Source organism: Marmota flaviventris, chromosome 14 (genome assembly GCF_047511675.1).
Source record: "Marmota flaviventris isolate mMarFla1 chromosome 14, mMarFla1.hap1, whole genome shotgun sequence".
NCBI classification, from domain to species: Eukaryota; Metazoa; Chordata; class Mammalia; order Rodentia; family Sciuridae; genus Marmota; species Marmota flaviventris.
The window spans coordinates 89845151-89917239 of record NC_092511.1 but is presented as its reverse complement, the minus strand read 5'-3'; the positions used below and the strand labels follow the sequence as shown (position 1 = coordinate 89917239).

The following is a 72089-nucleotide window of genomic DNA, read 5'->3' as shown; positions in this document are numbered from 1 at the left end:
TTTTTGACCCCCAGATACTTTTGAGCATTTGGCTTCTAGTCCACCAAAATTGTACCTTTGCAGAAGGAGGCACAATTTTCTTTCTCTGGACAATTTAGAATCTGTCCATGGACTGAGTTAAGAACCCTGTCAAGAAGGCATTTCCCCATTCTGCACCTAGTTTCCAGTTTCTTACACCTAAAGATGCTCTACTCACTACTCAGGATACTCCAAGTGTTTTCTCTGGAGGCTTTGGGTCCACCTTTCATGAGACAAGTACAGTTAAGGATCAAATTCTTCTGTACGGTCATGAGGTGGGTTTTCTTTTAGGACAGACATGTTATTTTTCTATTAAAATAACTGGTTTTATTAGAAACTCTTTCAAAAACAGAGTAAATAAAATAGCAAATGATCTTAATAAAGCTTGATTATAAGAGGGTAGGGGAGGGGAGGGGGGATAGGAAGGGCAGCACAATAAAATAGACACTAGTATGGCCCTATGTATAAACGTGGCTGTATAACCAATGTGATCCTGCAGTCTGTACACGTGGAAAAGTAAGATTAAGATTACGTTCCCCATTTGAATCAAATGTATGATATGTCAAGATCATTGTAATGTTTTGAGCAACTAAAAAAAATTAAAAAAATGAAAAAGACACCCCCCCCCCAAAAAAAAAAAAAACCAAAGCTTGATTATAGGATGATCAGAGCAAAGTACAAAACTGGGCTAATTTTTAAGAGAGCTAAAGAATATTCCTTGGCTTGTGGTAGCCCAAGTCCTAATTTCTGCCTTGATGTTTTTTTTTTCCTTCTCTTTTTGCAACACCAGTCACTGGACTTAGAGCCCACCCTAAATCCAGAATAATAATCATTCTGAGATCCTTAACATAGTTCCTCTGCAAAACCATACTTCCACATAATCTCATATTCTGAAGATTGGGATGAATAGGAACTTGGGGGACTCCATTGGATGGAGGAGTTACACCATGAAGTAAATGATTTCAGGAAGGCACACATGATAGATGGCTGTCCTTCATGATTAGACACCAGGCCTCCAAGAATTATGTCACTTTTCCCAGGAAGTAGCTCCAGTTGTAATGTCCTTGGTCAGTCATAGTCATCATCACCGACATTAGCCTCAGGAACCCCAGATTGTTTTCCTGAATAATCAGAGTGCAAAAAGTGTTAAATATGCAACACTACCAAACTAGCAATCAAGACAGGGGTCTGAGATTATTTTTTACCAACTTATTTTTACAGTTGAAAATTCAAGGATTCAGTGCAACTCTGAAGTTGATTTCTGTTTTTATTCCTTTAGGCGGCATAAGTGCAAATAAACTCAAGCAGATGCTTCAGAAACGAGAAGGTAAATATGCCCCAAATGGATAAGGGATGCATTCTTAACTGGATGGAAATGAAATGATAATATTGAATGTGTCCAGTCTTGTATTTGGAAAATCAAGAGTATTTACTTCTTAAAAGATTTGAAGATATGAAGGGTTTATTCTGTGGGTATGTGGTGTGGTATTTGATTAGATAAATATTATTGCTAGTAAATGTGTGTAGGTTCTTTTTTGGAAAGCTGTCAGTATAGACAAAACAGTGCAACAGTGTCAACTGAATGCTATTTATTTTAGATCCATGAAGAACTTTAGAGCTTGCATCTAAACTTGGGCATATCTGTTAGGGTTATTTTGCTGCAGCCAGACTCCGGCAATATCCTTCAGAGCATGTGAAGTCATTGCAGGAGTGGGCTTAGAACTGCCTAGTTGTGGCATTCTCTGTAATTAGCAATTGTGGAAGGGCATTTCCATAGGGATACCTTTTAGTTGCCAATTTCTGCTGGAAGAAGTGCTCCTAAGATGAATATTGTAGACAGCAGCAAGATGTTGTTAAAATAGTCACAAAATACGGGTTCTGGGCCTGTTGCCGCCAAGTCAATTGGATCCATTGTGTGGTCTCATGAATGTCATTTTCCCTCTCCCAGCCAGCATATTCTATAAAATTATCCTAGAAATTAAAAAGTGCAACCACATTTCTGATATGAAGTTTGATCACTTATTCTTTCTACCTCCTGGTTTACAGAAGATTCTTATAGGCTAAAGTCTGCTCCCAAAGTGAGGCCCTTAATCACTTGTTCCCATAGTTCTCATTTGCCTCTCAGGGATGCCCTACAGGTGCCTGGAGTTCAGGTGACCCCTCCGAGAGAAAGTAGTTCCTGGGAAGGGGCTGTCAGCTTCCTTCTGGCCACTCATAGGGCCCTGGATTATCTCTGATTTGGAAAGAAATGTCCCCTCCCTAGGCTGGTTGGTCATAACAGAATCACCTCACAGATGCCTGCGGGTGAGCAACTCTCACAGAGCCAGCCAATCAGAAGTGAGCAAACTGCTGAGATAATCATGACTCCTGGGTGTATATCCTTGAATCTTATTCACATGAAGCCAAGAAACACATATTAAGCACCTACTGTGTAAAGACCACGCAACAAGCCCTGATGTTTATCCATGTTATTAGTTTCATTATCCCATAAGTTCTTCCTAACAACATCGAGTCTCCTAGGCACATCCTACGGAAGTGGTGCCATTTAAGACATTGAGACTATGATGGGAAGACATGGGAAGCAGTTCAAGCAAAAGTTAGTACCTTTTGAGATGCAACAGAATGGGTAGTGATCAGACTATGAGGCCCAGAGATGCCTCCATAGGACATTGTGTACTCCAGCAGCCTGAGATGAACCCCTGTTGCACTGCTAGGTGGGTTTGATCCCTGCTCTCTCAAGGTGCATCCGTCCAGTTCTTTTTTCTTACTTCATCCCCCTGCTTATATATGAAATGAACATACACTTTAAGCATGTGTGGCACTAGATATCCATTTCTGTTTGCTGAATGAAGAGGCCAGGGGTTAAGCCACCAGCCCCTGCTGAGCCCTGGGCTAGGGGCATGGTGAGTGGTCTTCAGGGAATGAGCTGAATTTCATTGCTACCCTGAAAAGCTACATGTTGAAAGTAAGTCCCAGTTCTTTTAAGTGGCTATACACATATAGAAAATGCTGTGAGCAAAGAGCATGGAGCTGACGACGTGAAGCTGTATTTTCTCAGATGCATGAAAGAATAATCAAGAGGCAAAGCCATCCTGTACATGATGCGGTGTATAAGAGTGGCTACACTCCAATAACAAAAGTTATTCTTTTTTTTTAGTTTAAATTATTTACTTTTTATTTATTTATTTACTTACTTATTTATTTTTTACATACACGACAATAGTGGAATGCCTTATACTCATTATTACCCATTTACAGCACAATTTTTTGTAACTCTGTATATAAAGTATGTTCACACCAAAATTATGCCATTATACATGTACTCTTTTTTTTGCATTACAATTCTTATTACACATTCTTGAGGGAAAGGGGAAACATGGAGATTGGATGACAATTACGTAGGAGGAATAAGTTCCAATGTTCAACAGCATAGCTCTAATGTTCTAGTGACTATAGTTCATATCAATTTGTTACATATTTTATAAAGAACTCCAAGAGAGGAGTTCAAACCTTCCCAACATGAAGAAATAATAAATGGTTAAGGAAATGGTAATGCTAATTATCAACTGAATCATTATACATTGCACGTCTACTGAGTTATCACACTGTACCCCATAAATATGTACAATTACTACACATAAATTTTAAAAAGTAGTTCAACCCACAGTACGATTCTAGTAACAACAACAACAACAAAAAAAAAACTGCTGTTTTTTAAAAAAATCATTCTTTGCAATTTCGGGGTGGAAATTGCTCATTTCAGCACCTGCTCTGACTGAGACAAAAGTGGCCATGGATGAGAATAGAGCCAAAGAGTTCCTGAGCAGCATGAAGCGCCAGAAGCGGCAGCTGTGGGATCGGACTCGGCCAGAGGTGCAGCAGTGGTACCAGCAGTTCCTCTACATGGGCTTTGATGAAGCGGTGGGTGCACTTTCCTGCAGGGTGGGCTGGTAGGGAGAGAGGCCGGCTGGGGAAATAGGACATAAGAAATGAGACATGGCTATTTGGTTTAGTCTATTTTCTATTGGTGAGTCTGGGTATATTTACAACTAGTACAACAAAAGTTTTAAGGTGGAGACATAAAATCTTTTGAGGGAAAATACCCCTTTTTGGTATCTGGTCATGTTGATATCTGTGTATAAGAACATTAGAAGGAGATAGTTATTCATAGTAAGCATTGTTAATCATTGAAGAAAATCCACCATAGAGAAAAGCCATTGGTAAGTTGTGATTTATTTAGGGGACTGTGTGTCTTTAAATCCATTCTCCATCATTCTTTCTCTTTTCCTCCAGAAATTTGAAGATGACATCACCTATTGGCTAAATAGAGATCGAAATGGACATGACTACTATGGTGATTACTACCAACGTCACTATGATGAAGACTCTGCCATTGGACCCCGGAGCCCCCACAGCTTTAGGCATGGAGCCAGTGTCAACTATGATGACTACTGACCACCACTGCCACAGATGTACACGGAACCCAAGGTGCTTCCCTTAGGAATCTCACAGTCCCTTACACTATGCGGTTTCTGTTGTGCTTTATTTCAGTGGGTCTTTTCAACACAGTTTTTGTGACTTAGCGCCTTTTGATATTTCATGCAAGCTTCTAACAATATATCATTTAAAACTGGAAATAAAAGCATTTTGTCAAAAACAGAAGTCTCAGAATTTATTTGGATGAAAATTAAGCTGGTGCCATTTCTTGTTCCTCTGATGTTTTAAAGTTGAAGCATCCTTTGAGAGCCATTATGATCACAGCAATTTTTACCACATCCCAGGCAGACACTGTAATGAAGAAAGAGTTCTTCAATTGATTAAAATGCAGTCTATACTAAGTACAAAATATAAAACCAGGAGAAAATCTAGTTGAAAATGATTTCCAGTTGCAAGACTTGATTTGTAGAATTCTAATTATTCCACAGGCATTGAAGGCTTTTTGGATTCCAGCCCCTGAGCCACAGCTGGACAACCCAGGAAACAAAGCTAGATCATTCAGGAAATGAAGAGCAATAGAAAATTATCTGAAGTTAAGTTGATTTAAGTGCCATGCTCATCTAAAAATTTTAAAAAATCAAACTTTTTCAAAGAATTTAAGAAGATTAAAGAATATAATTTATATTATATTAAAAAAATATGAGTGAATGCAAGGAAGAGAAAGGGGGGGAAGGGAGGGAGGAAGGAGGTGGGAAGGAGCGGGGGAGGACAGTGAGGGACCTGAGCCCTTACTCATCACAGGAAGCAGAGCTGCAGAGGGCCTGCAGGGAGGAGATGGGCAGCTTGGTAGGGCCAACTCTGAAGCACTCTCACACATCCAGGGGAATGTGACAATCTAATGAAAGCCTTTTCCTACTTTTCCACTAAAAGACTCTATATGCCAAATTTGTTTATTGCCTCTGAAACACACCCTCCTTCATAAATCTTAGGTTAAATAAAAATAACCCTGGATTTAGCAGGAAACACTGGATTCAGCACAAGTGGTTATGGGCAATTACATATTAAAGTTCATCTGTTTCTTTCTTGGGAATACTCATATGACTTTTGTAAAAAATTGTGATAATATATGATGACACAAAATTTACCATTTTAACCATTTTTAGGTGTACATTCATATCATCACCATCCATCTTCAGGTCTTTTCCACCTTCCCAAACTGAAACTCTGAATTCATTAAGCAGTAATTCCCCAAATGGCCCTTTCCCTGGTTCCTAGTGACCACCACCTGGTTTCTCTCTCTATGAAAGTGACTAATCTAGGTTCTTGGCACAAGCAAAAATGTACAATATTTGTCTTTTTGTGTCTGGCTTATTTCATGTGGTATGCCTTTGAGGTTCATCATGCTGTAGTGTGTCAGAATTTCTTTCCTTTTGAAAGTATAATAACATTCCATCATCTATGCCATATTTTGTTTATCCACTTATGTCAATGCACACTTGGGTCACCTCCAGCTTTTGGCTATAGTGAATCATGCTGCAACGAGAATGGGTACACTAGTATGTCTTTGTGCCCTTGTGTTATAGTTTGGATGTGAGGCGTCCCCAAAGCTCACATGTGAGACAATGCAAGAAAGTTCAGAGGAGAAATGATTGGGCTGTGAGAGTCTTAACCCAATCTTAACCCCCTGATAGCGATTAACTGAGTGGTAACTAAAGTGGTAGGGTGTGGCTGAAGGAGGTGGGACTTGGGGACATGGCTTTGGGGTATATATTTGAATCTGGTGACTGCAGTCTTTCTCTGCTTCCTGATCACCATATGAGCTGCTTCCCTCTGCCACACTCTCCGCAAAGAAGTTCTGCCTCATCTTGAGCCCCAAGGAATAGAGCCAGCTGTCCATGGACTGAGACCTCTAAAACTGTGAGACCTCTAATAAACTTTTCCTCTCTTACAATTGTTCTGGTCAGATGTTTTAGTCACAGCAGTACTAAAACAGAAATTGGTACCATGTAGTGGGGTCCTTGCTGTGACTAACCTGACCATATGGTTCAGAAGCTTTTTGAATATTTTGCATTTGGTGGGAGGAATTTTGAGATGCTTACCAGTGCCAGCTGGAAATGCTTTAAACTGTTGTAAGTGGAGCTTAATGGCTGATTCTACAGGGAGCTCAGAAGAACAGAATGCCAATAGGATCATGCACAGTGAAGACAGGGCCCAAGAGGCTTCAGAGAATGACTCTATTGGAATTTGGACTAGAGGCCATTCCTGTTTTGTTCTGGCTGTTTTGTCCGTGTCCTGAGACTTTCTGTGAGGCTGATTTTAAAAGTGATGAGCTTCTTATGTGGCAGAAGAAATTTCTGGACAGTATAGCATTCAGCAAGTGATATGGGTACTACTGGCAGCTTTTAGCCAAGTTACTTTGATATTCAGGAGCAGAAAGCAGAGCAGAAAGATTTGAGAAACTTGAACTTGAAAGGCAGGAATAAAACTGGGGCTAAGGAAGTTGTAGTTGTTAAAGACATTACTGCCACTACAGAAATGCTAAAGATTTTGCCCAGAGACAATTAGAAAAATGGCTTAAGGGCATCTCAGAAGGGGCAAGACCACTTCCATCTCAGGCTCAAGGGAGTAAAAGTGAAAATTCTCTTGAGAAGAGACCAGTCAGAAATCCTTCTTGCATAAAGGGGCCTAAAAAGTTTTTTCAATGTGCTCAGCTACCCAGAGGCTGCTGCAGCTAAGGTATCTGAAGGCTTGGCTACTGCTCAAGATGGCGGCAGACCTTGGCATCAACCATGTGGTGGTACTGGTTCTGCAGGAATGCAGGATGCTGGAGTTAGGGGGTCATGGAGGCTTCTACCAAGATTTCAAAGGAAGGCTTGGAAGCAAGGCAGAGTGCAGTAGGGTCGGAGTCCCTGCAGGCACTCCCTGAATAAGACAAGATATAGAGATTTGAGGAGGAAGCCAAAGCTGCAGTGGAGACCCCTGAAATTAAGAAATGCCAATAATGTGGGGGCACTGTCCTAGGAAAACTGCAGGAATTAAGCAGAGACAAGTCAACAGAAAGGCCACTTGGGTTGCAACCAAAAAAGCCACAGGGGTAGAGCTACACAGCCCTTTGGAGAGAACATCACGATGCCGTGTGCTCCAGAGGCCAGACACAGAACTACAGGACTTTTTTGCCTACCTGGATATCAGTCTTGCTTTGGTACCATCCCTTTTTTCTATGACCCAATTTTTGTGAATGGAAATGTTTACTCTGTATCTTTATATACTGGATACTTGTAAATTGCTTTTAATTTTACAGGAGCTCACAATGAGAGATTGCATTGAGCCTCAGAGAAGACTATGGGAACTCTTGGAAATAGACAAAATATATTTTGCATTGTGAGATGGTTGTGAGCTTTTGGGGGCCAGGGGCAGAATGTTATAGTTTAAATGTGAGGTGTCCCCCAAAAGCTCAAGTGTGAAACAATGCAAGAAGTTCAGAGGAGAAATGACTGGGTTGTAAAAGCCTTAACCCAATCAATAAATTAAACCTCTGATAGGAATTAACTGAGTGATAACTGAAGTGTTTTGTTGTGGCTGGAGGAGGTGGGAACTTGGGACGAGGCTTTGGGGTATATATTTGTATCTGGCAAGTGGAGTCTCTCTCTCTCTACTTCCTGATTATCTTGAGCTGCTTCCCTATGCCCCACTCTTCCATCATGATGTTCAGCCTCACCTTGAGCCCAAAGGAATGGTGCTGGACTTCTATGGACTTGAGACCTCTGAAACTGTGAGCCCTCAAATGAACTTTTTCTCCCTACAATGGTTCTGGTTGGATCCTTTTAGTCACAGCAGAGGGAAAAAAAGCTGACCAAAACAACTTGCTTCAATTCTCTTTGGAATTGCAGAATCCTATGATAATTTGTTTTAATTTTTCTGTAAGAATAGCCATATGGTTTTCCACAGCAGCTCCACCACTTTATATTCTCATCCTTACAGCTTTTGTTTTGTTTCTTGAGAGGGCTGGCCCAAAGCACAGAGCAATGCTCAAGAGAAGAATGGGAGGGTGATGGAAGACATCTTTTACTTCTAATCTTAAGGAAGTTCTTCCCATGCTTCTCCTTTAGCTAAGTCGGCTGGTTGCTTTTTGTAGATGCCTGTATTGTTCAGTACTCTCCAGAGAACAGACCAATAGGCAATAAACATTTGTATGTGCACGTGTGAGTGGAGACACACACACACACACACACACACACACACTAGATTGGCTCTTATGATCAGAGAGGATGAAACATTCCACAACAGCTACCTGCAACCTGGAGAGCCAGGGAGGCTGCTTACATGGCTCAATCCAAGAATCCAGAAACTCAGGATCAGGAAGGCTAATGTTGTAGCCTCTATCATAAGTCAGCAGCCCCAAGAGCCTATGGAGGGCCACTGGTACAAGTGCCAGAGTTCAAAGCCAAAGAACCCGGTGTCTGGTGTCCAAGGGCAGTAGCAACTGAAACTAGCCCCCTCCAGAAGGAAAAGCCTAGAGGTTGGAGGGAGAGAAGTTGTATTCCCTCTTTCTCCTGCCTTCTTGTTCTATCCAGGCCCTGGCCTCCCACATTCAGAAAGGTTTTCCCCACTCACTTCACAGATCCACATGCCTATCTTGGGAAACACTTTCAAAAATATACCCAACAAGTATGCTCTACCATGTCCCAGGTGACTAGCAGTTTGCTCAAGTCGACCACTAAAACTACCCAGTGCCATTCCCCTTTCCAAGGTAAGAAAATTTACTTCTAAAAATGTGCTAAGAAAAAAATATTTATGTTCTATATGGTTATGGAAGGGTTTTCTTTGTTGATTGAGAAAAACGTCACTTTTCCTTTGAAATCTGTTAATATGGTGAATTTCATTAATAAAAATATCTAATATTAATCAATTAAGTAATTAAATTTCTGTAATTTAACCAAATTGTGTGTGTATGAGAGGTACTATGGGTTTGACCCAGGGGTGTTCTATTACTGAGCTATACCCCCAAGTTCTTTTTTTATTTTAAGACTTTAAGTTGCTGAGGTTGGCCTTTAACTTGCCATCCTCCTGCCTCAGCCTCCGAGTCACTGGTATTACAGGTATGTGCTACCATTCATTGCTGGATCTGGTTTGGAAACACTGATTTAGAATTTTTGCATCCACCATAAGATTGGCCCGTAGCTTTCCTTCTCATTCTTTTCTGATCTATTTGGGTGTGAAGGATATGCTGGCCTTATACAATGATTTGAGGGTGTTTTCACTAATATTTTTGTTAAAATGGTAAGAATGAAATTATCTGTTTCCTGAATTCAGATACAGAAATTTGGATGCAGTATTTTCTTTTTGGGAAAAATTTTGACTATTGATTACATTTCTTTTACATTTAAAGAATTATTCTGATCTGTGTTTTATAGTCTGTTTTGTTTACTTCTATTTTTCCAGGATGTTATCCACGATACCAAAGTTCTGAAGTGTGTGAAGTGTTGGCTCTTCTGTCTTTTTGTCTTGTTTTTCTTCGTATGTGTGATTGTGTCCTTTTTTCCATTCAGTTTTATTTCTGCCCCCTTAAAAGATGATTCACATCCCAATGAAGCTTTTGCCTTGCTGACACCTTGTCTATGTTCTCTATTTCATGAATTTCTGTTTTTATTTCTTTTTCTTCCATTTTTGTGGGTCTTTGATTTTAATTATTTTTACATTCCATTTTGAGCCTTCCCACCCTTCAACACAAGCACTTAATACTTCAAGTATTGTGCCACAGGAGTTTGATGTGAAAAATTAGATGGTGAAATCTTCCAATTTCAATTATAATTTATATTTTGATCTATGAGTTGATTGTATTATTAAATTTCCAAGTGAGGGAATTTTTCTAATCATCTTTCTTTGTTTACTAACTTAATTGCACTATGGTAAGCAACATGGTCTGTCTGATGCGGACCCTTTGAAGTGTATTATGGCCAGCACTGTTCCATGTGTGCTTTAAAAAAAAATATCTTTCCCAGATATGCGATGCAGTCATGTCCCTCAATTCAAACTGCATTGTTTTACCATTCACACTTCTTTTTTCTTACTGAGGTGTTTTTTCTTTTGTGTGTGTGTGTGTGTGTGTGTGTGTGTGTGTTCTGTCTATCTGTCTGTCATTCTAGCATTTACTAAGAACTCTTGCTCTGGTGATGATTTTGATCATGTTTTGTTTTAATTCTGCTGATTTGGCTTTGTATATTATGGGATGATACATAATATAGTAGTGTAGTGTATACAAATTTGAAACTGATACATTTTCCTGGTGAATGGAATTATTATGCAGCAAATTTCCTTATTTTGAGTAATGTTTTTTTGGGTTTTTTTAATTTTTGCCTGAATTTTCCTCTCTGTTTTGTTAATACTTTACTGGTCTATCTTTTCTTTATTTGGCTTTTAATCTTTCTGGGTGCTTTAGATATGTCTGTTATAATGAGTATTAGCTGAATTTTGTTTTGTTTCTAAAAGAGCAATTAAGGCCTTAACTGTAGAATTTAACCCACTTATTTACTGTGATGAATACTTATTTATTTTACTGTATATTGAACTCAGGACCCCAAACAAGCTATGGACATGCTCTACAACTGAGCTATGCTACAGTCACAGCCCCTATTTCTAACATAACATTTGGGACTTTTGACTTGCCCTATTTCACTTATTTCTTTCTCACCCTCTTCCTTCTTTTGGACCCTTTTGATTTTCAGTGCTCAATGATTCTTTCCCCTCTACTTCTTTTCAAGGTCTAGATTAGTATTTGATACTATACTCCACAACAGTTGCAGGTAACCAATAGCCAGTCTTAGTTTTCTTCAGGAAGTACACATGTGCCTTGAATTCCCTCTCCAAATTTTATGCTATGGTAGGTTGGCATTTTATATCTAGTCTGTTTTATTTCCCCCACAAACTGTCTTTGCTTCACTGGGGCAAAGGGCAGATAGCATAGATAATAAATGATCGGGTTGGGGAAGATGGGGGCTAATTTCAGAAGAAATAAAATGCTAATACTTCCAGAACACTTCCTCCTCCTCAAAACCTGTTGCCAAGGTTACCAGCCTCCAGGCAACTGTTCTTCCCAGCAAGGAGATGTTAATGAGTACCCCCTGGGCATCTTCTTTCTTGCCTTTGTGGGCATATGGGGAGAGGTACCCCCTGGATGGCTCCTTTCCCAATGTTCAGTCACCTTTTGGCAGGATGGGAAGAGGGGACAGGAGAAGAAAAGAAACCTAAAATCATTCTCTTGGGTACGAGCTCTGGATCTCCTTATTTCCAGAGGAGTCTCTCTCTTTTTTCTCTCTCTATTCTATCCTTTGAGTAAACCTTTTTTTTAAATTTTTTCTTTGTTCTTGATTGTTCATTTTTTATTGATTGTCATTGTCTTTGCCCTGGCATTTCTCAGATGTTTAATCTTCAGTGAGGACCGAACAAGGACCTGATCCTGATTTTTAAGACCAGTTTCAATCTTAGCTGATCCAGAGGCTGCACTGTGCACTGGTGCTTGACAGATGCTCTCTGTTTCCCAACAGGCCTGGGAGAGCTGAGATGGGAGTCATCTTGAAGCAACCCCACTACAGCTGCTGCTGAGGAGCTGGGAGATCACAGCAAACACTGCCACACTGTCCTGGCAGGTGCCTTTAGGTTGGTTTGAGGTGGAGGAGGAACAAAGCACCAAGCAACCCTCGCAGAAAGAACCACCAATCAGGCACTGACAGAACCGCCTGTCAATCAGCAGGGTCTACAGACCAATCCTGGATCTTAACAAGCTCCTCCGACCAACTCTAGTAGGACAAGGGACTCTAAAAATACTCTTTTCCTGTCCAAGCCCTCCCTTCCTGCCCTAAGCCCAATAAAAATTCCAGTCCAGTTGAGCCACACACTCTTCTCCCCAGACCTGCCCTGTTGGTCTGGAGGGTCTCACCTGGGAGCAAAATCTCAATAAAGCCTTGTTCAGCAGCTTTTTTTTTTTTTTGCCATTATATATGAGCTCTCTTATTTTTTTTTTGCATCACAATTCTTAATATATCTTTGTACTACAACTTATCATATCTGTTTGTATATAAAGTATGTTGACACCAAATTCACATCTTCATACATGTATTTTGTATAATGATGACCGTCTCCTTCCACTATCCTTGCTATTCCCCTTTTCCCTCCCTTTCCCTCCCACCCCTATTCCCTATCTAGAGGTAATTTTCCACCCATGCTCTCCCTCCCTACCCCACTTTGAGTCACCCCGCTTATATCAGAGAAAACATTCGGCATTTGTTTTTTGGGGATTGGCTAACTTCACCTAGCATAATCTTCTCTAATGCCATCCATTTCCCTGCAAATGCCATGATCTTATTCTTTTTTAGTGCTAAGTAATATTCCATTGTGTATAAATGCCACATTTTTTTTATCCATTCATCCACTGAAGGACATCTAGGTTGGCTCCACAGTTTAGCTATTGTGAATTGTATTGCTATTAACATTGATGTGGCTGTGTCCCTGTAGTAAGCTGTTTTTAGGTCCTTTGGGTATAGTCCGAGAAGAGGAATAGCCGGGTCAAATGGTGGTTCCATTCCCAGCTTTCCAAGGAATCTCCATTCTGCTTTCCAAATTGGCTGTACTAATTTGAAGAGACCCAGAATAGCTAAAGCAATTCTAAGCAGGAAGAGTGAAACAGGTGGTATCGCTATACCAGACCTTAAACTATACTACAGAGCAATAGTAACAAAAACAGCATGGTACTGGCACCAAATCAGCAGCCTTTTAAATCTGCCTTTTTTTGGTCACCACTGCCTGACCTTACAGTGCCTACATCTCACGTGGCCTAGGAAGTACATAGCAGAAGGTGAGTGAAACAGGCACAGAGAAGATTGTACCCTGGGGGATTTGAGTTAGAAAAGTGAAAGGGAGCCCTACTCACTTTTTCTGTGAGTCTGTCAGCTCATATAACAAGCTCAAGTGAGTCTGGAATCTGAACAGGTGGGTGTGAATATAATCAGGGACTAGCCTGTGATGGCTGGTCCCCAGCAGCAGAATGTGTGGAGGATTGGCTCTCTTGTCCTCAGTGAATTCCTGGGAGGTTTCTGAGATCTAGACCCCCAATAGAGATCTGTAACTGCCAGGCCCTAGGGGTGTGTTGTTTAATCTCTCCAGAGGAGACACCCCCCAACCAAGCTCCTGAGGCCTGATTAAACTAAAGCCCACCTTACTCATAGAACTCTACAGTAGGCCCACCCTGGGAATGCACTGATCTGTCTGTGAGGACAAAACTCCAACTGATAGTAATTCCCATCCCATCCTACCTCATGCTGATAAGAAGGGAAGTGAGACTTATTTCAACCAGATTCAGTCTGAGGCTACTCCAACTGACAGATCAGAGAGCAACATCAAAAGAGAAAGAGGTTAACAACCCCCAGACCTTACTTTGGTTCTCAGTAAATAGCTCAAAAAGAAACAGAAAGAAAAAGAGTTGGACATAGGCAGTGACCATCCATTCTCATTGACTATTCTGATCACATCAGTGGAGATGATTCTCTCATTTTTCATTAAGAATAATTTCCTTTCAGGCTGGGGTTGTGGCTCAGTGGTAGAACACTTGCCTAGCACGTGCGAGCCCTGGGATTGGTCCTCAGCACCACATATAAATAAATAAATAAAATAAAGGTATTGTGTTTAACTATAACTAAAAAATAAATAAATAAAAGAATAATTTCCTTTACCTTCATTCCTTTCTTCTTTACTGTCTGTATGTGTTCTTGCTGTGCTGACTGGGTTAGGGACATATATACTTATTTGTTTCTTTTTTCATTTTTACCATTTTTAAATGTACCTATTATTTCTTGCCTTGTCCTTTGAGGATAAGGGGGGGGGGGTTGGTTTGTATGCTTTGGGGTTTTGTCTTGTTTAGATTTCATTTGTTTGTTTTATGGCTCTTTCTCTCTTTTCTTCCCCTGCTAACAGCCTAATTCTATTGTTCTTGTTCTCTCTCTCTGTCTCTCTCACTCACTCTCTCTCTGTCTCTCTCACTCACTCACTCACTCTCCCCCTTCACTTTGTTTCTATTTGTCTTCTTCTTCCTTGCAACCATCACCTGCTACATCTCTTCTGCCTTGTTTCTGTTCATTTTTTGAAACTGCAAATTATTTTCTACCTTCCTAACATTTTCTTTTCTCTTAGTTAACTATATTTTAACCATCTTTTAGAACTGATTTATATAACTCCTTCCCCAACCATTAGTGTCAATACAATTATTACTGCTGTGGATTACATAATTGACACCTGATGTTTGCTTTAAAGTCAGATCTAGTTCATGGTTGTTGTCTTTACTGTTGACAATTGCTGACTCTGCCATCCTTGGTTTGTGTTTGTGTGTGTGTGTGTGTGTGTGTGTGTGTGTGTGTGGTAATTAGTGTTGTAGCTGTCATAGTAGGGACTGGCTATTTATTTTAATGCTATATATCATTCACATTGGTTGTTGCTATTGTTACTTTTGCTCTATTCTGTGAGGTGCTGGGAACCTCACAGGGCAGTACAAGTTCACAGAGTAGAAATTCTGATACTGAATTCAATTGAATCAAAAGACAGTGCACCTTGCTCCCTACACAAATTAATGACAATCTTCAGCATCCTTTAATACAAAGAATAGAAGAGACAGAGACCAAAACTAACAACCAGGCCCCAAGCAGAAACAACTATGGCTGAGCCCCCAGGTCCCACCTATGGACATCCATTGCTACAGCAAAAATACAGAAATAATGAAAGGCTATGGATACCACACCTACTAAGAGGTCTCAATCTAGATCACTCTAGGATACTTTGGCAACTAAAGAATATACCCTAAAATGGCCCATAAGGGTGGAAGAGAAATACCATCCAAGAGAAGAATAAAACTCAACACAGAAATACAAGAAATATGAAAAACCAAGGTAACATGACACATCCTAAAGTTCATAATTCACCAGCACTGACCATGAAGATATTGAAGGTGATGAAATATCAGATAAGGTATTTAAAATAATCATTATAAAAATGATGAATGAATTCCAAGAGAACACAGAAAAATAACTGAATGCATTGAAAAAGTGAGTATGGGGTATGAATAAGAAATTCAATAAGGAGTTAGAAATATTTTAAAAGAACCAAATAGAAATATTGGAAATAAAAGTCACTATAAATCAAATAAAATGTTCAGTTGAAAGTCTAATAGAGTAGACCATGCTAAAGACAGATTCTCAGAGTTAGAAGACAAAGTGGCCAGTCTTGAACATTCAGACAGCATTAAAGAAAAAAGAAATAAGTAAGTACAATCATAATATAAAATAACTCAGGGATAACATGAGGAAACCAAATTTAAAAATTTAAAATTACTGGCATGGAGAAGGGTTGTAAGATGCAGAATAAACAAACTGATAACCTATTCAGGGAAATAACAATAGAAAAATTTCCAAATCTTGAGAATAAGATGGACATCAAGATACGAGAGGCATTCAGAACCCCAAATAGACAAGATCTAAAAAGAACCTCTCCATGAAACATTACAATTAAAATACCTAGCGCACAGAACAAGGACAGAATTTTAAAAGCCTCAAGAGTAAAAAACAGGTCATATATAGAGGCAAGTCTATCAGAATCACTTCCAGCTTCTCAGCATGAACTCCAAAAGCCAAAAGACTTAGAATGATGTGTTCCAAGTCGTGAAAGAAAAGAATTGTCAACCAAGACTGCTATATCTAGCAAAGTTATCCTTCAAAATCGAAGGCAAAATAATAGCCTTCCAAGATAAGCAGAAACCAAAAGAATTCATGACAACTAAACCAGCACCACAGAACCTAATAAAATACTCCACACAGAAGAAATGAAAAACGAATCCTGGGGTTCAAAAATGAACAAAGCTAATTTGAAAAATAGCTAATAAATGAGAAACATGATCAAATTAAATATGATAAACAAATCAACACAGTAGGAATTAATAAATATCTCCCTGTAATTGTCTCAACTCTCCAATTAAGATAAGACATAGGATGGCAGAAATGGATTATAAAACAAGACTCAACTATACGATGTTTGCAAGAGATGCACCTTACAGGCAAAGACAACCACAGGTTGAAAGTGAAAACGTATAAACTGAAATACCATGCAAATGGAACCCCAAAACAAACAGGAGTTGCTACTCTGATATGTGACAAAGGAGACTTCAAACAAAAAAATCAGAAGAGACAAAGAATGTCACTTCATACCAGTAAGGGAACAATCTTACAAGAATTTCTATAGGCACATGATCAACCCAAACTGAGTCAGGAAGACATACACAATTTAAACAGATCAATGTCAAGCAAGGAAATAGAAGACACCATCAAAAGCCTACCAACCAAGAAAAGCCTGGGACCAGACAGATACACAGCTGAGTTTACAAGACCTACAAAAAAGAATTAATACCAATACTCCTCAAATTATTCCATGAAATAGAAAAGGAGAGAACTCTTCTAAACTAATTCTATGAGGCTAGTATCATCCTGATAGATGATACTAGGCACAGACACATCAAGGAAAGAAAATTTCAGACCAATATCCCTGATGAACATAGATACAAAAATTTTCAACAAATTCTGGCAAATCGCATACAAAAACATATTAAAAAAAATAGTGCGCCATGATCAAGTTGGGTTCATTACAGGAATGCAAGGATTCAACATACGGAAATCAATAAACATAATTCATTACATCAATAAACTTACAGGATCATTTGATTACATCAATTGATTCAGAGAAAGCATCTGACAAAATACAGCACCGTTTCACGTTCAAAACACTAGAAAATCTAGGGATACTAGGAACATTCTCAACATCATAAAAGCTATGAATAAGAAATTCAATAAGGAGTTAGAAATATTTTAAAAGAACCAAATAGAAATATTGGAAATAAAAGAATATAAAATAACTCAGGGAAAACATGAGGAAACCAAATTTAACAAGTAGCTAAACCCAAGGCCAGCTTTATTCTAAATGGAGAAAAACTGGAAGCATTCCCTTTAAAAACTGCAACAAGACAGGGATGCCCTCTTTTACCACTTCTACTCAACACAGTCCTTGAAACTCTAGCGAGACCAATTAGACAAAAGAAATTAAAGGGGCATGAATAGGAAAAGAACTCAAACTATCATTATTTGTAGACGACATGATTCTATACTTAGAGAATCCAAAAAACTCCACCACTAAACTTCTAGAATAAATGAATTCAGCAAAGTATCAGGATATAAAATCAAAACCCATAAATCAAAAGCATTTTTATACATCAGTGATGAATCCTCTGAAAGAGAAATTAGGAAAACTACCCCATTCACAATAGCTTCACAAAAAATAAAATATAAACAAATAAGGTTAAAGACCTCTACAATGAAAACTACAGAACATTAAAGAAATAAATAGAAGAAGCCTTGAAAGATGAAAAGATCTCCTATGCTCCTGAGTAGGCAGAATTAACATTGTCAAAATGGCTATACTACCCAAAGCACTATACAGAGTCATTGCGATTCCAATTAAAATCCCAATGTCATTCCTTATAGAAATAGAAAAAGCAATCAAGAAATTTATTTGGAAAAATAAGAGACCCAGAATAGCCAAAGCAATCCTTAGCAAGAAAAGTGAAGCAGGAAGCATCACAATACCAGACCTTAAACTATACTACAGAGCTATAGTAACAAAATCAGCATCGGCACCAAAACAGACATGTAGACCAAGGGTACAGAATAGAGGACACAGAGGCAAACCCACATAAATATAGTCATCTCATACTAGACAAAGGCACCAAAAACAACAAATGGTGCTGGGAGAACTAAAAACCCATATGCAGCAAAATGAAACTAAACCCCCTCTCTCTCACCATGCACAAAACTCAACTCAAAGTGGATCAAGGACCTAGGAATTAGCCCAGAGACCCTGCGCCTAATAGAGGAAGAACTAGGCCCAAATCTTCATCACATCAGATTAGGCCTCGATTTCCTTAACAAGACTCCTAAAGTGCAAGAAATAAAATCAAGAAATCAAGAAATGGGATGGATTCAAACTAAAAAGCTTCTTCTCAGCAAAAGAAACAATCATTGAAGTGAACAGAGAGCCTACATTTTGGGAGTAAATTTGTGCCACACGCATATCAGATAGAGCACATATCTCTAGGATATATAAAGAACTCAAAAAACTTAACACCCAACAAACAAACAACACGATCAATATAAGGGCTAAGGAGCTGAACAGACACTACACAGAAGATACACAATCAACAAATATATGAAAAAGTGTTCAACATCTCTAGTAATTAGAGAAATGCAAATCAAAACTACTCTAAGATTTCATCTCATTCCTGTCAGAAAGGCAGTTACCAAGAATACAAACAACAGTAAGTATTGGTGAGGATGTGGGGGAAAAGGCACACTCATAAATTGCTGGTGGGACTGCAAATTGGTGCAACCAATATGGAAAACAGTATGTAGATTCCTTAGAAAACTTGGAATGGAACCACCATTTGACCCAGCTATCCCACTCCAGGGTCTAAACCCAAAGGACTTAAAATCAGCATACTATAGTAACGTAGGATTATCAATGTTCATAGCAGCTCAATCCACAATAGCTAAACCGTGGAAGCAACCTAGATGCCCTTCAATAAATGAATGGATAAAGAAACTGTGAGATATATATATGTGTGTGTGTGTGTGTGTGTGTGTGTGTATGTATATATGTGTGTGTATGTGTATATATATATATATATATATATATATATATATATATATATACACACACACATACACACACACACAATGGAATATTACTCAACATTAAAAGAGAATAAAATCATGACATTTGCAGGTAAACGGATGAAGTTAGCATGAATATCATGCTAAGCAAAGTAAGCCAATCCCAAAAAACCAAAGGCCAAATGTTCTCTCTGATAAGTGGATGCTGATCCACAATGGGGTGGGGGGGTGGGGAGCATGGTAAAGATGGAGGAACTGTGATTGGGCAAAGGGGGACAAGAGGGGGGAGGAGGGGGTATGAGCACAGGAAAGATGGTGGAATGAGATGGACATCATTACCCTAGGTATATATATGACCGCACATATGGTGTGACGCTATATCATGTACTACCAGAGAAATGAAAAAGTGTGCTGCAATTGTATAAATGAATCAAAATGCATTTTGCTGTCATATAGACCTAATGAGAATTTATTAATTTAAAAACAATAATGAGCTCTTTAAAATTAAACATTTAAATCACTAAATAGAAATTTCAGTACAGTGGTAGAAAAATCAGAAGCCAATGACATTTCTTAGAGAAAATGAAAATGAAAATGAAATTCTATACAGCATTCCCAAAAGTCTTGTGGCATATTCTGCAGACTGTTTCCTTCAACCTCTAGGGTCAACTGTTTCTTCTTTGCCCGCCTTCTGAATAGACACTATAAAACTAAAACTTAAGATCCCTGGTCTCCCAGATTGACAGGATGAAGATGCAGAAACAAGAAAAGAAGGGAAGTCTGTGTCCTCAGGACACCACTGGGAGACCAAACCAGCTCTAGGACTGCCCTCCTCTGGACATTTATGTGAAAGTATTCCAACAATAGAAACTATACTGCTTGACAAAACAAAATCAAAACACATGTAGAAAACTTCAGACTTCTATATCAACTTAGAGCCACACTCAAACAATAGAATAAAGGCATTATAAATACTAAACAAGGTAATAATTTACCTCCTACATACTGATTGCTAGGAAGCCACTGAAGGATGTGCTTTACTCACATGAGACAGACAAACCAGAAAGCAATGATGAGACACTATATCAAATGGGAGGAGGCAGGGGTGATGCAGGAAAGCAGTGGAGAAGTTTAGAAGAACATCACCAAAGGCCCTCACAGGAAATGGTGCGACAGACCTAGGAAACAAGCAGACCAAACAAGTGGATGAAAACAGGTGACAGAGGCTTCATGAGGCAGGAGACAGAGAAATGGAGAGAGAGAGAGGTCGTACGGAGGGATACAGTGATGCAACCACGGGTCTTATGACGGATACAGGTGGAAGATAAAGGCAAAAGGAAAGTTCAAGCAGCTCTGAAGCCAAAAGGCACAAGACCCAGTGGTGCTGTGGACTCACCCAGAGGAGGGGGTTTGGTCATTTTCAGTTTGAGAAGATGACAAGTGAAATGTGTAAGGATTTTTTCCCCAGGCAGGAGATAGAATGGTCAGATCTTGGTCAGTAGTCACATCTAGGGATGGAGATGTGGGTGCAGATTATATTATCTACAGGTCACTAAAGTTCTGAGCATGCTCAACTTCTCTGAGAGGGACAGGGAAGAATGGGAAAAAGACTTAAGATTTCCAGATTTCATGGAATGGCCATCTTTTATAACTTTCCTTAAGGACTCTTACTATATGTTTGGGTGTGCAACTTTGTGTCTTTAACATTTCAACTTGACTCCTCTATAATAAGGGAGATTGTGAGAAGAAGAGGGGAAAAAATGTTCATTTCACATAGAAAGACATTTAGAGGCCATTAACCTCGTTTTAATTTTTTTCCAGTTACCTAGAGTGGTAAAAACTTAATCAAGGGCAGAGAGGAAGCAGAAGAACAGAACAGAAGCCAGGTAGTCTCTAGTAAACTGACAGCCCTCAGGGAAATTCTATTTATCATATGATACTTCCCCTAAGCAAAGAAAAATTAAAGCAATATTCACAACTGTTTCATTACCATAATAATATCATCACTTCCTCCAGCAACAGTTTTAAGTTTTTAAATTTCTTTTTCCAATTATAAATAATTTTAAAAGATTTCAGTCCAGAAATGAAAAATACTAAATGGATAAACACATTCTAAAAAGACCCTCCAAAACCAATAAACTAGAACATGTTTAAGAAAGAGACACTTAGAGAAATATTAACTTGACCTATACAATGATATTACCTTCTCTTTTCCTTTTTTATTTATGGAATAAATAAAATAGTCGAAGAAATAAAATAGCAGAAGAAAATGGTATGATTAATCTCTATGTACCCATCATCTTGTTTTAGCAATTATCATCATATGGCCAACTCTGTTTCAGCCCAAATAGTAGTTACTTCCTCCTTCCTCTCTTTCCTCACTTATCCTCATTATAATTATTATTTCAAATTTGACACAGGGTGTCACTAAGTTGCCCAGGCTGTTCTCAAATTCCTAGGCTCAAGTGATCCTTCTTTGTCAGTCTCCAGAGTGACTGGGACTCCAGGAATGCAAAGCTGTGCCTGGTCACCCTGATAACACCCTTTCTGTAACAGAATCATTTGCTTCTTGGCAAACTTGATGATCTCTTTCTTGGGCAATGTTTCTGGCTGAAAGATGTCACCAACTTGTCTGGTGTGGAGGCACATGCCTGTAATCCCAGCTGCTCAGGAGGACCAGGCAGGAGGATCATGAGTTCAAAACCAGTCTCAGCAACTTAGGGAGGCCCTAAGCATCTCTGCAAGAACCTGTCCCTAAACAAAACATAAAAAAGGACTGGGGATGTGGTGGTTAAGTGCCCCTGGATTCAATCCCAACTACCAAAAAAAAAAAAAAAAGGTAGAGGGGTCACCAACCTGTTCTCATTTCCGTTTCCAGTGTGCCACAAAAAGAAGCATAACATCTAATAAAAATTAAAAAATTCTTGAATAAATCTTGAAATTGACCAAACAACATACTTTTTTCCATATTTTAAAATCAGAAAATTCAACTTCAACTCACTATCAGTTATTTATTAAGCAAAAAGCTGTCCCCACCTCTTACACATACTGTTGTTACAAACTGACATTTTCTAGGTTTTGATTTAACTATACAATGAGGGGGTTAAAACTAATGCTACTTAAAATTCCTTAGAGCTGTAAAATTCATTCCATTCCAAGGTGAACAAAAGTCTCTGGCCACGTGAAAATTCAAGCACAATTACAACAAGAAGATGCATCAGGAGGAAACATTTCAGCTTTAACTAAAAAAAAAAAAAAAAAAACTGGCTTCACCACATTTGAAAATTACTTAGCTCCTGTGGACTACTTTCTCCTTTGTCAAATGAGACAAACAACAGTACTATCTCATGGTTACCATGAAGACTAAATGAAATGCTTAGGCAAGTGCCATAAACTTAGCATGCAATCATTACTTTTGAGTAATAAACCACTACCATTTTGAATCACTGAATGCTACATTTTGATTGCATGGGGCCATAGCAATGATCTGATTCCCTTCTCTTGTTTCTAATTTAATACAGTAACCAGAGCCCGCAGGATGGTCCCTTGATCCCTACCTTAAGTCACTGCTCTTTCCACTGCACCGACACATAAACCTTCATAAATTAGACTGCTTCAGTTAATGCTTGAAAAATTGTAGGATTTCTTGACAGTGTTAACCAGGACCAGGAAGAAAACAAGAAGGGGTTTGTAAATCAGGAAGTTAAGGAAGAAAGAGAAAGAAAAAAACAGGATACAGACGTGTGAGTGTGTCCCTCTTTTAAACCGCCTCCTGCTCCCCAGGTCACACTGGGCTCCTCCGTCGCCCTCCCCTCTCCAGGGGGCCTGCGGGTCAGGCCACCTCTTCTCCTCTGAGGCCCCCGCATCCTGACCAGGACCCTGCAAGTCAAACCCACCCAGCTGTGAACAGCAGCTCCGCTGAGGAGAGCCTCAGGTGAGAGCCGGACAGCGGGCTCGGGCGGTGGGCGCTGTGGGGACCGCCCTGGCGGCTCCAGGGCACAGGCAGCCCGGACCGAGGCTCCCAGGCGGCGGCAGCGTCCTCCCGGGTCCCACCCTCGTGTGGGCGCCTAGACCGGGGCCGCTCCCGGCCAGCGCCCCTTCTCCTGTCACGGACCCCGGGAGCTGGACCCGACAACCGGGACCTGCAGCCCCGCAGCCCCGCAGCCCCGCCTCCGGGCGCTACTTCCGGGCTCCTCCCCCTCGGAGCTCCGCGCGACCCCGGCTCAAAGTTCGCGCCCTGGCATAGGCCCCGCCCCCGTCTCCCTGGCGACGGCTCCGCTGCGCTTCCGGGTCCACCTCTGCAGGCGGAGGGCCGGACCCTAGGCGCCCCGCCTGCCCGGCTGTCAGCTCAGCTGGAGACCTAGGGTAGGACAGCAACTAACTAGTCTCCTCACCTGTCCCCAACTTCCTAGGTGTGAGGCCTGCGGCTGCCCCTCGTGGCCCTGGGACCGTGTGGACGGGGCCCTGGATGTTGGGCTTTCCCATGGGAAATGGCTCCTCAGCCAGGGGGATGGGACTGCTGCCCAGGAGGATAGGGGCCCTGGGAAGGCGCCTGCCACTCTCCTTGCTGTGAGGTGACCACTTCCAAGGGCTTCCTGGACAGCTAGCTGCTGGCGAGGGCTTTCCTGGGCATATGTTGTGAGTCTGCCCCAGCCTCAGGTTGGAAGTGGGACCTTCCTTCAAGCAGGCAGGACACTCAGGGTAGCACTGCCCTGTGGTGGCCCCGTGCAGACAGGGATGTGGTAGAAAACAGACTCTCCCAGGGTGTTGGGACTAAGCACCTAAGAGAAACTACAACAAAAGAAAGCCAAGGACCCTCGCTTCCCAGGCTCCCCATGAGGTTGGCCTTGGAGTCCCCAGAGCTGCTGCTGTGCCCTGATGGGCCCTCCAGTTCCCCAAGCAGCCTTCCTGCTGAAGTGCTGAAGAGTTTGCTGTCACCCTGACCTTCCATTAGTGTTCCCCATACAATCCCATAACTAAGGTAACCTGGAAAGATAACTGAGTTCCCTGTTGTTTGACATAGCCAAAAGGATGCGAAGAGGCAGCACACAGTATGGATCAAATAGATGGTAGCCGATTCTATTAGGTAAAGGAAGTGTCAGTTAAAAGACAGAGAAAGACTACTGGAGATATCTATCATCTAGTCTTGCTCTTCTACAGTATGTAGCATCCCTACTGTTTGTGGTTGGTTCATGGATAACAGATGTAGTAGGATGTACAGTCAGTGAGGTTGGGTACTTCTGTTTAATATTTTGGTATAATGATAATGTTTATTTTCCATTAATATGTTTGAAGAAACACAGTAGCTCTGATTGCTGCTGGAAGAATTTGCCACTACAGTAGGAAGACAAAATTGCTAAGAGGAAAAAGGCAGGACAGAGACACCACAGAGGAGTGAAGATGGAGTCCAGGTCCATCTATGAGCAGTGAGCCAAATTCATTTTGGTAAGTGAGTCAGTTAGAATTGGGATTTTGTGTTTAGCAGTGTACAGAATAATTGGGAAAGAAGGGTTTTCCAACTTAAATAAAATGATCTCTCCATAGTGAGATACCTTGAGAAAAATGCCTATAAAACTGTACATTTTACAGTGTGTACAATGAGCAACTTCTCTATGGGACTAGAAAAATAATCTTAGTTATTTAAAAAAAATTAAGTCCTAAGAGCCACCAAAATTTTTTAACATTTTTATAATAGAAAATACTATTAAATAAAAGTGGATGAATGGTTTTCCAGACAGTATTCAAAGCCTGAGGTGGGAAGAGAAATTTCTCCTGTCTCTTCTCACAAGTAAGTTGCCCTTTGTTCTACTGATGTAGAAAAAGATCAAGAGACCATAACGCAAGATCACTAATCAATGTTTTCCAGGTTTTGAGAAACATTAGAACTAAAACTTCAAGGATATTTTTTTTCTATTAATAAAAAGGACATTTTATCACTTTTCCCTTCTAGTGTGGGATCTGGGTATTGTTTTTGACATGTCTCATCAGGTTTCTGTATTGGAACATTTCTTCAGCCTTTCTTGGTCTTTTATGTAATGAATATTTGAAGAGTACAGTCCTCACTTTTTTTCAGTTGATTTACAGTAAAATGAACTTTTCTTTTGGCTTGCAGTTCTTTGAGTTTCAATATACATTGAGACTCATGCAACTAGAGCACAATCAGATTATAGAAAAAGTTTTATTCATCCTCAAAATTCCTCCACATTACTCTGCTACAGCCACACTCCTGTCTCATACCTCATTCTGGTGTACAAGGTCTCTTCTTCATCACTATAGCTTGGAACTTTTAGGAACATCATATAAATTGAAACAGTATATAAACTTTTGAGACTGGCTTCTTTCTCTCAGCATAATGCCTTTGAGATTCATCTAAACTGTTTCCTTCATCAATAATTTGTTCCTTCTTATTGCTGAGTGTTTGTTGTATTGATGTATCACAATTTGTTCATTCAACAATTGTAAGACATTTGGGGTTGTTTCTAGTTTTGGGTGATTATGAAGAGAGACATCTAAACATTCATGTACAGATTTTTGTGTGAATATAAGTTCTTAATTCTAGGATAAATAGATAAGAGTGAGATTTGCTGGATTCTATGGTGGGTATATGTTTGTCTTTTGATCTCTACCCAAAAGGCTACTAGAAGGAAATTATCTCTTTCTGGGGACAGCTGCATTTAGTTACCAATGCTTGAGCGAGGTGCACAGACCATGAGATGAAGGAGGCAATTAATAACGTATTTATGTTGATTTTGATGGAAGTTACATCAATGGTCCCCAATACTAGATGCTGACAGATGTCAGAGAACATTGAAGGTCCATGAAAGTCTTGATTGTCAGCCCATGTGGAGTAGATTTGGAAAAAAAAAAAAAGTGTACCATGATCAGATTGCAATTTGTCCAGTAAACCAAATATATGCCACATATAGTTTTAGAGGTCACAGACTTCAGTTGACAGATTGAACGTAAATGATTGTACCATAGCCTGAAAAAGTATAAAAAAAAGTACTGGTCATCACCAAAACTAATGGTGATGATTAAACACCACCAGTTGCCTGGAAGGTGTCCAAAGTCTGAAGTCAACAGTCGGCCAGAAGAAAATTATAGCAACTTTGCGCAGGCACCATAGTCTGGCCTTCATTGGCAGCCTCTGCAGAAATGTGGAGTCCTTCCATTTGTTCTGGTAGACTTCTTGTCATAGCTGGATTTGATGATAGATCCCGGCAGCAAGAGAGTAGCAGCCAGGCAGTGCAGACTCAGTGGGCAGCTTGATTCTGGCTAGTCTCATCAGAGAGTGGGCCCTTCCTATGGGTTCCTACCTGATGGTCTTGGACAGTTTAATCAGATACTGTGATTTCTTTCTGTAGTCACAGGTATGAATGAAGGGATGTCTTTAATCTGACAGACTTTAGTTTTCAAAGTTATAGACCAAATGTCTAGACCATCGGCAACAGCTCAATACTCAGAAAACAGGTAGGGAAGTTCATCAAAGAATACTGGCCACAGCTCTGTGAAGGGCTTTGGATTCTCTCTGCTGAGTAGACATATCACATATGGTTTTGGTTTGGCAGAACTGGCACTGAAGTGGAAAAGTTACTGTAGTCCAGTGTGCTTTGAGAACCCCCTCGAGTTAATGAAATGACTCACTTAGCTGCCTGGGATGTCTGGTTTTCAGCAGAGAGATGCCTCATTTTAGTATTAAGTACAGTGCTTGTGGGGCCAGGCAGCTGTGTTCTTGAATATTCCATTTCGTTTCTCATATTGTCACTCAGAGTCTGAGTGGAACCATCCAAAAACGGGAATCACCTTGTGGAGATTCACAAGGCCTTTACAAGTCAGGTATTCAATTTGGATAAGAGCCCGATAGCAAACTGGAAGTTGCTTTTCTAAAGTGATGGACCTAGTATCCATGCCAGGGAGGCAATGAGTCCAAACACAATACCAGGCAGAAACTCCCTCCCTTCACCAGAGTTTCTCATCAACAAATCCTCAGTTATGGAAATATTTGTCTCAAAGTGTTTGTGAGGGGTGTGGAGAGCCCAAAGTACTGAGTAGCCAGAGCTATGCCACTTCCGGTGAAGCCTGTTGGATTGTACCTCACTCCAAAGATACTAATTTATGGGGCGGCCAGTATAAAGGACCAGTTGAGATCTCAGATGGATCAATATTGTCCTCAGCACCCCAAGAGCTTAACAACATCTTTGAGATCCCTTTTGGTGGTAGTAAGGGGCAAATAGACCCCAGTCTTTCCTTGACTGCTAGAGTGATTAAACAGTGTATATCTGCTCAATTAGTCAACATGGCATCAAGAAACTTTGCTTGGTATTAGGCCTAGAGATTCTGCTGCAGTTTACCAGCCAGCCTGAGTGGCATTCAGGGCTTCTGACTTGCCAGTGTACAGCACATCATCTCCATGGTGAATGTTTTGGATTTTTTTTTTTGAGAGAGAGAGAGAGAAGAGAGAGAGAGAATTTTTAATATTTATTTATTTTTTTAGTTTTTGGCGGACACAACAGCTTTGTTTGTATGTGGTGCTGAGGATCGAACCCGGGCCGCATGCATGCCAGGCGAGTGCGCTACCGCTTGAGCCACATCCCCAGCCCAAATGTTTTGGACTTTTGAGGGAACAGGCATTTGCACTGAATCCTGACTCACCCATTGGCACTTATAGGACAAAAAAGTACAAGTGCATAATCTAGAGGTTTCTCTATAACATGCAGATACAGGAAAACAACATAGCAACATGAAGTCAACCTAGGGCCCTCTCACAAGGTCACTTCAACTTCCCTCCTCCACTACAAACCAATGCTGACACTATAAAATTTGGGTTTTCTATTCCCACAAGAAATCAGGTATGCTGTTTAGATGTCTTTCCAACAGTCCTAAAAAATTGAATCCTTGATTTTTCAAGTTTTCTTCCATATCCGGATGGGAGCATATGGAATACTAGTCTTCCTTCAGAAAGTCAAACCTCTGCCCCAAACCTCAATCTTCTTTTTAAAGCAGAGGAACAGAGAACATGGAGGAGGAAAGATGGGTTCATGGTGCAGAAGGAGAGAATGGCTCCATGCTGGTAACAAGGCATGATGTTACATTTCATTTAGAGCTGAGTGGTGATTGCTTGAGGCAGAATCAAATGAACTTCTTGAGTTCCTGACCTATGAAAAGCCCTACTATGCTCATTGCTAGCACTGTGTGTTTCAGTTGTATAACATCTTGAAAAGGTTGTCCACATGAAAACCTGAGAGTTCCTCTGCTTGAAAGATGATCAGAAATGTGAGAATTCCATGAAGAATTGCTTTTAACCACTTGTATCCTGTGACCTTAGTAAACTTACTTGTCAGGTGTAGGAGGGTTTATTTCGGAGGTTCTTCTTAGGGTGGTTTTTTGTTGGTTTTGTTTTACCATACTACCTGGTTTCTTATGGGGATGGAAAAGCCGAATCCAACTGACAGATCGGGAAGGGTCTACCATGAGCTTGTGGGAGCACCCTTTCAGTTGACTCAGCATCCTGTTGCCTTATTGATTTTCCTGTGTCTGATAGTGATATAGTTAATCATCTCATCTGTGAAGAGGGACAGTTGTACTTTTTCCTTCCAATGGGGATGCTTTACTTCTTTTCTCTTCTTTATCCCAGATTTAGACTTCTGATATTGAGCTGAATGGGAGCATGAGTGCATATTCTCGTGTTGAGCTGATCTGTGGAGAGAAGCAGTCTTTCACCATGGAGTAGGATGTTAGTTGTAGGTTTGTTGTGGCTGCTCTTTATAAAACCTCTGAATCTGCCACTTAATCATCATTATGTCCATAGTGTGAACATTAAATGCGAGTCTAAGGAAGTAAAGAGAAGACTTTCCTCAGTTCACTGTACTTCAGCAAGTGCTTCTCATTTTGTCATATCCCCTTTGGCTCACTAAGTGACCCACTCCTGCTTTATCTACTCTTAAGTGATATTTTCATTTCACTATGTCTTATAAGTGTGGCTCCAAAAGTTATGTTCTTGTTTGTTTAGGCCCTTTGTTCCACTGTGGTAACATATCCAAGGAGATGACATAGCTACCATTAACTTATCTATGTATCCATGTATTTGTCGTTACATCCAACCATCTCTCTTCTCTATCCCAGACGTCTCCACATCCATGTATATTCATCATCTGTTTCAACAATTGACAATATGTCAGCAAATTTTTTTTACTTCTATTTATATTTGCTACTCCTCTAAGTTTCCATATTATTTAGAAATAAGTGCAAGACAGTAAACGAATGGTAAATGGATGGAACTGAAGACTATCATACTAAGTGAAATAAGCCAATCCCCAAAACCAAAGGCAGAATGTTCTCTCTGATATTCAGATGTGGACTCATAAGACCCTCAAAAACAATAGAATAGAGGAAGACATTTTTGAAAAAGACCTCTTAAAACCTTTCAAAATCAGAGATTTTAGGAGAATTGGGAGGAGAAGGCAGTGGGTAAGTGTAGTCTGTCGGGCAATTGGTGGAGTGGTTAATTCCAAAATTTCTGAAGCTGCATCAGGCTCAATAAGTGCTCCTCCAGGCTGTAGTTAGAGATCACATTGCCTTTAACTAATTGTGGGTATAGGCCCTCCTTTGAGGTTGGGATGTCAGTATGAATACTGGGGCCAGAGACAGTTCAGTTCTAGCTACCAAAAGGGGCACAGAGTCTCACATTCTGAAAGCAAGTTCCTAGCTATATCCTGCTGTCCTCTTACCAGGGCTGTGGCTCTGCATTTATCCAGTTTTCCGATGTGGATGACACAGAGGCTTCAGTATACTGTCAAGAAATAATTCTTATTTGTAAAATTGAGTAGGTAATGCAAAATCATCGTACACTTGTTAGTAGTAAGGGAAGAACCAAGAAAAACAACACTAAATAACTACCAAGGAAACAGCTAATATAGGAAACCATATATCTTAAATTCTCTTTAGTATTCCCAGAAATGATTGAGGCTATATAATACCCTAAAATATTGTGGGCTACTCTGAAAAAGAAGTACTAAAATAATAAGAAATGATTCTTCAAAATTAAAACAGAATAGAAAAAAACCTTAAATGAGTTATAAATAGTCTAGATGTGGCCAAATTCAAAATATGCTACAAATTAAAGTCCTAGCACTTAGTTCAGAAAGACAAATTGTTGAAAATTATGGAGCAGAAGTTAGGAGACATTTGTTTTTTCTTTCAGTAAATATTTTGAATGCTTATTAGTGGCTCCTGCCCTCAGAAAGTATAATTTAGTAAAGAGTAAGAAACAAAACATTACAAAATGAGTATATCAATGGAATTATGATAATTTTCTATAAGGTACAAAGAGTTATAATGTTAATAATAATTGAAATGTACATGATTTTAAACTATGCCTAGAGCTATTCTCAGTGAAAGCTTCAATATATTAGCTTATTTAATCTTTAGCATGATCCTATGAGGTAGATTCTATTCATGAGGATGTCAAGAACTGTGAAGGATCTGGATTTTGCTTTACTTACAAGCTACCAAGTTGTAGGAAACCTGGCAAAAGATGTGAGATTTCTGCGTCAGAGACAAAGGACTTTATTACTCAAGGCACAGCATGTGTCATGGATTTCAGACTTACAAATACACATGCCATGGTCTTGTGCCATAGCTAAGGAACATGAGCTCAGGAAACCAAATCTTCTATATTGGCTCCGGCACACCTTCTGTCTTCCTGAGGGGAGATACTATCATTATCATATGGATGATAAACAAAGCCACTCCTCATGCCAGAAGCAAAATAAAGTGTTCTATACAAATATTCTTAAAAACATAACGTGGAGCAAAGATGTACAGAAATGAGAGTGACCCTTACGGAATTATCTCCCAACAGAAAACTGAAGCACAGAGAGGTTGAATGATGGTCTTAGGCCCCCAAGTGAAGAAGTACCAGAGCCAAGATCCAAAGCAGTCTACATAGACCATACTCTTCACCAGGGGTTGTCAACCAAGGCCTGTTTTTTTTATGACTAATGAATCAAGAATGGTTTTCTGATTCATAAAGGATTGTAAAAAACCAAATGATATATGATAGGGATTGAATGAGGCCAACAGACATTAAAATATTTATATAAAATCCTTGCCAACCTGAGCACTTAAGTGGGGCTCCTGGCTACCCCTCAAATGGTTAGAGCAGTGTGTGTGTGTGTGTGTGTGTGTGTGGGTGGGTGTGTATGTGTGTGTAGGGTCTATTCTATGTTTGAGGGAGTGCAGATAATGAAGGCATGAAGTGAAAATTGAATCAGGCCTTGAAAGGTGAAGAGGAGCTGAGTAAAGAGAGAAGAGCAAGAGATTGCACAAGGAAAAAAGTTTCTCTGAATGAAGAAAAAACAATTTTAGACCAAAGCTCAGTAATTACAGCCACCACCCACACTTATTGTCCCTGAGTGTTCTGTACTGAGCCAGTACATGGTTCAGGAGGAATAGATATGGGACAAAGTCTTCTGGGGCAGGTGGCAGAAATGTGGCCACTTCAACCACTGCACTCAGACCAGAAGCCTTGGAGTCCTTCTTGATTCCTGTCTTTTTCCTTGCTCTACGATATATAGGACTAACCCTAAAATAGCTGCTGAAACCAACTGCTAAGTCTTTCCCTGCACACTACTGCAGTCCAGCCACAGTTAGGAGAGCCCCCTGAACGGATCTGTTTTCACACCACCTGCTCACTTTGTCTTCCATGCTGCCATCAATGTGATATGTTTACAACTCAAGTCACATGATGCCATTCTCCTGTCCCAATCCTATGAAGGTTTCTCAAAATATGTAAAAGAAAGTGCAGTTCCTCGTGTTCCTGCCCACTTCTTCAGCCTCATTCATTAGCTTTTCTACTGTTATTTACTTAAGTTTCTCAAGTTCACCTCCTTGGAGATGCATTCTCTGATGGACCTCATCCCTACGATTTTATAGACTGGACACTGCTTTATTTTCTCCAAGATAACCCTTCTTAAAACATTTCTTTGTTTGGTTTATTTATAAAACATCTCTCTTCAGCCTTCCCTAGAATGAAGGATTCCTGAGGGCAAGGATTTGGTCTTGTTTAGAATTCATTCTGTGTCTGGGGAAGTGTTTGCTACATTACATTATGAATGGGGGTGTCAATGCATATTTGTTGAAAGAATTAGCACATTAATTTATAAACCTCATGTGAAAGCATACCATGTATCTCTATGATTAAAGAAAACCTCAGCAATGAGGTAGATAAGCTGATCCTATCAGTGACAGAAGTTGGCAAGAACCACCCACCTGGCTTTTCAAACTGTCCATAGAGGAAGTAGCTAGGGAGGAAGAGATGTGTAGATATTTGGCCAGAGACCTGGTGTATCACTGATCAAATCACACCTTGTGTTTGTGGCTGTCACTTGTAATTGGCATGAAATGTGGACTGCTTTGGGTCCCAGCCACCGTATAAATCCCTTTGAATGACCTAACATATGGTGGAAGAGACTTCAAGGATACCTGGGAACCTGCTAATTATAACCATTTCATTTATATAGTCCAAATTTTTATATAGTCTAAATTTTTTCCTAGACCTTTAAAGGACTCGAAAAATAACCAGCAGAGGGCATTAGAAATTTCTGAGATAGCATCAGTTAAGCTCACATTTTAATTCAAGAATTTTATATACTTGTTGAGAGATGGCTTAAAAAAAAAAAAAATCTAAAGTGGATTCCACACACAATGTCTCCCCCAAGTGGTTCTTGTTGTGTTTGCAGTTCAAAGCACAGACTTCCTATTAGGACTTTGAAGTTATGACTCAAGTATTATTTGGAGTAGAAAATGTGTACTTGTCAGCATGAGAGTAAAATTCTGTTTATTCAAGTTCATTACAGATGATTCTTTTTTTCTCCAACTGAATCCAACCAATCCACTGTGTAATCAACTTTACCAGTTCCTCTTGGTAGTCATTACGATTTGACGGTGGAGAAGAAAAACATTTCTTTATTCAGATGAAGTGCAAATCACAAAATGTGTTCGAGACAAGATGAAGTGGGAATTGGGCATTAGTTTTGGGAAGGGGAAGGAGCAAGTGTGTGGGCATGAAAAGAGGTGGTGGGGTGGATGTGACCCATGGGCCACAGCCTGCTGATCAGAGTAGCACATGATCATGACAGGGTTGTTAGAAAGGCAGGACTGCCAGCCATTCATACTAAACCAACTCTCCGTTGTGGATGAGCCATTATCTATTGATATAATTGGGCACATTTCTTAGTAATTTCAACGATGATGATCTCCGCTGCTACAAGACTTGGCCATTGTGTGCTTGCTTTTAAGATACAGTTAGTTTTTCCACTAAACAACCTTTTGTTGGTATTCAGATTTTACTCAGTCGGCCATGTACCCTTCTATGAAGATGAAAATATTAAGTTACAGAACGATGACTCCAGGAGAGGTATGATTCTATCTTGGAGATAATTGACATATGGATTCATGAACTTCTATACTTAGAGATTTTGGTCAAAGCATTCAAGGAGTACTTGTTTATGTTCACATGAAGTACAGCCACACAGAGATCTTTATCAAACTAAAGGATCTTATGTGAAATCATAGCTATAATTTAATTTCTTTAACAATTCTAGGTTGACTTTTTGGTTTAATCATGTCAGGTTGTCCAGGGTTATAGGACCAAGTTCAAGCTTAGATGACTTTGTGTTTAAATTGGTTTAGCTTTTAATAGCCTGAAGAAAAAAGAAGCTGTCATGCCATTTTTGTGAGGTATTTTTTTGTTTGTTTAATAATCAACTAAAGATGAGAAAGGAGTCAGAGAAGCCACATGATCTAGATCAGGTGCTGTAGATAAAATTTGGTCCTGCTCTGCATATTCCCTAAAGGATTGACAAAGAAACAGAACTTGGGTATTCCAGCATGTGGGAAGGTTTCAGACACAGTGATCATCAGGCAGGGTGCCTCTTCGGGGTTGAGATGTAAATACAGAGCAGGTGCAGATGAGGTAATTTTTAACCTCCACTTGTAGTAGAGTGATAATGAGCTGTTGACACCAGTCAGACTCGCATCTTCCAGTGATTGGGGATTGAGTAGATAATCCCACAACTGATTCCTAGTAGATGTGGCCTTGAGATAGAACAGGAAAAGTGAGGAGAAGCTATAGTGTATCAAATTTCAGTCCAAGTAGACTGCATTATAGAGTGTCTACTCTGCACTAAGCATGGTTTTTGCACTAAGCATGGTGCTAGGCTCTGGGGTGGAGGGAGGGCCATGAGATTGTAATTGAGACATAAAAATTCTCACTTATTGAACTAGCAGTCAAGACAGGGTATATGTACATAAACACAAAATACTGGTTTTAGGCCTAGGAATGAGAAGGGCTTTCAGATGTTGCTAACCCTGGGAGCCCAGTATTCATATTGGTTTTGCTGTTCACATCTTTATGTGAATATCCATTTTTGAATTCTCCTTTGAGATCCTGACTGATATGGGTGACAGAGAACTTGGCTTGAGGAAGAGAAGGAAGTCCAAGATGAATAGAGAACAGTGACAAGTGGAGCAGTGCTAGGAGGTGCAGTTGGAGAGAGTGGGCCAGGCCGCACGGGCATTGAATGTTGAGCTAAGGAGTTTGGAAGATATTCCCTTTGAAATCAGAAGACATTGAGTTGCTTTAAACAGGAAAAACATGATATTACATGTGTTTTAAGAAGATAATCTGGCTTTTTTGTGGAATAAAAAAGATCTTGGTATCAGGTATGGGGAGTGGAAGCAAATGCTTGTTAGTAAGTGTGGTAGTGGTCAGCAATGACAGTTCTGTGGGTGGGGGTGACTTTAGAGAAACTAATAAGGTGTGATTGGATTGGGGATAAAATTTGAAGTTTGTGCAAACTGTGAGCTACAACTATTCTAATAGGTGTTGCGTTGTATGGGAGAGTGAGGCTCAACAGACAAATACTTTTCTGATATCTATTCTACAGAAACAAGTTCTCACTGACATAGCTAGGAAGACCATGGGTCCCTGTGCTGGCAACAATGAATTGACATTGCTAGCAGATCATGCTGAATCACCAGGCCCAGCCAAGCCCTTGACACATCTATGTAAGTTCTTTAAAAGCAGGTACAATTGCATAGGATATCTAAAGAACCCCATTCCAAAGACTGCATGTCTTTCCTGTCACTGGGGTGTAATTGCAATGGATATTTTCTTCCTTGTGTAGGCATAGGTTAATATGTTAACTCTCTGGCTTATAGAATATTCTAATTGGTATACTACCATGATTATCTAGTGAACAAAAGATTTATGGATGTGTAGCAGAGGTCCGAAGACATCTGCACTGAAGCAATACTAAACAGCGTTTGTTTGGTATTTCACTAAAGCTGTCCAAGTCATGTTGACATCTAAATGGGAAAAAACTCAATCATTCCACTCACTCTCCTGTACAACTTAAAGTCTTAGACTATGTAATGAACACATAGACACCAGACCAGCCTTCAGTCATTTTTTCTTCCACTGGTTCTCCTCTAGTGAACTATATACACAAATTAAGAATGGGTTATACCCTGAGATTTGTAGGTCTCCTGACCCTCCCAGGTTTCATTTATATTTAGTTACTCATGTCCCTTCAATAAATATTTTCTCTCCCTCACCTACTAGGTGTATTTTCTTCTCATGCGAATGAGGCCTCTTCCCTGTGCCTGCCCTACTTTCAGTTCCCTCATCCTTTTCCTGCAGATCTGGGTTAGGATAGGCAGAAATAAGCAGATCATCAGGCTTGGCTTATGAGTCACAGTTGTTTGAAATTCCTGGTCTGATAATTCCCTGCCATCTGAGTCTGGCTTCTGATAATGCTCTGTCTCTACAAGCTGTGATTTTTGCCTTATAATTTTTTTCTGGAAATCTGGACATGATGTGCCTATTAAAAGAATTCAGGTACATAGGCCTTGAGTAATATGTAGGTGAGATGTCGGAGGAAGGGAATGTTCTGTGGTCCTAGGATTGTTCCTTTGTGTTTTGGTGAGCATGTGCCTCTGGACTGTGATCATCCTCAGTGAAATTTACTTCCTCCAATGCCCTATCCCCTTAGGTGGTACACTGTAATTAGAGAGGACAGGAGTTGTGAAAATCCTTTCCTCCACATGGAAGGTTGGAGGGAGCTAGAGTTCATGATCTCCCTTCTCCTACATGCCAGGATATAGGAGGCTGAAGTTGCAGTTTTCCTCTTCTCCAGGTCCGTTGGGCCCTGAGGATGATTTTATTTCTCTTTCACTGCATTTAAGTTTGAATTAATATGATGTGTTTTTATTTGTAAAATGATGTTCCCATTAGTCATTCAGCAGTCAAGAGGGGGTGGCTTAGTGATTCCATCCATTCAAGTTAAAATCGATGGGATACTGATTTGTGTGTCAGGGAGACTCTGCTGCCTAGCTAGCCAAGAGAATGGGGCCTTGCGGTGATTGGGTTGGGTAGCTGGCCTGAGGCCTTCCTTGTCTTTTTCTGGTTCCCCATTGCATATCAAACAGGTTGGTGCTATCAGCTGACCAAAAGGGACAATTACTAGGAAGTCCCAGGGTATAAGACAAAAAATGAGATCCTTTCAATTCTTCTATTGCATCCTCATTAAATTTTCTAGTTTTATTTTTAAAACCTCCAGCTAACATACTATATATGTATATATTTTAACAAAGAGAGAGAGAGAGAGAGAGAGAGAGAGAGAAATTTTTAATATTTTTCAGTTTTCGGTGGACACAACATCTTTATTTTGTGTTTATGTAGTGCTGAGGATCGAACCTGCGCATGCCAGGCGAATGTCTACTGTTTGAGCCACATCCCCAGCCCCATACTATATATTTTTCCTGTTCATTTTGCTCAGCACTAGAGTGTAATTTTCACAAGGATAGAATTTCATTTGGTTCACTTGCTTTGAACTGTACTTAGAACACTGCCAAGAACACAATGGGCCCTCAATAAGTATTTTTGAATGACTGAATGTCTTTGATATATGGAGCCTTGTGTAAAGTGGCTTCTTTACCCCATCTGAATAAATTCTGTGAATTTTTTACCTTATCAAACAGAATTCTGGAGGCAAATTGGGAGAATTTGCTCAAATGCAAAAAAAGAAGAAAATATTATGTCATTATTAATTTTCTTACATGCAAAAAAGGAAATGGTAATATTTGAATTAATATGGTAATATTTGAATTAATATTAATAATAATAAATTAATATTAATTAATATTAATAAAAAGTTTAGTTTTAGATCCCAAACTTCACTTTTAAGTAGTGGCTAATGAAACACTGTTTTGTTTTGTTTTTAGAGGGAAATAATTTTTATATGTATATTACCATAAAATTACAGAAGGTAAAATTTCAAGAAGAGACACTCTTTACAGACACAAAAGATAAATCTAGAAAAGATTTGTTAGGCATTATCACCGAGAACTACAAAATATTACTGGACACTATACAGAATTATCTTTTATGTTAAGCAATTGACTAATTTTTAAAACAATAGCAGAAAAAGAGAAAATTGGGGGAAGAATTTAAATGGCACATTTCAAAAAGTCTATTTAAATTGCTAGTTAATGTGAAAATGTGCTTTATAGCATTAGTTATCCCAGAGCTATGATCTGATGCTGATAGCTACTCATGAGAATGACCAAAGTTAAAAGCAAAACAATAGTAACTTTTTAACACTAATATTCTCATATAATTCTAGTGGGGGTATAAATTGGTATAGTACCTTGAAAGTCTGTTTTACAGTGTCCCCTAAAGCTGAATGCTTGCATGCTGTATGACCCAGAAGTTCCACTGCCAACTGTTTATGGACCAGAATGTTATACCTATAGTCAGAAAAAGATAAGTACAAAAATGTTCAGAGCTTTGCTGTTCATGTGACTTCAAAGTGGAAGCAACTCACGTGTTCATCACTAGAGTGGGTAAATAAGTTTTGGATATTCATACAATGCAAAACTATAAAACAATGAAAATATGTCATGTATGGCTATTTCCAACTCCATGAGCAGAAGACAGACACAAGAATATGTACATCATAATTACATTTATGTAAATTTTATATGAATAAAAAACTAATGTATGACTCTAATTTATGTTTACTTATATTAACATTAATTGGCTCTATTTTGATTAGCATATCTATTTTGATTTTTCTTTTTTTTATTTCTTACATGACAATAGTAGAATGCATTACAATCATAATTATCCATTCACAGCACAATTTTTTGTAACTCTGTATATAAAGTATGTTCACGCTAAATTATGCCATTATACATGAGCTCTCTTATTATTATTATTTTTTGCATTACACTTCTTAATACACCTTTATACCACAATTTATCATATCTCTGTTTGCATATAAGGTATGTTGACCCCAAATTCACATCTTCATACATGTATTTTGTATAATGATGAGTGTCTCCTTCCACCATCCATGCTTCTCCCTCCCTTTTCCTCCCACCCCTATTTTCTATCTAGAGGTAATCTTCCTCCCATGCTCTCCCTCCCTACCCCATTTTGAGTCACTCCCTCCCTTATATCAGAGAAGACATTCGGCATTTTTTGGGGGGGGATTGGCTATTAATAATAAACTAATATTAATTAATATTAATAAAAAGGTTGGTTTCAGACCCCAAACTTCACTTTTAAGTAGTGACTAATGAAACACTGTTTTTGATTCACTAGTTATTTCTTAAATACTTCTTTTCACTGAACAGTTCATCAAAGATATTATTTTTCTGACCTACAGGAAACTCCCCAAGTCCTCTGAAGTAATGTATAGTTTAAAAAAATAATTTTCACCAAAAGAAATATGAAAACATTTCCCCATGATAGAGGAATAAGGTGGATCATGATTTCAGTAGGGCATGAAGAATAGTTTGCCATGGATTCTGCCTCCTAACATACCTTTATCTAGAAATTTGTTTTCTAATTTCTTTCCAATAAGTTCTGCCAGATTTCTGCCCAATTCTGAACTTCATGCTCTGCATTCTATGAACAGAATTAAGAGAAAAGTAAGGATTTGATATAAAATAATCAGCATGAAAAGAATATTGAAATGAATTAATGACAATAACCAGTAATATATGATGAGTTAAGAAAAAGAAAACTCATCTCACAAATTATTAACTTTCCGGAAATGACTCATTTTTCTTTTGGTACTGAGAAATGACCCCAGGGGAGCTTTACCACTGAGCTCATCTTCAGCCCTTTTTATATTTTATTTTGAGACAGGGTCACACTAAGTTGCTTAGGGACTCGATAAGTTGTTGAGGTTGGCCTTGAACTTGTGACTCATTTTGAACATGGCAATGAATACTATATTGTTTTTATTAATTGGGAAATATGAAGCATTTTTTATACTTAGTATGAAAGCATCGACCAGGTAGGGTCATTGAAATGTTCACCAGACAGTGATGTACAGTGTCTGGTCAAGGTTTCACTATGGAATTGTGTCTAGTGCTCTTTCCAGAAGTCCTTCTCTACCCAGGGCATCTAGGTCAGCTAGACATCTAAGGGGAGATCCCATAGCCCTGACCCAAAGGATGTTGTAATGTGTTTCTGACTTTGAGAGATGTGTCCCTAGTCCATGGCAGTAATTCTGTCACCTGGTGGCAGGAGGCCAGGAGAGATTTTCATGTATCTCATGAGACACAGTGACTCTGGAGCCCAGCTTGATCTGGTGTTGAGGTGTGATAAGATCAGTTCCAGCATAGCCACTAATTAATTGCTCATCAGAGGGACATACAACCCTGTGACATTACTGTGGTTGTGGGAATCCCCTGAGGAAAGGGAAAGTAGAAGGGTCTAGCCTGACCACTGTGTCTGTGGTGGGCTTCTGCTCTAAACCATAAATATCAAATGTGCTGAATTTCAATGGGCTCACAGAATAAGACACAATGAGTACTGAGAACTGTAAGCCATGTGTGAACTGTGGTCAAGCGACATTCTAGAGTGTGATCACATAAATATTTTGAAAGGCTTTAGGGAGTCAGAGTTTAGGTTACCTGTTGTAATGCTGTTTCTTCTTGGCACTCATAAAGAGTTGTATACATTCCTATACACATATCCTTTCTGACACTGCTTTAATAGTAGGATAGTTGAAAATAGTTTCCTGGGCTGGGGTTGTGGCTCAATGGTAGAGCGCTTGCCTAGCACGTGTGAGGCCCTAGGTTCAATCCTCAGCACCACATAAAAATAAATGAATAAAATAAAGGTTTAAAAAAAAGAAAAGAAAATAGTTTCCTTATTCTATTTTAATAAGCAGACTTTTGTTGCTGATATCCTTGGTCTGTCACATCTAGTCCTAGAAGAAGAAACTGTTAGTAAGTTGCAAGTCACCATCAAAGTATTCCTTGATCTGGAATCTGAACTGTGATGCTCATTCAGATCCCCTGGGAATTATAAAACTGCAGATTCTGACTTGCCAGGGCTTACCACCCAAGCAGCTATTTTGTGAAGCACCTGTTGACTCAAGGCTTTTGAGGATGAATTCATGTATGGAGACTGTAATTCTTCATAGATCTTTGCATTTGGTGAGTCATAGAAAGTATCTGAGATGATAATCATTTACAAACATGTCCACAAAAATCTCATTTAGTACGCATAACAGATCTTGGATGGGTAAATATTGCCATTTCCATTTTTGCATTTAAGAAAACTAATAATGACATAATATTTTCTCCTTTTTTTTTTGCCTTTGAGTATCCCAGTATCTTGATCGAGCATTATTGTTGGTAGGTAGGCTAGCAAGAACTTGAATTCAGGGATTTTTCCTATCATGTTTCAATCTAGTTTTTAATGGATTGCTTTTAACTTATGAAGATTTGCGTCCACTACATTTTTAGCTTTTGACAGTCCCAGCAGTGGGCTTCCAGGTAACCCTCAACTCCTGGTCAGCACAGCAAGGCTGCAAGGAACATGAGGATGTTCCTTGTAAAAGTGCTTAAGCACCATATGTTGGTGATGTACCAACAGGTGGAATTTCTGTGTCAAAGGATGTATGTTTACTTCTTTGACAACTCTTCCAGGTAGCTCTTCTGAATAACTCAACATGTCTACACTTTGCCAGCATTTTATTATCTAGGTTTCCCCCTTTTGTATGTTGAGTACATACAAACTGGTAGCACACTGTTTTTGCTGGTATTTTTCTTAGAATCTCTTCAAATGCTTTTCACTTTGGGAGGAGAGTCTCTTGTGAAAATGAGCTTCCTCTGAATCTTTCTGCTTATTCCTTTACTTGACATTATCTTTTTCTTATTGTACATGTACGTTCTCTGGACTTGTTGGATTCTTTGTCCATTACAAGGAAGACAATATTGGATTGTTTGTCCATTATGAAGACTAACAGGTCCTCTGGAACTTTCAAACAATTAGTAAAATTCTTAAACAATAAGTGAGTACAGATTGGCCTACCATTTGGGAAGGAAAAATGTTAGATGATATATTCAAAACATGAAGTCATATTTATAATAAAGTAAAACATGGGCTGAGCTAAAATATATCCTTAGGATCTTAAATATTCTGTAATAAATCTATATTCCTTGAAGTACAGCATTGATCATCTCTGGGTAATGAAATGGAAGTAAAGGTATCAAAGCAAATGACCATTTGTTTACAATTTTCTGTGGTTTAGTTTGATAAAGTTGTGATATATATTAATTAATGGATCAAATTGGTTGATAATTGTTTAGGTATAATTTAGGTGCCATCAAACTGAGGTTGTTGGCTGTGTGTCAGGTTTCTGAGGAAAGCTAGGAATGTTTAGTGACATGAAGCCATCACTCTGGAGACAACCATCCTGGTATACCTGCAGTCTGAGTGCAGTCTTGAAGGGGCAATGTGTCTGGTCTCTTTTCCTAACCTTCAGGCTACATGTGTACATTTGAGAATAGTTCCAGCCATTTTCTTATCCTTTGGGTCATTCCCCCTCATATGTCCTATGAGACAGTTTATAGGTGAGGCCTTAAGAATAACCAAATATTCCATAACAAAATGTATGTGTAATATAATATATAATATATTCACTCAGAAATTCTATTTTAAGTTACTTGCATCTAAGTTAAATGAAACATATTTATAGGCATCCTGGAGAAGACAAAAATTTTATCTCTGTTATCATCATTATCATCTATCTGTTTTATTTATTTATTTTTTTGCTTGAGATAAATTCACAAATTGGCAGCCCATTTTATCAGATATGGAATTGGACACTATTTACAATTACCTACCTTTAACTTTTAGATATTTTTACACTAATACTGGATTTTTGCACCTTTAAAAAACACAAGGTCTAGGCCCATGAGCCTCAAGGCTGTGGTTAGCTAGAACATGTTTTCATTTGGCATAGCCGTTGGCACGCCCTGAGGTCATCTATTCAATCAGCTTCCATACTCCTGCTGCCTCCCTGGGTTTCATAAATATCACATACAATATTGGAATTGGGGACCTCAGTATACAACATTGCATTCTCTGAATATTACAAGTCCCACTGTTCACTTAGCCATGCCTGACATAGCCAGCAGTATTTTCAAGCAAATACTGTGAAATGTTCAATTCTATATGCTCTTTTCCAAAACAGCATTAGGCAGGAACACAGCATACATAAATATTAGAAACACATTATTAATACATCTAATCCAATGACAAGTTTACACTTTTCAAATACACTTTTGATTTTTTTCTTTTGGGTGTTACTTATAGGGAATTACACCAGATATGTAATAGGGAAATGAGAAATTTTTCATCAATTGTATTGTTTTACTGCTTATTTTTACAAATAAAGATAAAATACTTACTTGTTCTGGTGCAGGTGTTTTCCTGCATACTAGGTATACTCTGCTATTGGGATGATGCTGCATATTGTGCTTGGCACTTATATTGTACTTAGTAAATTATAGGAAGTCAATACTGAAGTTAACCTCTTGTTTCTAGCAGCCGTGCTGAAGATCCTTGGTGTGCCACTTTCTGCAATACATAGTGCTTTCTTCAAGTTCCTTATTGACCTCCTTGTTCTCAGAATCATGGTTTCCGGCTCTTTGAAAGTGGCAAAGCAGTGAATATGGAAGATGGTCATGTGGAAGGCTCCAGGGAGGAGCTCACTTATAATGTACTCTAATCCACGTGCCTTTCCAATGACCTGTTTTTTCTTCTTTTGTTTTAAGGGAGACAGTGCCTTCAACACTTCAAAACACTTCCGTGCAGCTGGGAATGCAGGCTTCTGCTTCACCTTGAAGGAAGCATTAATGAATCCTTTCCAGAAGACATGAGAAGAGAGAAGTGAGCCTCTGGTATCATGCAGGTTCCTTGCATTGCCCATGGGCTAGAAGAGAGAAGAGTTGCTTCATGAGATTTGATCCCCTTTTTTCTGAAAAGTTCCACACAGAGGTGAGTCCCCAGCATGTTTAGACACCATTTCAGACCCCTTTCTTCAAGGAATTGAATCAGAGCCCCTGATGATGTGGAAGAGCTAAAGATGGGTTTGCTATGAATTTTCTATTTCATTTCTCAGGGCCTGAGTCAAGCCAGCCATTGTGCTGTCAGCACACGAGCTGCTGGTCAAATGTGAGGAAGTGGTCTTGCTTTATGAAAACACCACCCTGATTCAGTGAGCCAGAGGCAGCCTGCAGTCCCTCCGTTTTCCTGTCAAGGCAGATTGCTGTGGATGGCCTCTGGCCTCGTCATGCAGCCCTGCTCACAGAGTAGGGGATTGAGGGTCCAGGCAGATCCCTAGTTCCTTTTGACCTTTATTGCCACTGGGCCACCCCAGGGTCCTTGGACTCTACCTGGTCTTCTGGCCTGGGTCAGGGGATGTGAGGTTTGGAATCCCCCTCTGTGGTAGGATCCCAGGCCCCCCAGCCAGTTGAGGGCAGGCACAGCCTTCCCTAATTGTGTTAGAGGGGGAGAATTCTCCCACCCATCCTCATCCATGCTCATCTCGCATTGTGTAGCTTGACACCTGAGGACCTTTATTCATTGACTTAGTGGTTAGTGATGATGGTTGCTAAGAGTAAGTGACTCTTTCAAGGTCACGTCACTTGTATGGTAGGGCTAGAGCATGGATCTTCCTAATTGATTTCATGGGACTCTCTCATGGAAACTGTGACTGCCTCCTAAACACACAGACTACATTTGGAGTGTCAAGATTGATGGCACTGTCTCATTGGCAAGTGGATCTTGTTTTCTTTGGAATTTCACAAATATTTTCATTTGGTTTGTGGAGGTCATGCAGGAGAGATTTCATCTAAAATAGCAAAAACAAGAAATACCAGTTGTCTTTTTCCCACATGGATGTGTGTAGTGAACATCCCTTTCTTTGTGCTTGCATGAGTTGTTTCTTTAAATTTGTTGAAGAATGGTTGGCTGGGGAGCAAGGTAACGAGAGATGGATATCAATGCTTGTCCAGTATTCTGAAGTGAAGAATGTATTGAGGATGTGAAGGCTTTTCTAGCCAGTTCCTATGGCTCAGTCAGGGATCAGTCAGAGGATTCTGTCTGGTAGACTCTTTGGAGCAGATATCAAGTGACCTTGTCATACCCTGTCCAGCACTGAATGCTAAGCTTCAGTGGTTCATTTCAAGCATTTCCATGAGTCCATACTGTGTTCTCTTGTATCCAAGCAGTTCCTGACAAAAAAGGAGAAGAAAAATTCAAGGTTTGGTAATTATTTATATAAATGTTATTTCAATCAACTTTCTATAACACAAAATTAACTTTACACTGGTCAAATTTCATATGTTGAGGAAATAATTAAAATATTAGGAGGGGGTGAGGATTTGCAAATCAAATATTTTTATTTAACTTAAAAAATGACGTGCCAGAGGTGCACAACTGTAATTCAGCCTTAATAACCTTTAGTTCCAGCCTCCAGGTGGCCAATTCCATTAGGGTGTGTGGAAGCACACTGTCCTGGGATCATAGGCTCCCCTTCTATTCAACAGACAGAAGTTCCCAGGGATGTTGTCGTTGCACTGAATAGATGTTGCCAGAGGCAGTGGGGAGGTAGTAGTACATGAGGAGGGAAGGAGCTCTCAGGATGGGAAGAGGGGGCCACTTAGGGACTCACTAGGCGAGGCACGAGGCTGCTGGCCATGGTGCGTGCCTGAGCACACCGAGTGGGACAGATCCGTGCTCTGTGTCCCTCTACACTCCTATGTAGGCCATGTTGGCAGCAGATCAGGGAACTGGGGTCAAAAGTGCTCCCAGTAACACAGGCACCATCTGCCACAGTGTGTGCCTAGCCCTTTCCCCATCTTCCTCCTTGGCGCTTGTCTTGCCTCAGGGCTGAGACCGTGCAGTCATCAGAGTGTGTCTGTGGCCCAGATCCCACCTGCATGGCCAACAGGCTCAGACCTTCAGGCGGGTCTGGGGCTCCTGCAAACAAACTGAGCCATCTGGGTGGCCTACAACAGAAGCAAGGCCTTCCCTTGAGCTCCAGAGGCTGAACACAATGCCAATGTGGGCTGTTTCAGTGCCACACTCGTCACAGGGTCTAGGGGAGTGTCCCCCCCAACTCTGCCAGCCTTTGTCCACTCTCTTGCTGCTGCCCACAATCTGTGGTTCCCTTATGGGAATCCAGTCTCTGCCTCAAACCTCACACAGTCTGTTTCCCTAGGTCTCCCTAGTCTCTGGGTCCAAACTCCCCTCTTCCTTCAAGAACACCACATATTGGATTTAGGGCTAGTTGATGCTGTGTTCCATCATGTGAGCTCTTATTAGCTTGAGCACTGTGCAAAGACTGTTTCCACACAAGGTCACACCCACTTTTGGGTGGATAAGAATTCAGGGGAAACTATTCTATCCAGTACACTTGCCTTCCTTCATATCTCTCCACAGTGAGGCTTCCTGGTATCTGTTGTCCTAATTCCTGTCATGGCAGGTTCCTTCCTTATGTCTGAGAGGACCTCGTGACCCCTGGATGCACACATTTTCTGAAATCACCAACATTCTCCAGAGTTCTCCATGGGACTCTGCAGTGTTTTGCATTGGAACCCACCCTCTGACCTGTAAACATGATCTAGACGATTGGATTGACTCCCTCCCTCCTGAAAGATCAGTGTTTGTTTGACACCCTTTTGGATTCCTTCCACAGTAGGCAAGTCCTTGGATCCTCTCCCAGAAAGTCTTCCAGACTGAAGATCAGATATGTCCAGATGGTGACTTGAAGGATATCAGCTCCTTTAAGCCCTTGTCTTGGCTTCATTGTTTTCTCCCCTCAATGCAAAGCAAGAAAGTACAGTTGGCCCTGTACCATCCTTCTCCATCCAAAGTCCCCACTCGCTGCAAATCAAAAATATCAGGAAATCAATTGTGTCTCTATGGACAGATACTTCTCCCGTCATTGTTTCCTAGACTATGTAGTATGACAGACAATTTCAGTGCCCTTTCTTTGTATTAGGTGTCATAAGTCATGTAGAGATAATGTAAACAATACAGGAAGAAGATATGCACTGTTCTGCCATTTTTGTAAGAGACTTGAGCATGTGTGAACTGTGGTGTTTTCAGTGGTCTTTGAACAAATCTCCCATGAATTTCCTGTGACATTTCTGATTTCTGGACTTGAGTGTGTGTCAGCCCCATGGGGATGTGGTAGGAGGGCAGTCGGAGCTGTTGTGCAGAACCTCAGTAATGACTTGTAAGGCCACATGCAACACTGCAAGCAGCAGCAGAGAAGGGAGCCCTCTCCCCATGTGTTAAGCTTAACTCTTTTCTTATCCAAAATCATGACTTGTAAACTTGCAGAAATTGAGTCATCCCAAGAAGTTGGGATGTTCTGGGGAGCATGGGCTGTCATTCTATTTGGTCTCTTTGATATGATGTGCTAGCAGTTGGGAACTTAAAGTTGTGCTTAGGCCATGGAGTCTCCTTCCCTGGGAAGGGGCTTTTCAAAGCAGCCCTTGTCCCTGTTTTACCTTCTGCCCCAGGAGGACACAACAAGAATGTCCTCAGAAGTTGGCCCCTGATCTTAGACATCCAGCCTCCAGAATTTGAGAAATAAAATCTGTGCTATCAATCACCCAGTCTCTTGTATTCTGCTATCACAACACAAACAATCTGAAGACAAGTAAATCAGCAATCTCTCTAATGTTTACATTGTGGTAATCTACACCAACATCCATTTTGTAATTGAACCATTTTTGAAGTACACAGCATGTTCATATTGTTGATAGCCATTGCCACGATCCATCTCTAGAACTCACATTGACATACTCTTGCCATTAACACTGAATCCTACTCCCCTCCCCAGGCCCAGGAAAAGAACATTGTACTTTATGTTTTTATAAACCTGATTATCAGGAATATGAGACAAGTGAAATTCTAGAAAATTTGTCTTTCTCTGAATACCAACATTTTCAATGGATGCAGTTTACCCCAACTCCTTGGTATACCAGGTCCACTGCCAAGTCTGCTGGTATCTCATTTGGCCTCTCAGTGACAGCAGTACTGACTGTGTGCACATAAGCTGTCTGTCCATGTCAGTGGGCAGCTGTATCCCAGGATCTAGGGACTTGGGTCCCACCCAGCCTGGGGGTTCCCTCCTCCCCCAGGTCTTTGACCCCCAGGTCTTTGCAGGCCAGTATACACCAAGGCCCTGTGCCTGGTGGTTTCTGTTGTTGACTGGAGGATGTGTCCCGAGCAGGGAGTAGGGCCGTCTGTGGCATAAAGGACTCTGGATTTGTATGGCCAGGCATTGTGTCGTGCGTCATGATGGACTACAAGTAGAAGCAATGCCTGATTCTCCTGGGATCTCAGCGGGCCCAGCCTATGTATTGAGAATTGGTGTGACCTCCTAATAAACAGGATTCCAGAGGAAAGGGTGAGTCCAGAGCCAACGGAACCTCAGTGTCTTTAAGAGCACTTTTGGGGTGGGAGGCCTGGAAACATTGATGCAAAGTCACAAGCTTCGAATCCAGGTAGAGGTGCTCAGGAGCAGCCTGGGATGGCGCATGGATTCCCCATCTCCACACACCTGGGATATCCCGGGGCTCTAAACAGCACAGCTGCCTGTCCACACTGAGGGCATCCACTGTCCCTTTGCATAGAGTACATTAGTCCCTTAGCAATTCCACCTAAAGCCAGCTCTGAACCCAGAATCCCAGGCACTTATTTGAGGCTCAGTCATTTTCCACTCATCTCTACCTGGCAGAGAACTCCTGTCCCCCTCTAACTCATTATGCTGAAGATGAAAACTTGGAGAGTGGGACTTTCAATCATCCAGATTTCCCAGCCACATTCCCCATTGTCATTTATTCCTGGCACCCAAACGGTTGGGGTGGGCCACAAACACCCTGGCATCTATGTGTGGGAACCATAGCAGTACAATCAAGAAACAGGAAGGAGAGGGGTAGAACTGATCAGGACAGATGACAGGGCATAGTACAGAGTGCAATGGAGAGTTCTCACCCGGGGTGATTGTTGTGATGTGCAGAAATGCTCTTCTGGTGCTGGGGTGTCCCCATAGTTCCCAGGGTCTTGAAAGGCTGAAATGCCCCCAGAATGTTCTCAGATACACATAGTGGGAGGCCCGTTGCCCACTTCCAACATTCTGTGGAAGTAGGAGACCCCCTTAGTGTAGAGGTGCCGTCTGAGAGAAAGACTCACTTTTTTGAAAAAAATTGATGGGAAAAAAAAAGGGTATGGATCTGTGCCCAAAGGGCCACATATGCTCCTGGAAGTTGGTGGTGGCCATAGTTCTTCATCCGTGAATACTCCCTCCCCCACTAAAAAAATGTCCTTGGGTCCTTGAGAAATGCTCTCCCTTTCCTGGTTTTCCTGAATAGAAATCCTCTTGCATCTTGGGTGAATAGGGTTATGGGTTGTGCAGAGGGTGTTTGTCCACTGAGCATCTTACAGACTGTCCTTTATGGAGCCTAATGATCCTCATTGGGGAATGAGGCCAGGGTCCTTACTGTGGTTAGTGTGAGGACACCCTGGGTTCAGCCGAGGGAAAGAAGGACAAGGGAAACTCAGATGTCCCTTCATGGCCCCTGGACTTGAGAGGACTTACCCCTTTGCACCTGGGATCAGGAGACCTCATTTCCTTGAGGACACGCACACTCAGGGGTAGGTCTTGAGTATGGGTTCCTTTCTGGGTCCCAGGACTGTTGTTAGCCACCAGGAATGACAGTGCTCTCCATGCTCAGTGGAGCCATTTTTGCCAGGAAAGAGAGCCCATGGTCACGCCTTGTCCAAAGCATCCCACGCCAGGGGCTCCCATCCCTAGCACTCCTGTCCTGAAAGGAAGCCCCTCAGAGGCAAGGTGGGCCCAACCACCTCCCATGTGTTCACTCATCACCATGTTCCAGCAGTCACCCCAGTTAACAGTCCTGACAGGCTTGGACATGGCTCAGAATGTCACCCTCATGAGCTCTACCCTGCTGTAGCTGCAGATCTGTGGCTGTAGAGACATAAAATCTCAAAACACATGCACTTGAAAGAAAAGAGCAAGAGCCATAGTCCAAACAGGGCCAGGTGTGGCAAGGACAGCTGGAGTGCCTAGGTTGGGACTCAGAATTATGTCAGTGGGGTGGCATTGCTGCTGGCACCAGAATGATAAGAGAGAGCCAGCCCTGCTCAATTTTGGGAGCAGTATGTTGGGGAAGGCAGCAGAAATTGAGAGGCAGGATTGACTTTGGCCATAGGAGGAGGTTGGGTAAAAGGTCATTGTGGGTTGGAGGGCCTGGGCAGATAGGGAGAGGACAGGGCACACCCCAAAGCCTGGAGACTGCACTTGATGTCCAGGGTTGTGAGACACCACCTCCCCTCTTACTCACAACTGAGAGCAAGAGGCATTGATGAGTTCAGTTTGTGTGCACCTGCATCCAAGGTGGCTCAGCTAGGCACCTCTGTTTCCTTGTCTCAGGAGGCTGGGAGTCCAGGCTCCATTGAGGCTCGGCTGGGAGGATCAGAGTCTGAGTTCATGCCTGTGTTCCTGTTAGGATCCATGTTGGCTGAGCCTCAGTGCTTTTCTAATGGGAGGATGGGACTATGTCCTGTCTTTATCACAGGGGTGTGTCCATAGACATCTCATGCTAAATCAATTTGTTTGCTTGGGTTTAAGATGAAGAAAGAGAGTGGTGCTGGAGACAGGGATCCAGAGAGAAGTCATAACTTTGCACAACTCAATCTTGGAGATGATATCCCATCACCTACTTCTATTCCCATGATTTCAGAGACAGAGTCTGAGCCATCTTGAGGTGAGGAATGTACTGGCTTTGGGCAGCAGGATACTGTGGTACCATGGAGTCTTTTTGATGCCCCCAACCACTAGACTGAGTAGAAGCACTTGGGCAATTTGAAATCTTAGGAGAAGCCTTGGGAAGCTCTATGCCAGAAAGGGACAGCCTCTGAATCTCAGTCACCTCAACCTTGGTATGGTTCAGAGTGGGAATTACAACCAAAAAGGAACTGACATTGCCAAGTCCCTGTGTGAAACACAGGCCTGATTGGGTTGGGGTGCATTCTTTGTCTCTCCCCCTTTTCGTGATTCTCTCATCTCTAAGTTTGTACTTTAGCTACCTGTGAGTCCCATCTCTGGTTTCAGAGATAATGCAGGCTCTTATGGGCAAATATGCCCAATAAATCCTAGAAATTAGATGCTACACTGATTTCTAGAAAGAGTTAGGGACACTGGGGAGCCCATGAGTGGCACAATGATGGAACCATGATCACACCGCTGGTGAGAAGGATGAACTGGTTGTGAATCCAGTTGTTAATCCTCAAAGCTGGAACTCTAATGGCAGCCAAGTTGGGTAGGGGCTGGTGCGGGTAATTGGGAAGTTTTTGCTAAACTTGATATGGGTGGGTACAGGGGAGAAATCAGCAGCCCATAGGGCTTTTGAAAGTGGTCTTAAGAGAAAAGGAGGCTCAGGTATGGGCACCACAAGAAGTGATATTATTGCCTTGACAATGGATGAAACAGAGCATGAGCCCTGGTAACCAGGCACCCACTTCACTGACCAAGCCATCCGAGCTCACTTGGTTGGAGACACTGGAGTCAGAAGGATGTTCTCCTGTGGTTTCAAACCATGCCGAACCTCAGCCCCCCAGGAATCTCAGGGGGGCCACCTTGCCCTTTTGGGGGAACACTGGGTGAGGCTTCGTCCTAGACGCCAGAGCCTCTGGTGATTGTCGCAGAGGAGCTCAAGAGTAACACTGTGTAGCACAGGGCAGGGGAGCCCAGCAGGCCCTCTAGTCTGATCCCTGATGAATGGCCCAGGACTCCTATTCTGACTGCGTGTGTGTGTGTGTGTGTGTGTGTGTGTGTGTTTGTACCGATGGGAACTGTCCCATTTTGCTTTGACTCTAGTGTATTGGCACAAGGCATTTTTCTGTTTGTCACCATTTCCATTTTTGAACCCACCATTCGTGGTCCCAACCCAGGGTGAAAATGATCAGAACACGGAGGAGCCCTGCAGGGTACAGAGCCTTGAATCTTACAGGCAGGACCAGCTTAGGAATGAGCTCCTGCCTGTCATTTGTGGGAGGAACCTACATTTCAGTAGCAACATGGGGTTAATCTCCTGGGATTTCATCCCCACCCAGCAGGTGCTGGATCTCTTGTTCCCAAGGTAAGCACCAGACCACGAAGCCCAAGTGTGTAGCCCCCTCATGCCTGGGTCTTGGGGCTGCCATGTACCTCTCAGGGACCCAAGGTTTGTGATACCTAGTGAGATAGAGGACCACGCTCATAGTGGAATGTCAGCCCCGAGTGGGACGAGTCCTGGAGGTGCCTGCCACAGCCTTGAAAGGGGAATGAACTCCCCCTCTCAGGCAGAGAAACCATCCTGGCACCAGCTGGTCACCAAGGTGTGTGGAGCAGTCCCCAAACCCTGGGCACCACAGCTCAAAGGTGTGCGCTGAGCTCATTCCCAGGTGGACTCAGAGAGGCCTGGGGTTTTGTCTGGTGTAATATTTTCTTTTTGTATGAAAAAGCTCTGTGTCAGGAGCATCTCATAACTCAGGCATTGAGCAAAGCGTTTAGTGTTAATAAAGGATATGCCAGGTTCCATAGTGGGTCAGAACTTCCTATCTGAGATATAGCTGGACAGGGCCTTTGGAGATGGCAGCTCCCATGCCCAGAGAGATACGTGGGAAGCAGCAGGTTGGGCTCATTCACCAATGAGCATGGAGAAAACACTTACTGCGTGAAGACATGTTTCCAGGCATGTTGCATAATTCATTGAAAAATGGGGTCAAAATCTGCCATTATGTCCCTTTTTATGGGGGTCAGCCTGAAACCGCAGGTGCCATGAGTACATATCCTACATGTGACAGCATCCCTGACTCCATGAGGCATAACTGCACGTTGTCCTCTTCAGTGAACATGGTAGACCCCTGGACCAACTTCAACATGGAATGGGCTTGGGGTCAAGAGGGTGGGCTCCTGTTTCCAGAGTAGGGACCTGCAAGGTGATTTGACTTGGGAAGGCTGAGGAAAGACTGTTCTCCCCAATTCTGTTTCCTGCATGCAGTGTAAGGTCCGGGACTTCAACTGAAGGAGGAATAAGGCAAAGAGCTGTAGGTAGAGTCATGTTCCTCTGGGAAACTGAGAGGAGATGTTGGCCTCAGAGGAAGCTCCTGTGACAATTGATTCCACCATAGCCAATCCCAGTCAGACTACACTCCTCTGTCCTCCTCCAGAGCCACAGAGATGTTGGCTTCACTTGTTGAAAAAGAGAGATCAGTTGCTTCTCCAAGGAACTTGGTGAGAGCTCAAGAGAATAAAGTAGTATGGTAGCCCAAGCCAGGAGAGGAGGCATCCCTGCATCCCTGATAATAGTGGGCATGAGGACAGATAACTTCTGGAGGTTGAATTCCAGGTTGGAGAGCATGTAGCAAACAGAAAAGTGTCAGGCATATGTCCAGAGGAGGGCAGAGCTGGTCATACCATGGATCTAATGTTCCTTTCAATGTAGTTTCTTTGCCTAGAGACCTGTCCTGTCGCTGCCTGTACAGCCACTATGTCTTATCTGGGGTGGACTGGTCTATGCAGAGACAGGGAAGGTTCAGAAGTCCAGGTCTACAGTTTTGTTACTGGAGGCTGTAGGGAAGGATAGGCCAGCTTCTGCACACCTGCCTCCCCACAGTGCCACACCTTCCTTCCCGGGGACCTGGGTGGACTTGTACACCGAGGCTTCCCATCAGCCTCCAGGATCTCTGAGTCTCCAGCTGCTGCTGCCATACATGCGGCTCCTCCTGGGTGGCTTGAATCTGGAGCACCAAGCACACCACCTGCTGGCCCAGACTGAAGATGGCAATTCAACTGAGGAAGAGCCTGAGAGCCAGGAGGCCTGGGTGGGGTTGGGAGAGGTACGTAAGGGTAGATGAAGAAAGGTCCAGGTTTTTTCCCCACTGGGTGGGATGTGTATGGCTGGTGTTGGGCTGGGAACAAGGATAAGCCTTTATCCACTCAGACAATGGCCCCTGTCTGCAAAGAGGCCCCTGTGGGCTCAAAGGCTGAGGTCTTCCTGGCAGCAGGGGTATTGTCTGTTTGTATGAAGCTCAGGGCAAGGCAGTCATGTTGGCATCTTTTCTCCTCTAGCTACAAGCTCAGTTCCAATGAAGGCTCCTAAACCAACCCCAGAGCCAGAGCCTTCTCCCTGAGAAGGGGCAGAGCCGGAGTCCAGGACATCAGGGGTCTCCACTAGGAACTCCTCACGGCCCCAGTACAACAAGCGGGTGGGAGGCAGCTGCCTCATTCACGTCTACCTGGAAAACGAAAGGACAACAAAGTATAAGAGCATCCTGGTGAGTCTTCGAGCAGGGGAGTCTCCTGGGAGCCCACACTGGGGAAGACCGAGTCCACAGCAAACACCTTGGACGAGGCCTGTCTTCTTGAATTGGAGCTTCTGGAAGGTCAGGAAGGAGAGCAGGGAATAAAGAAGAGAGAGAGAGGTCAGTGCTAAGAGCTTGACTTGAGGGATGGGAGAGTACCAGGATACCCAGTTCCATGAGTGAGTGGGCCTGTGTGTTTTGGGGTATGCAGGCCAGAAGTGCAGAAGAAAGTGCTGGGTTGAGAAGACTCAGAAATATGTAGGCTGCAGGCTGCACTCTATGGACCTTGGTATTGTTGACGAGTGTGCAGGGCCTTAGATGAACACTTGCTCCAGCAGGAGGATCCAGAAAACTTTGAGCTTCTGCAAATTGTCTCAAACTATTAGAGTAAAAGTGGAACAATCAGATGATGTGGAGCAATGAGTCACAGTGGCTCAGGATAACTTGCAGCCCAAACACAGTGTGCGTTAGCCTGAAAAACAGGCAGAGTGTGGTGGGAGTTGTGCACAAAACAAACTGCAATGATGGGGCATAAATCTACAGGTACTTAATTTTGCCCCCGTGGCTGCTGGACCTCTCTAACATGTGTCCTCCCATGGACCTTATCATGCATTGCAGAGCTAATATCCATGAGGGAAAAAGAAGATAGGAACCTATGTCTTCTATCAAAGGATAGGCAACCACAGCGTATCTATTTAGTCAGCCTTTCATGACTGTGACAAGTACATGTTAAGAGCAGTTCAATGAAGAATCATATCTTTTAGACACCTGGTTTCCAAACTTTCCATTCATTGCGAACTGACTCCATTTAGGACCAGAGGCCATATCTAGGCAGAAGTGTGTGGTAGAATAGAACTCTTCACAGCTTGGTAAACTGGAGTTGAAGAGAGAAATAAGAAGAAGGAGGAGGAGAAGAAGAGGAAAATGAGTTGAAGGAGGAGATAATGAATAAGAACATGAAGAAGACTTGAAAAAGAATATTCAGAGAAGATGAAGAAGAAGAAAAAGAACAAGAAGGAGAAACACAAGAAGAACAAGAAGTATAATGATAAATAGATTAAAAATGTGAATCAGAATTATAATGATGTAAAAAATTGAGAAGTAAGGAACTCAAAAAAACATTATTTTTGAGGGACAGCCCTCCTGTGGACATCCTCCATTCCAACAGACCTCCAATTTATACCACCTCCCATTAGTGTATTCACCTATGAATGGATTAATCCACTGGCAAGGACAAAGCACCCACCATCAAGTCTTCCCCCAAAACTCACATGTGATCATTGTTGCACCAGGGAGAAAAATCTTTACCACAAGAGTCTTTGGGGGCAAATCTAGATGCAAACTCTAGCACTGTCTCTTTGGAAGTTTCAACCTGAAGTGAGAGGTTCTGAGGTGCAAAGGGCTTTTTCCCTGAAAGGTGTTCCTTTAGTTTAGATCCTGTGCATAGTGGGTCCTCAGGGAGGAATCACTGAGGTAGTCTTGGGTGGAACAGTAGCTAGGTTAGAGGGCTCTCAGTTCTGTTTCTCAGGTCTGACCTGGCAGAAACTCTCAGTTATGGGGGGGGGGGATTTTCTGTTGTGTACTCTTTGAGTATCATTTACCACACCTATGCCCCTCCCTCTCCAGAGCTGAGGATCCCTGTTGATGGAAATGTGTATTATGCTATGAATGGCAGAGTGAACTACCATTTTATCCTGAGGGAAAGACCCACCAGCAAGTGGTTCAAGGTCAAGCAAAAGGAGGTAAACAAACCCACCTTCTTCCTAGTGCCACTCCACATCCTCCAAGGTGACAAGCACCTCAGCTTCTGGATGGATGTTGTAGAACACCCACAGAGCCAACTGACAGGCTGGGGTGGGGTTTAGTTGCTGGGCTTTGCTGATGTTGTCATACCCTGCAGTTCTTGGAGCCTCCTAAGAATACATCCAGGATCCCACCAGCCTTGAGCAGCACCTCTTCTGCAGCAGCCAGACCATTGCCCCAGGCCACCCAAAGCAATGAGTACTCTAAGAGAAAAGTCACCAGTAGCAGCTCCTCACTGCTTCACTCCAGCAAGCAGGTGGAAGGCAGCCGCTTGGTTCACGTCCTCCTAGAGGGACAGAGCAGGAGGGAGACAAAGCACATCCTGGTAAGCCTGACAGCAGGGCTGCCTCCTGGGTGTCCACACAGTGGAAAGCAGGAGACACAGAAAACCCCAGGGCTGTGTTGGGAAATAAAGAAGAGAGAGGTCCATCTTAAGGGCTTGACCTGAGGAGGGAGAGCATCAGCATGCCCAGCTCCAGCGGTGAGTGGGCCTGTGTATTGTGGGTTTTGCAGGCCAGAAGTGCAGATGGAAGTGCTGTGGACAGATGAAGTCAGAGATATGTCCAGGGTGCAGGCTGCAGTGCCTAGAACTTGGTATTCTCAGTGAGGTTGGAGCAGAGGAGGTGGCAGTGATTTGTCACATGTATATGAGGGGATGTGTTGCTGGTGACAGGGAAGGGAACCTCCTTAGCATGCCTAGGTGTGGGAATTTGGGGTCAGGATCACCTGGGGATCATGCCAAAGCTTCAGAATGTCAGCCTTTACATGTACACGAATAGGGAGCTAAAGGGGTTCTTGGCAGAATTTATATGGTTATGCAGTAGACACCCTAATGCTGCACGTGTCCAGCTGCAGAGGAGACGTGTTGAGTGACTGCCAGTGCTGAGTCAAGTACCTCATTACAACCAGACCTGCACCGAGCTTCCAGAGGCCAGGGCCTCTCATGGCTGTCATGAAGCAGTCAAGTGCACGCTCTTAAATCTGAGTCTGTGTAGTGGCATTCAGGACCAAAATTTCTAACGTGTCTGCCTCCTCCACCCACAAGAGCAGGCTGCACCCCAGAGCACACTTGGCATACAGGCTAATGGCCCGTTGCTCCCATCTCAGTGAGATGAGAGTGTGTCTGTGCACAGGCAGTTTGATCCTTTGACCTGAATGGAATATGACTCCCCAGAGGGAGGGGGTATGGCAGGTACAGGCAGACATTTGTACCAGGATTGTTCTAGTAGCACATTGGAAGAATCCAGGGGGTATATGGAGGCCACACTCAGGTAGTAGGATAACAAGATTGTGCCCTTGTATATATAGCTGAGGTATCTCCTGAATGTCCTTGACCACTGTCCTTTGTGTAGCTCCTCCAAAATCAGTTCTCTGATGAAATTTCTCTCATCCTGATCCAGGTGACCTGCCAGGAGAAGATTACGGGCATCATCCACAAGGCCTTGACCACTATTTTCTCAAGAACTAGAATCCAGAAGACTTTGAGCTGCTCAAAATGGTCTCTCAGCATGAGAATAAGTGTGACAATCAGATAATTGGGAGAAATGATGCACAGTGGGCTCAAGATAACTCAGAGCCAAGATAAAGTGGGCCTTGGCCCCCAAAACAGTCAGAGTGTGGTGGGCTTGGTGCAGGAAACCAACTGCAGTGATGCTCGAGTCAAATCTGCAGGTTATCAAAGAGGCCCCAGGGGGCTGCTAGACCTCCCTAAATGTGTCCTGCCCTGAGCCTGGGCAGGCATTGCAAAACTAGTATCCATGAGGGGCAAAGAAGAAGGGCTCAATCAATCAGCAGTTGGTTTATAGCTCACTGATAAGGATGCCTTCAAATGAGGATAAAGAAAAAACGGGCCACAAATGGAATCAGCACTGATGTGGACATGTTAAAATCCATGGCCAGGACATGAGAAGTCCTGTCTAGTCACAGGAATGTCAGGATTGCAGCAATTGGGAAAAGGACTCAGTGAAGAGGACGTCAAGGCCAGGGGACAGCATGTTTGGGTTGTTTTTGGAACAATTCCAAGTCCTCTGTGCCTGGGTGTCCATCTCCCAAAGATATTAGAATGGCCAGGTTATTATTCCTGCCAGCATCAAAGAAGAGCATCTGAAGATCATAGGCCACAATGCTGATCTGTCAACAATGCCATTGCTCTTTCCTTTCTTGTGAGCTAGACACTCCTAGCCTCCACAATCCCAGCCTGTCCACAATAGAACCCACCATCTTTAGGGCATTTATGGTCAGTTTTCCTATTTACACACACCAAGTCAGTTCGCTTAGCTCTGTCTTACACATGAGGAAGACTGAGGTCAAGATAGTCCAAGGAGCTGGGCAAGGTAACAGTGGCTAGGAATCTCAGTGCTTGAGAGGCTGTGCAGGAGGATCAGAAGTTCAAAAGAGCCTCAGAAACTTAGTGACTGCCAGTGCTGAGTCAAGTACCTCATTACAACCAGGCCCGCACTGAGCTTCCAGAGGCCAGGGCCTGGTTCAGGGGAGCCTGAATCAAAGTAAAAAGGCCTAGAAATGTGTCTCAGTGCTTAAGTGACTCTGGGTTCAATCTCTGGTTAAAAAAAAAATAAGCCAGTCAATAAGGAATTACAAAACTGCGAGTCTATGAAGGTGATTTCAGAAGCAGACACTTTCAACCCAAGCATCAGTTGAGAGCAGGCTCCAGACCAGGGGAGGTTTGTGTGAATAGACGTCAAAAGGGAGGACTAGCGGGGGGCCTGGAACCCACTAGGTGTGATGGCATCTATGCCTTCTGGCAAGAGGGTGGCAGTGATCCTGACCCTCTCCTAGATTTTGAAAACCTTGTTTTCACTGGGGAAGCTTTTTGGAGGTGGAATCTATTTTAGCAATCCTGGTTCAGATGAGGTGCTGACTACCACAGGTAGAAGCCTATCCAGAATGCGGTGTCTGTTATTCAGTCTTTCCTGACTGTGACAATGACAAAGAAAGGAAGTCACTTGTCTTTGGTCTTGGTTTCACTCCCGACCATTGATTGAGAACTGATTTCATCTTGGGGTCCTGAACAGAGGCTGCATCTGGGCAGAAGAGTGTGATAGATTTGAACTCCTCAGAGGACGCCCAGCCATTGCCAGAGAAAGAAGGAGAAGGAGAAGGAGGAGAAAGAGGACATTCCTGAGTGGGGAGAGGATCAAAGATGAAGAGCAGGAGGAAGAAGAAGAAAAAGAAGGAGGCAAAACAGAAGGAAGGGTGGAGGGAGATACACAAGAAGAAGAACAAGAAGGAATCATGTAAGAACAAGAAAAAGACCCAGAAAGAACTACAAGAAGATGCAGGACAGAAAGAAGAACCAGAAGAAGAACAAGAACCAGAATACAAGCACCAAGCAGACAGCTCATGATGAGAAACAATGGGAAGGAGAGCGAACCTAGAAAACTACAGAGTTCTCCAGGGATCACCCTGCTGAAGTCCTCCCATGTCCATGCCCAACACACCTCTGATGGATACCACCTCCCCTCTGCGTATTCATCCATGAGTGGATTCATCCAGGGCAAGGGGATGAATTGGCCCACCATCCAACACTTCCCTGAATACCCATGTGTGAGCATGGCTGCCCTGGGGAGAAAGGCTTAAGCACAGGAGCCTTTGGGGGGCCAATCCTGATGCAAAGCCTAGCAGTGTCTCTTTGGCAGGTCCAACCTGCACTGAGAAGTTCTGGGGCCCAAGGTGCTGTTTCCATTGTCAGGTGCTCTTTTGGTTTAGATCCTGTGCATCATCTTTCTTCATGGAAGAATCATGGAGAGAGTCTTTGGTGGCACTGTAGCTGGATTGGAGGGCTCTCAATCTGGTGCTGGCCTGCCCTGGTGCAAATTCTCAGGGGTTGGGGGTGTCTGTGGTATAATCCATGAGTGTCACATACCAATCGCCTCCACTTCTCTCTGCAGAAGTAAAGGTCCCTGACCATGCAATCATGTATCTGTCCATGAATCCCGGAATGAAGTATCATTTCATCCCGAGAAAACATCCCACCATCAAGAGGAAACAAGCAAGGGAAAGGAGGAAAACACCTACCTTATTCAAGCTGTACTTGTGCTGCCATTCCACATCCACCTGGGAAATAAGAAGCCTCATCACCTGGACATATGTTCTAGAAGCCCATAGAGCCAACTGACAGGCTGGGGTGGCTTTCTGTTTCTGGGCTTAGCTGATGTTGCTTCCCCCACAGTTCTCAGAATCAACCTGCAAGTCCTCCAGGCTGCTTTCCCACAAGCAGGTGGGAGACACCTGCTTAATTCACGACCACTTAGAGACACAAAGCCCAAAGAAGGCCAAGACTGTCCTGGTAAGCCTGGGAGCAGGGGTGTCCCCTGGTGCTTACACCTGGGCAGGAAACAAATACTAATCCAATACCATGGACTACTCATGCCCTCTTGAATTGGACCTTCTGGTTGATCAGGAAGGATAGATAGGAATAAAGGAGGCAGAGGTCAGTGTGAAGGGCTTGACCTGAGATGAGGGAGAGCAACAGCATGTCCACCACCATGACTGCGGGAGTCTGTGTGTCGGGTGGAAGCATGCAGTCCAGAAGGGCAGGGGCAGGTATTGGTGGCCGATTAAAACAGGATAGGATTTAGGGTGCAGATTCCCCTGTATGGGATGCTGGCGTCCATGGAGGAGGACAGCAGTATGAGGTTCTGCATGTTTTTTCAACAAGGAGCTGAGAGGGTCTGTCTGCAGAGTCCATATGGATGTGGAGCAAGCACACTAAATGTCCAGGTAGCCTGCAGGACAGGAGTTCTTTCCAATGACCACCCTTGCCGGATGAGGTGCCCTCCTACACCCCAGCCAGCACTGAGCCTCTGGAGGCCAGGAGCTCTCGTGGCTATCTTTCAACACTCCTGTGTGTGGTCATGTTCCTGGGTTTGTTTTGGCCCTGGCAATCCAGACCACAGCCTCTAGGTTTTGTGCCTGGGCCACCCCAAATGCCGCCTGCATCCTCGGGCAGACCTGGGATCTTAGAGGCCACTGTCCCATTCCTCCCAACTTGTGGGATGAGATTCCATGTGTATACAGGTAGTGGGGTCCTTTCATCTCAAGTGGAGTGTGGCTCCACAAAGAGCAATGGCAGGTCCAGGCAGTCCTATGTACAAGGATTGGGCTAGTAGCCTATGGGAAGAGCCCATGCGATGAGCATGAGGCCAGCCTCAGGTAGTAGGGTCATGGATGGTGCCCTGTATTTAGAGCTGAGGTACCACCAGAATGCCCCTGCCCACTGTCCTTGAGTAGTCACATCAAGGCCCATTTCCTGAAGGCCTGTCTCCCATGCTGCTCCAGGTGACCTGCCACGATAGGGCTCCTGTCGTCATCCGCAGGGCCCTCGAGCTACACTTGCTTACTCAGGAGAAGCCGGAGGAATATGAGCTGGGCCAAATCATCTCTAACCATTGGAGTAAGTGGGACAGTCAGATGGTCAGGAAGTGGACTCAGGTCAACTCATAGCAACAAAGAGTAGTCTTTGACCTTTGTACACTCAAAAGTGTGGGTGGGCTCTCGTGCACAAAGAATACTGAATTAAAGCTGGTGTAAAGTCTCTAGGTGTGACTCTAATGTGGACACTCTAAGGTGTCCTCTCCTGGTCATGAACAGGCATCCAATGCTGACATCAGGAGTAGCAAGGAGGAAAGCCTCCTTCCAGAGAAAGTAGGGCCCCATGGCTCTCTGATAGGAGTGGTTTAGAGGAATATAGGAATACATGGGCTAAGGATGGAAGTGGCACTTTTGTGGACTGAAGCAGTACTATTGAAAGCCTTCTGTGTGACCATAAAACCACTGCCTGGGCAGAGTAGTGCCAGGATTCTAGCAAGCAGTAACTGGATGAAATTGGGAAGAAAATACAGGCTGGGAGACAGCCTGAATCATCTGTGTTTGGACAAATTCCCTGGTTGTCTGTACCTGAGTCCACCTGCCCAGAAGTGATCACAATAGCCAGGTTATGATCCCTAACTAAAGTCAGATGAGGGCTTCCTGAGCACGTCGGCTACAAAGCTCATCTGTTAATAATGCCAGCGCTTTTTGGTTGGTTGGTTGGTTGGTTTTTGTGAGCCAAACATCCACAGCAGCCACGATCCCAGCCTATGTACGCTGAAGACCACCATCCCTATGAGTTCTAGGGTCAGTTTTCTCCTATCTTAACCTACTGTTAGGTTAGTAGAGCCTTTGGAAGAGGAAGTCTGTCTGAGGCCTTGGTAGCCTAAGAAATTCATAGCAGAGATCCCCGCATCCAACCCAGAAGGGATGGAGAACAGGCTGTAGGTTAGAGGATGGTGGCAGGAAACAGGTGTCAGAGGAAGGAGAAGCTGGCTGTTGTATTCCCCCACTCGGGGTCATGGCACCACTGGGCCATACACCATGTTGGAGGGAAGCATTCCCTTTGCTGGTCTTTGGAACCATTGTTCTCAGTAGGGCAGCATTTGGGATGTGGCCTCCATTCTCAGAAGCCTGGTCCACATGGAGGCGGGCTCCACCAATGCAGAAGCATGGCTCTAATGTGGTATCTGTGCTGGTCAGCCTGTCCTCACTGTGGCCATACTTGAGGAAAATAACTCAGAGGAGGAATCCAAAGCCTTTTCTCCGGGTTTCACAGATTTCTCTTTGGTTGTGCACTGAGGCTGTCCATAAAGCTCTAGTGTGTGGCAGTGGAATGCTCCTCAGCCCTGGCCAAACAGGCTTAGACTGGGAGAGAGAGAATGAGGCTGGGAGAGAGGGAGAGAGAGAAAGAAGGAGAGGAGGAGGAGAACCTCTACTTGGAGAATGAGGATTCAGTGGAGCCAACAGGGACAAGGTACTATTGCCAAGGACACAACTCTGTTCAGGTCTTCCTCCAACCATGCCCAACCTTTCTTCCAGTCCCTCCCACCTCCCAGTAGTGTGTTCATCTTGAATGAGAATTTCATGATGACATCAGAGTACTCACCATCAAATGCTTTCCCAAAAACCCACCTGTGAATATGGCTGATGTGGGGACCGAATCTTCTGCATATGAGCCTTTTGTGGGAGATTTCAGATGCAAACTCTAGTGGTGTGCTTTGGCAGATCCAAGAGGACCTGGGATATTCTGGAGTCCAAAGCCTTTGGAAGGAACAGACATTAGGTCTGTTGAAGTGCTCTGCCTAGTTTTTCCTCAGGGAGGACTGTGGAGGCTGTCTTTGTTGGTATTGGTGCTGAATTGGAAAGCTCTCAGGTGTGAGGCTCAGGTCTTTTCTCGCCGAGCCTCTCATATTTTGGGGTGTCCCATGTTGTACATCTTGCGTGCCAACTTCTTCCCATATACTCCTCTCCTCCCAGAGCTGAATATTCCTCACCATTGCAATGTTTTTTATGCTATGAACCCTCACATTGAATATGACTTTGTGCTGAGGAAGAGGACCATCTCAAAGAAGAAGGATGTGTGGATCCAGCCCAAACCTACCCCTTGTGATGCAAAAGAGGCTCAAGCTCTCCATAGGATCCTTCTAAGAACATTCTTCTGCTGTTTGGTTGGGCAGTGCTGAAGCATCCTATGATCACTTACATTTATTAATATTTGCTTCAAAATTTTGAAGTTGCCAATCTATAGTGTGGCATTAGATATTTGTTATATATTCCCTTTAGTAACATATTCATTACTATATCATATATTTGTTATTTAAACTAAGCACTTTTTAAAATATAATTTTTTTTGTTATCTGATCTACTTTGATGATTTGAGTGTATTAATTGTAGCAGTTGATTCCTAGAGGAAACATATAAGCCCAAAGGAAGGAATGTTTCATTTGATCACAAAGAAATTTTGTTTTTAGGAGTTTGTCAGATGGTATTATCTGAATTAATTTTCCAATGGGAGCAATGAAATATCAGATATCATGACACAAACACAAACAAAGACACACAAACACACACTAGAGCACACACGCACTTGTTGAAGGATAGATAGAGAGTTTGAGTTGGTCTATGTTGAAATATTTTGGAGAAGTCTTTCAGATTTCTCCAATTTTGGAGTATTTTCAATTTCATAAGGTATCTTGTGGATGAAACCTAAGTCTAAAGAGACATGCCTGTGTGCTTCACATGCAACTTTATACATTATTTGAAGGTAATTTCATGCAATATTTTTAGTGAAGCTGATTTTGATTGTGAACCATCCCCAGGGGTCCGGTGTGGAATTTTCTACTTGTAGCTTCACAATGGGGTTCCACTGTTTTGATTTTGGAATGTTTCCAAATTTAGTTGTTCAGATTTTAATGATATATAACATATATATATATAGTGTATATGTTATATATTGTATATATATAGTATATATATTATATATGTATATATATAATTTAAAGATAATGAATTTTATTCATCTAGGAATCTGTAGGCCATAGAAAATGAATGGATGCCTACTGCTGCCTGGACTGGTCTGCAGGTTCCTGTAGCATTTGAGCATGTGTGAGGGCTGCATAGGGCTTGCAAAAAATCCTGCCTCAAACTGAGCTCCTAGAAATCTCCACCACAGCATAAGGGCCAATGAGAAGTACACTTCCACTCAGAAGCTGGGAAGCTACCTTATGAAGGTGATCATAGGTGTTGGGCCCTCTTGCTAGGACACTTTTTCTATTGGGCCAAAACTGTGCTCTGAATGTGTTTGCTGAGAAGGGTTTGGCATTTCAGAACTGAAGTAGTTTGTGAAAGCTGCTTCCACTTGCAGGAACAAAGCGTGTTCTCAGTGAGTACTCTGGGACTGTCCCTGGTTGAATTAGAGTGTGTCAGAAACACTTGTAACGATTGGCATTCACGGTTTCACATGGAAGCATCTGTGCCATCTGTAAACCACAGTTTGTTGCCTGTGGGGCCAGCATTTCAATGAGTTTTCTGAAAAAGTATGACTTATGGATTTCAATGGAACTTTAGAGAATTGATCTTCTGAGCATTCCCCTTGCCTCCCCATATTTGGTGATGTAAGGTACAAGGCTCTCTTAGTAGCACACATTGGGATGGAATGTGCTTACTGAAAACAGCTAGGTAGTGGAGAATTGAAACCACTTCTGTAAAGCAGTTTCAACTTGCAGGACTAACTTAGTTGTAAGTGAGCACATGGTGTTTTTTCTGGTTGAACTAGAATGAAGCAGAACTGCTTCTTAGAGGTGACAAGCACGCTTTCACATTGAAGCATCTGTGCCAAAAAACAAACAAAAAACAGTTAATTCATGTGGGTACCTGCACTTCAAATGTATGTTGTAAACAAGTTTGACAAATAGATATCAATAACACTTTGGAGAACTGATCTTCTCAGCTGGTCCTCTTTCCTCCTGCAGGTTGGTGATGCTAGATACAAGAGATCTCTTTCTGGCACACTTTGTATTTCATGCCTGAACTGTGCTCTGAATGTGCTTGATGAGAACAGCTTAGAAGTGCAGAAGGGAAGCTGTTTGTGGAAGCAGCTTCAAGTAGCACAAACTAAGTTGTTCTCAGTGAGCATGTGGAGACTTTTCCCTGGCTGAAGCAGTGAAAATGAGAACTGCTTCTCAGAGCTATAGGCATGTTTGCATTTGGAAATGTCTTTGCCATCAGTCATCTAGAGTTCCTGGCATGCAGAAACCTGCATTTCAAGTGAGTTTTCAGAAAGGTCTGATGAATGGGTTTCCAAGAAATTTTGTTAAATTGATCTTGCCTTCTCAAAATTGGTGATCCTAGGTGCAAGGAATCTCTTGTAAGCCAACATTGTATTTTGGGCCTGACCTCGGCTCTGAATGAGCTTGCTGAGAATATTTTGGGGGTGCATAAGTGAAGTAGTCTCTCAGCAGCTTCAACATTCAGGAACTTACCTTGTTCTCAGTGAGCACATTGGGGTTTGTCGCTGCTTAAACTAGCATGAAGAACAACTGCTTCTCAGAGGTGGCAGTTTCCCTTTGAAGCATCGGTACAATTGGTCAATGCGAGTTCAATGCAGGCAGGCACTTGCATTTCAAGTGAATTTTGTGACAAAAGATTGAGCGATGGATTTCAATCAACCTTGGGGAACTGATCTTTCCAGAAGGCTCACATTTTTTTCTCAAAGTTGTTAAACCTTAGGTATAGGGCTCTCTTGCTAGCACCCTTTGTATATGGGCTGAAACTGTGCTCTGAATGTAATTCCTGAAAATATTTTGGAAGTGCAGCACTGAATAATTTTGCAAGCAGTTTTAATATTAGGAAATAACTTTCTTCTCAGTGTGCACATTAAGCTTTGTACCTGGCTGAACTAGCATTAAATCAAAATGCTTCTGGGATGTCTGGGCACTGTTTCAATTTGAAACAACGGTGCCATTGTTAAATTTTTTGCTGTTACGCACCTGCAGTTTCAAGGAATTGTCAGAAAAGATTGAGTAAGGGAATACAAGGATACTTTGTGCAATTCATCTTCTCAGCAAGACCACCTTCATAATCAATGTTGGTGATGCTAGACAAGAGTGGACTTTTGCAATGATACTTTGTAATGTTTTTCAGGAAATGTGTTCTGAATGTGCATCCTGAGATCCATTTGTAGGGGGCAAACAGAAAAAGTTTGTGCAAGAAGCATCAAAGTAGCTTTGTTCTCAGTGAACACATGGGGGGTTTCCCTGGTTGAACTTGCAAGAAGCAGAACCTCTTGTCAGAGCTGATGGCACAGTTTCACTTGAACCATCTACACACTCAGTAAAGCACAGGTCATTGCAGACGGACTCATGCAATTTCAAGATAGTTTTCAGAATCCGTTTGAGGAATGGATTCCAAAGAATCTTTAAGGAATTGACCCACCCAGCAGTCCCATCGCTTCCTATCTGAGGAAGTGCTCCCAGGTACAAGGGCTCTCCTGCTAGCGCACTTTGGATATTGAGCCTGAACTGTTCTCTGAATGTGCTCATTGAGAAGAGTGTGAAGTGCAGAAAAGAAACAGGGTGTGCAAACAGCTTCAATTGCAGGGTGTAGAAGTTTTCCTAGAGAGCACGTTGGGATTTGGGCCTAGTTGAACTAATCGGAATTGGAACCCCTTCTGAGAGCCAGCAGTCACTGGCTTTACTTAGAAGTTTCTGTGTCTTGTATAAAGCAGAGTTTGTTGCTTGTGGGCACCTTCATTTCCAATGAGTTTTCAGAAAAATTTGAGAAAAGGATTTCAATGAAACTAGGCAACTGATCTTGTCAACCGTCCAACTTTCCATGTGAATATTGGTGATGTTAGGTCCAAGGGCTCTCTGGGTAGCACAGTTTGTACTTTGGGTGTAAAGTGTTGTCTGAACGTGCTGGCTGAGAAAAGCTTGGAAGTACAGAACGGAAGCATTTTGTGCAGGCAGCTTCCAATTGAAGGAAGGGTCTTGTTCTCTGTAAGTACATTGGGTTTTGTTTCTGGTTGAAGCTTCTTGAAGCTGCTTCTCAGAACCAGCACTCTCTGTTTCTCTTTAGCCTCTGTTACATTGGAAATGCAGGTTCCCTGCATGAAGGCTCCTGCATTTCCCAGTTAAGTTTTCTGAATGAGTGGGAACCATTGATTTCAGTGAAACATTGGCAAATGGATTTTCTTCAAAGGGCAGCTTTCCTCTTTAAAGTTGGTGATTGGAGCTACAAGGGCTCTCTTGCAGGTACACTTTTCCTATTGGGCCAGAAGTGGGTTCTGAATGTGCTTGCTCAGGAGAGCTTAGAAGTTTAGAAGTGAAGCAGTTCCTGCGAGCAGCTTCCACTTGCAGGAACAAAGTGTGTCCTCAATTAGCAATTTGTGGCTGTCCCTGGATGAACTAGAATGTGGCAGAATGACATGTAATGTCCCTGGATGAACTAGAATGTGGCAGACACAGTTTCACTTTGAAGCTTTGTGCCATCTGTAAACCTGTTTGTTGCATGTGGGTCCCTGCATTTCAAGTGCGTGTTCTGACTTTCTTACCTGCCACCTGATAGGTGCCTGCTGCTTCCTCCTTGGCAGATAGCTGTACTTTGCTGCAATCTCCCAACTGGTACCCCAGCTCTAAGCTTCATGTTGTGCTGCTGGGGACAGTTGTCTCTCTTGCCTCTCTGAGTCTCCTCTACCTCTTTCCTGGTAGCTCCTGGGACATCTCTTGGCCTCTGTCCCCCTGAAGATACCCCCAGTATTCTTCACCACAGGCAAAGACCTCCCTCTCTGGGTGGCAGACATGGTTGTTTGTGCATCTGGTTTGAAGTGGAGGTTGGCTCTGCCTTGTTTGTTTTGATTTGTTTCTCTCTCTCTCTCTCTCTGCTTTTCTTTCAGATTTTGTTTTGTTTTTGCTGTGTGTGTGTGTACGTGTGTGTGTGTGTGTGTGTGTGTGTGGTGAGATGCTTGATTTCTTTATTAAACATCCAAGACTGGGTTCAGATGGAAGAGATGGGGGTGAGGGTGCACACCTGTCACCTGCATCTGCAGGTAAAAAGAGGGAAAAACCCCAATTCTGGGATGGGAGTAGGTTTCTTTTTGTTTTTCTTCTTCCTCCTTTTTCTCTTTCCCTCCTCCTCCTCCTCCTCCTCCTCCTCCTCCCCATCTCCTCCTCCCCATCTCCCCCTCCCCCTCCTCCATCTCCATGCACACTCCTGCAGGGGGAGAGGTCACTCATGGCAGGACTGTGGCTGCTGTCTGATTACTGTCTGTGAGTAATATGCAAGAGACAGGAGCTGGCTTTGGAAAGACAGAAAATCTGGAATTCACACATGCACACAGAGACACATGCACTCTTGCTTTCTCTGTTACACACTCTCACACCTCCCACATATGTGTGCATGCACACACACATACACACACAAACACACACACACTCCTTCTCTCTCTCAAACACACAACACAGGATGAGTTGATGCCAGCAAACATCAATCCAGTTGAACAAATTGAATATTAACAACCTCCTCCTCCTCCTCCTCCTCCTCCTCCTCCTCCTTCTCTTCCTCCTCCTCCTCTTTTCCCCGCAACTTGATGAAAGGGAGGAATTTACTCTCCAGCTGCAGAGCACCGGGCAGAGTGAGTCTATTAAAGGGAGAGCGTCCTGCAAGGGAGAGGGGCTGGAAGCTACAAGGCATTGATGTAGCAGTGCACCCATTGCTAAGGAGAGGGCTTGCTCAACTGGCATGGGGACACCCCGCTGGGAGGGGGAGGGGGAGGGAAGTGGGGGGTAATGGAAGGTTGGGGATTGGGTGGGGATGGGTGCTGGTGGGGGCCCGTGATGGAATGGAAAGGGAATAGGCTGGTGATTAAGCTTGGAAGCTGGGGAGGAAAGAGAGAGAGAGAGAGAGAGAGAGAGAGAGAGAGAGAGAGAGAAAGGGAGGGAGGGAGGGAGGAAGGAAGGAAGGAAGGAAGGAAGGAAGGAAGGAAGCCAGAGGGCCCAACTAGCTGGGACCAGTGACAGTAGTAGTGGCAGGGAGTGGAGTAGAGGACCTTATCCATGGATGACCTCCATTCTGTAAACCTTAACCTGATGCCCTAAAAGAGTCTTCCAACCTCCTTATGTTTAATGACTGTCCCTCTCACCATCTTGGTCATCACTGGATGGTCATTAAAAACAAAACAAAAAACCTCCCTTCTGCCTCTTGATGGGCAAATCACATCATGTCTATTACTTTTTTTGAATAGTGTTTATTGAGCATATACTGTGTACCTACTGTGGACACTCAGGAGCCATAGAGAAAGACCCAGCCATACTGGTGTTTATATTATACAGAGGGGAGCAGAGAATTAGTTCCCTGATACCTTTGCTTACATGGCACTGTCTCACAGAGGTCCACCTTGTAATTTTTCTCTCTCCCTCTTCTCTCTCTCTCACACACATACACACTCACACACACACACATTCCTCACTCCATTTCTCCTTTTCTGTTTTTGCCCACTTATCAGACTGGCACATGTTATGTACAGTTTTTCCTTTGGCTAGTTGTCTGAGGTCCTCTCTAGCATGTAAGCTTTTAGGAGGAAGACAGATTTTGGCCTCTCTTGTTCTATTGTTTATTTCCCCAACCATGACAAAGCCCAAGGTGTTTTGTTAGGGAACACCCCCACCAATATTTGTGGGCTGGATGAAAAGGAAGCAAACACATATGCATCATAGTTTCAGAGCCATGAGGCCCGGGAAGATGTTAAAACTGGGTGCTGTGGTAGGGTCCAAAGGGGTACATGGCTGCAGAGTCAGTGCTGGAGACATCACTCCAGGGGAGCCAGACTGAAGCCAGTGTGTGACCTTCAAGTTCCCCTGCAGACCAGGCACCACTCAAGGTGAGCAGGGTGAACCTAAACCCTGCCCTTAGGAAACTCTACTCCAATCCAATGGGAGATGCAAACAAGTCAGAGGTGAGGGATGCAGCTGGTGGAGGTGTTTTTGGAACTGGCGAGGAACCTGGATTGTAGAAAGGAGGGTGGGGAGCAGGAGGGCTGGGCTGGGCAAGTCAAAGCTGAGTTCTCAACGTGCAGGAGGTAGACACAAAGGGAACTCACACAGAGGCCCTTGACTTAAAAAGACAGGCATCGTCCAAATGCTTCTGCTTCCTGCATTAAAATCTCCACCTCCAGGCCCTTATGAAGATGCACACACCTGGTCCTTACCCTAGAATAAGGTTTCTCACTGTGGCAGTATGATCATTTGGAGCCAGATCATTCTTTGTTTGAAAGGGACTGTTCTGTGCAAGGCAGAATGTTCAGCACATCCCTGACCACTATCCACCAGAGGACAGAACCTTTTACCCATTTGCCACAAAAAAAAAAAAAAAGATTTTTCAATGTCCCCAGGGAGCAAGATTACCCCTGATTGAGTATGAATGTGTTAGAACTTCTAAATCAGAAACTTCTGGATGAAAGGTTAGGAATCTACACTTTGAATGATTGACCCCCAGTCCACAAGTGACTCCATTGTGTACTGCAGTATGAGAATTTATGCCAAAAAATCCTTTAAAAAAAATCAGGCACACCCAATATTGGTAACTATAAACCCAAATTATGCTTACTTATTAATGTAATTTAGGTTCTCAAGGGAGGTGACACTGTCTTTGTGGCTATTGTGATGAAATTTCACCATACCTGTTCCCTTTTCCTCCCCCACGTACCCACCCAAAGTCAGGTTTACCGTGGAACCTGGGATGCCCCCCACCTATAACCCACCCAATGCCCCCTTTGCCCTCTCATCAGCAATTATCAAGCATGACTATCCCACCAGTATCTTTCTTAATACTTCCTCTGGGCTATAGGGAACTTGACTTGCCCATCTACTTGTTAGTCATGTGTGTCGCTGTTTACAAAGTCTGTCTCATCATTGTTAACATTTTGATATACTTGTCCACCTTACAAGTGTTGTCCAAGTTAAATCAATAGCCTTAAATCACCCAAATGGCCTCTGCCCATGACCAAGCTCACCCACTCCCAGAGTAAATCCCGTTTCATCATTGCCAACATCAGCAAAAAGCATATCTTTTCAATTGCCCCCCACCCAGTGCACTTTTACAGAGCACAGTGCCTATTGAGTAAAATCCCACAATCTTACAGACAAGGAGCCAGTTTCAGATTCAGGAGATTTGGTGGATTTCAGTCCTGAACAGAAAGAGGGTAGAGGCTTCAGGGACGCTCACAGGACCTTGCGGTCCTTTCTCCAAGGCCCACGCCTGTTGGTCAGCTGCTCACACTGTGTAATAGGTCTACCAGGCTTTGCCCCAAGCTCCTGTAGAGCTGAATATACAAGGCAGGACCCTCTCCTCCAAAAAGCTTCTCTTATAACAATCCAGAACATTCAAGCCAAGAAAAGAGGGAATTGGGTGGCTGAGTCTGATCTTGGGGAGAATCAGAGGGAGGGACAGGCTGAGGGAACCTGGGCTGCAGAATTTCTCCCCAATTCCCTCCATCATCCTTCTTAGAATTTCACCCACACTCCCTCCTGGTACTCAATGTCTGGGAAGGTAGTGGGAGGCAGTACTAATCGCTGGCTGGCTAGCAACATGTTGCTGAAGTGTTCTTTCATTAATTTGTGTGTTTTTCCCATTGCTATGAATACAGAGCATTGAGGAGTTACCAACACAGGAGATTTTGACTACACCAGAGGAATGTGTAACCAAATGGTGACCAGATATTCTGGAGTGGTGTAGACATGACATTAAATAACACTGATTCACACAGTGAAAACATTGTTCCCTTCCTGATGCCTTTCAGTTTAAGTCAGTTTCCATTTAGTGTGGGTGTTCCCACCACCACTATCACCACCTAACATTTGCTAACTTGTATTCTTCCACCCATACTACAGATCTCAGGCTCAGAGGTTGGGATATGGCAAGCATCTCTAGACAGACTTTCACAAAATGAAATTCACTTTTGGGTTACCTTCTATTTTAATGAAAATTACTGCTCT

General features: G+C 42.6%; 1 protein-coding gene and 1 long non-coding RNA gene across 3 annotated transcripts in view; both read left to right on the top strand.

Annotated features, from left to right (window-relative positions):
• The window catches only part of Ecrg4 (ECRG4 augurin precursor), a 7870-nt gene extending 3198 nt beyond the window's left edge, over positions 1 to 4672 (top strand). The window contains exons 2-4 of the mRNA XM_027951803.3: positions 1298 to 1345; positions 3782 to 3939; positions 4312 to 4672. Of these exons, the coding sequence (XP_027807604.1) occupies positions 1298 to 1345; positions 3782 to 3939; positions 4312 to 4473 (368 nt within the window). The 3' untranslated portion in view covers positions 4474 to 4672. The remainder of the gene's footprint in view (positions 1 to 1297; positions 1346 to 3781; positions 3940 to 4311) is intronic.
• A 19848-nt stretch (positions 4673 to 24520) lies between these two features.
• LOC139701838 (uncharacterized) lies at positions 24521 to 51608 on the top strand. 2 transcript variants are annotated; one of them, XR_011704439.1, is made up of 3 exons: positions 24521 to 24653; positions 43356 to 43578; positions 51574 to 51608. It is a non-coding gene; the product is annotated as an uncharacterized lncRNA (long non-coding RNA). The 2 variants fall into 2 exon arrangements; XR_011704438.1 differs by lacking the exon at positions 51574 to 51608 and adding an exon at positions 46283 to 47185.
• Positions 51609 to 72089: the final 20481 nt, after the last annotated feature.